The 72,089-nt window shown below is 45.5% G+C and overlaps 1 protein-coding gene across 2 annotated transcripts; it reads left to right on the forward strand.

Annotated features, from left to right (window-relative positions):
• The first annotated feature begins 23,210 nt into the window (after positions 1 to 23,210).
• FAM174A (family with sequence similarity 174 member A) lies at positions 23,211 to 46,362 on the forward strand. 2 transcript variants are annotated; one of them, XM_040421581.1, is made up of 3 exons: positions 23,211 to 23,636; positions 35,093 to 35,224; positions 45,994 to 46,362. In XM_040421581.1, exons 1-3 carry the CDS (start codon positions 23,335 to 23,337, stop codon positions 45,995 to 45,997), a joined length of 438 nt encoding a protein of 145 aa, XP_040277515.1. In that variant the 5' UTR covers positions 23,211 to 23,334; the 3' UTR covers positions 45,998 to 46,362. The 2 variants fall into 2 exon arrangements, with proteins under 2 accessions (XP_040277515.1, XP_040277514.1); XM_040421580.1 differs by lacking the exon at positions 45,994 to 46,362 and adding an exon at positions 41,212 to 41,766.
• The last annotated feature ends 25,727 nt before the right edge of the window (positions 46,363 to 72,089 follow it).

The raw sequence follows: 72,089 nt of genomic DNA on the forward strand, positions 1-72,089 counted from the left end.
TATTAAAGTTTTACGCAATAATAGCATTTTTGAAACCAAAAAATTATGTTTTAATGTGTCCATGTTCTGAGAGCTATAGTTTTTTTATTTTTTCAAAGATATTCTTATGTAGGGGCTCATTTTTTGCGGGATGAGGTGACGGTTTTATTGGTACTATTTTGTGGGACATACGCGTTTTTGATCACTTGGTGTTGCACCTTTTGTGATGCAAGGTGACAAAAATTGCTTGTTTTGACACAGTTTTTTTTATTTATTTTTTACGGTGTTTACCCGAGGGGTTAGGTCATGTGATATTTTTATAGAGCTGATTTTTACGGACGCGGCAATACTAAATATGTCTATTTTATTTTATTTTTTCTATTTTTTTTTTTTTTTTTTATTCCTTACTTGGGATTTTTTTTTTTTTACATGTGAACCTTTTTTTTATTTTATTTTTTCAACACTTTATTTTATTTTTATTTTATTTTACACTTTTCGTCCCCCATAAGGTCATACAAGACCTCTGGGGGACATTTACTTCACTTTTTTTTTTTTTTTTTCACAGTTGATTTCTCCTGTAACTGGGGCTGAGATAGTAGCCCCAGTTACAGGACAAATGCACCCCTATAGAGGCTGTACAGCAGCAATCCTGCGCTGTACAGCCTCACAGCAGGGCTGATCGAGGTCTCTGAGAGACCTCACACAGCCCCTGCACTCTCCGGTTGGTGTGAGCCCACTAGAAGCAGACCTACCAAAATGAACAGGGAGTGCAAAGAGTAGTAGACAAGCAGTGCCAAAAACACTGGACAAGAGGTTAATCCAGAGAAGTAGCCACAGTCTGAATACCAGGAGAATCGGTAGATTCAAAAACAGCAGTCGAAGGGTTATTCCAGAAAACGAGACAGAGTCAGATACCAGGAATTCAGTTTTAGGTGGGTAAGGATTTTCTACTGTTTTCCACAACAGCAAGTGGTATTAAGGGGGCAGCGACTCTCCTTCTACATCTATCCATCTGTGACAGATCCATCTGTTTAGGCCTATATTGCTGGTTCGTCTGTTTGCCTTCATTTCGCTGGATTTCCTGCCGTATGCCCCTGTTCGTGTGTTTCCCCAAATACCGATTGGAACTACTGAACGGACGGCCACCCAGGAGAAGAGTGTGCTGCTAGTTAACCCAAATGGCCTCATTATTCACAAAGGACTTAAACTAACTTGAACTTCTGGTCTAATGCGTGCCATTTTGGGATGTTAAATGTCTGTGTATTGAAAAGGGTTGTGACATTGTATGTTTAAATGGTGATGTCTGTTCTGTTGTCCCCACATGTGTATTGTGGTTACCCTCTGTCTTGAGAGATAATGGGATTACTCCTCAGGTCTCCAGGGCAGAGAGGAGGAGACCATGATGCATTGTGGGGGATGTATTGTCTCTGTAGTGCTGCATGTCTGTCCTGTGTCAGTCTCCATTCTGGTCCCCTAGGGGCGTGTCCACCAGATGGAGACCTGCATAAATACGGGCGGGTAGCCCTCAATAAAATTGTTTCCTGTTTGACTTTCAAGACGGAGCTTGGTCTCGTTTGTGGAGGGATTTATTATTGGGACCGCGCTTTCGTATATTGCTAGCTGTGGAAGGAGTTCGACTGAATTGCTGATCGGGAGTTGCCACTTCGTATGCTCCATTCGGGAGTTTGACGATCGGCTGGATTAAAAACTGCATTTCTGGAGAAAGGGGCTTATTCACTAAACGGCGGCTTCATCTACCTGGCGGTGAGTGTCGTAACACCATCTCTTCCTGGAAGGCTTAATAAACCACTCCATTAGTTTAGCGATATGTATTGACTGATGGTATTTTAGAAAATCAGGTACCCCCAAACCACCGCTCACCTTAGGCATAGAAACAGTGCTATATTGTATCCTATTACTATTTGATCTCCATGTAAATTTTAAAATCGTCTTCCTAAGAGTGTTGTAAAAATATTTAGGAATGTCAATAGGCAAAGCCTGTAAAATATATAGAACTTTGGGAAGTATCATCATTTTAATGGCGTTTATGCGTCCGAACCAGGATATGTAAAGTGTCTCCCAATCTTTGAAAGTTGATTCCACTTTAGTTAGAAGGGGTAGGAAGTTCAAGATATATATTTCCCGAAAGTTTCTGCTTATATTGATGCCTAAATATTTAAAGGAAGTGTTAGATGGTTTTAAGGGGGTAGTAGAGATGATCTCCTGCCATACTGATTGGGGCGTGGTTACATTATATACCTCTGACTTATGTAAATTAATCTTGAAGTTAGAGATAGAGCTAAAATCTTCTAATTCTTTCAAAAGCGTGGGAATCCCATGTAGGGGGTTGGTTATCATGAATAAGGTGTCGTCGGCATATGCCGCTACTTTGTGTTGTTCCTTAAATGTTGTGATATCCTGGATATGGGGATTGGATCTTGATGAGTAATGGTTCTAAAGAGAGGATAAAGAGAATAGGTGACAGAGGGCACCCCTGACGTGTACCGTTTGTAATTTGGAAGGCGGTTGACAATGAGTCGTTTAGTAGTCCAGCAATTGTAGGATAAAGGATTATGATGGGTCAAAAATTCATGTACAACCTAGTCCAGCAATAGAATCAAGTACTTTTATTGAAAAACACATATGACAAACTCCACTAAACTGTTTAATGGTAGATCCTCCAATGGTTGGGTGAGCTGATAATGGGTGGGGAATCTAACCCTACGCTTATACCTTAAGCTACACCTCAGCCCAGGGACGTCCACTAATGGTGGGGACTCCCTGTCCTCGAGCCTAGACTACCACCTCCTACTGTTCCCTCGAAAAGTGACAGGTGGTGGATGCTGGCTAAATGGTAGGGCTACCAAGTAAACAGACAGACAAACATATAGAAAAGGTGCCCTATGTATACAGCCCTGTTGATGTGCTGAAACATCAAGAGGTACTAGGTGCACCCATGTAATCTAAAAACACCCAAAGAAAAAGTGTGATAATTACAATGATAATCTGAAAAAATTTCATAGTGGAAAACTGTAGTTGAATAGGTGCATAATCAATAGTATCTATTTTATTGTGTTATCAATATTGACTTCGGTCCTGATTTCCTATTTGATTACCTGTCATCCCATCGACAATCGTTATGATATAAGTTCAACAACTTTTGAGAATTAGATTTTTTTTTACATTAATACTTTGATCTTTGTATAATCTCATTGTAATACATGACATGACATTTAATGCTATGTATATCAATGTTATTTTCTGTATATGACATTGATTTACTTTGTTATTTCACTGAAAGAATAATGTTGCTTTTTGAACTTACAAAAATTGAATAAAGAAAGAATTTAACCACTTCCCATCTGGGCCCTTTGCCCCCTTCCTGACCAGGCCAAATTTTGCAAAACTGACATATCTCACTTTATGTGGTAATGACTTTGGAACACCTTTATTTATCCAAGTCATTCAGAGATTGTTTTCTCGTGACACATTGTACTTCATGATAGTCATAAATTTGAGTCAAAATATTTCACCTTTATTTATGAAAAAATCCCAAATTTACCCAAAAATTTGAAAAATTCGCAATTTTCTAAATTTCAATTTCTCTGCTTTCAAAACAGAAAGTGATACCTCATAAAATAGTTATTATTTAACATTTCCCATATGTCTACTTTATGTTGGCATCATTTTGGAAATGTCATTTTATTTTTTTAGGACGTTAGAAGGCTTAGAAGTTTAGAAGCAATTCTTCAAATTTGTAAGAAAATTGCCAAAACCCACTTTATAAGGACCAGTTCAGGTCTGAAGTCACTTTGTGGGGCCTACATAGTGGATACCCCCATAAATGACCCCATTGTAGAAACTACACCCCTCAAGGTATTCAAAACCGATTTTACAAACTTTGTTAACCCTTTAGGCGTTCCACAAGAATTAAAGGAAAATGGAGATCAAATTTTTAAATTTCACTTTTTTGGCAGATTTTCCATTTTAATCAATTTTTTTCTTTAACACATCGATGGTTAACAGCCAAACAAAACTCAATATTTATTACCCAGATTCTGCGGTTTACAGAAACACCCCACATGTGGTCGTAAACTGCTGTATGGGCACACGGCAGGGCGCAGAAGGAAAGGAACTCCACATGGTTTTTAGATGCCATGTCCCATTTGAAGCCCCCTGATGCACCCTTACAGTAGAAACTCCCAAGAAGTGACCCCATTTTGGAAACTAGGGGATAAGGTGCCAGTTTTATTAGTACTATTTTTGGGTACATATGATTTTTTGATCATTCATTATAACACTTTATGGGGCAAGGTGACCAAAAAATTGGTTGTTTTAGCACAGTTTCTATTTATTTATTTTTACAGCGTTCACCTGAGGGGTTCAGTCAAGTGACATTTTTATAGAGCAGATTGTTACGGACGTGGCGATACCTAATATGTATACTTTTTCTCATTTATTAAAGTTTTACGCAATAATAGCATTTTTGAAACCAAAAAATTATGTTTTAATGTGTCCATGTTCTGAGAGCTATAGTTTTTTTATTTTTTGAGAGATTTTCTTATGTAGGGGCTCATTTTTTGCGGGATGAGGTGACGGTTTTATTGGTACTATTTTGTGGGACATACGCGTTTTTGATCACTTGGTGTTGCACCTTTTGTGATGCAAGGTGACAAAAATTGCTTGTTTTGACACAGTTTTTTTTATTTATTTTTTACGGTGTTTACCCGAGGGGTTAGGTCATGTGATATTTTTATAGAGCTGGTTTTTACGGACGCGGCAATACTAAATATGTCTATTTTATTTTATTTTTTCTATTTTTTTTTTTTTTTTTTATTCCTTACTTGGGATTTTTTTTTTTTTACATGTGAACCTTTTTTTTATTTTATTTTTTCAACACTTTATTTTATTTTTATTTTATTTTACACTTTTCGTCCCCCATAAGGTCATACAAGACCTCTGGGGGACATTTACTTCACTTTTTTTTTTTTTTTTCACAGTTGATTTCTCCTGTAACTGGGGCTGAGATAGTAGCCCCAGTTACAGGACAAATGCACCCCTATAGAGGCTGTACAGCAGCAATCCTGCGCTGTACAGCCTCACAGCAGGGCTGATCGAGGTCTCTGAGAGACCTCACACAGCCCCTGCACTCTCCGGTCCCGGCGGTCACATGACCGCCGGGCCGGAACAGGAAGCGCACAGCGCTTCCTGCTCTGCAGACACAGCGCTCGGTGAGCGCTGTGTCTGCAGCGATCGTGAAGGCAGGGACACCTGGGAACTGTCCCTGCCTTGTCTCTGGGTTGCCCTGCTGTCACTGACAGCGGGCAACCCGATCAGCAGCTGCACGATTAGCGTGCAGCTGCTATTTCTGACAGGACGTTTTAAAACGTGCTGTCAGAAATAGACGTCCACCCATAGGACGTTTATATCCTATGGGCGGACGTGAGGCGGTTAAACAGATACCAGGAATTCAAATGCAATAAAAGCACAAAATACAGGAACCAGGATACAAACAAAAATCACAGGCGCTGTCAATCGGTGAACTGCAGTCATAGGGCTCATTCACATGACCATGGTTTGGTTCCGCATCCGAGCCGCATTTTTTGCGGCTTGGATGCGGAGCCATTGACTTCAATGGGGCCACAAAAGATGCGGACAGCACTCCGTGTGCTGTCCGCATTCTTTTCTCCGTTCCGTGGCCCCACAAAAATTATAGATCATGTCCTATTCTTGTCCGTTTTGCGGACAAGAATAGGCACTTCTAAAATGGGCCGCCCGTTCGGTTCTGCAAATTTCAGAAGGCACACAGGCGGCATCTGTGTTTTGCGGATCCGCAATTTGCGGACCGCAAAACACAGCACGTTCGTGTGAACAAGCCCTTAGGGTGCCTTCACACACTGCAGATTTTTTTGCAGAATTTTCTGTGATTGATAATCTGTTCTATTTACCTGAATGGAGGTTGCAGAAATCCATGCGCTTCCTGCCCCATTCAAATAGCTGGAACACCCTCTGGATGTTTTGATCCGCACGACGGGGAGATGCAGCAGCGGCCATGCGGGCATCAGGAGCGATTCTGGTGCTCCAGAGCGGAATAAGTATAACGTGTATGCGGTGCCCAGGTATTTTGTCAGGCATTATAGGGGTTGGATAACCCCTTTAGGGGGCCTTCACACACTGCAAAGTTTTTTGCAGAATTTTCTGTGATTGATAATCAGTTCTATTTACCTGAATGGAGGTTGCAGAAATCCATGCGCTTCCTGCCCCATTCAAATAGATGGAACTGTTTTTCACTCGTCAAAAATTCTGCTACAAAATCTGCTGACTGTGAAGGCACCCTTAAATTTTTTGGATAACCACTTTAAATCCCTCGCCTAACTCTGGGATTGGCTCAGCTTCCAGCCTCACTGATAGGTAGACCAGGCCTGCACGGTATCTTGTCTGGGTAAATTCCTGACAGACCCTTTGACACTGGCTGACTTAATTATCAGGACTAAACCATTTGTTCTTCATAACTGCCTGATCTTCAGAGGAGGTGAGGGCAGCACTTACATGCAGCAATCATCTCCTCTGTATGGACATGAGTAAGCACTACTGTAATTGCTTGTCCCCATGTACATTCTTTGTTTCTAGGCAGCAGAACATTTTTTACAAAGCAACAATCTGCTGTCAAGAAATTATGATTTTGGGGGCCACATCAATGATGCTTTCACCAATCAGACTCCACCTTTAATTTTTCAGAGCTCCTTTGGAAAATGAAAGCTGTAATCTGATTGGTTGCTATGGGCTAATAAGTAAATTTTTCTTTCAACCAGTTTTGATAAATACCCCCCACCAATGATTGCAATGCATGCATAGTTGCCAACTGTCCCGAATTTGCAGGGACTGTACCTGATTTTCAGAGACAGTCCCGGCAAATTCAGGCTGTCCTGGGCCGAAAATGGTGACACGTAGTTAACAGTGAAACATGGTTAACGGAAACCCCCCCCCCCCATAGGTAGGGGGTCCAGGGGAAGTCAGGCTGTTCCCAGGAGTGGGGTTTTGGCTGCCCCGATGTTACCATCCTAAATATTAAGTATGAATGCATGTTATATTTCAATATAAATTTTCATGTAACATCTCATTTGACCACGGCATCTGAAGGGTTAAAAGTCTGCTGGATGCAGCCATTAGTCCCTGATGCCTGCTGGTTAAAACAGCAGGCACCCGGCTATGGCGCCCGCGCTGCTCTTGAGCCGCCGCCATCTTTGCAATAAATGGCCAACACCATACATGTACGGCACTGGTCAGAAAGAGGTTAAGAAAAGCCCAAATCACTGGACTATCTAACATGCGTTTATACTTGTGTGACCAGGAGCAGACAGATGGTTCTGCATTATATTCTCATTTCCCAATGTGTTTTACCAACGGGAAAGTTGTGACCAGCTGATGGATGTTGAAAAGGCAGCATGCACAAACGCTGAGCAGGTTGAAGCCGTGAGCAGGGGTATACATAGAAATCATGGGGCCCCATAGCAAAACCCAGAATTGCCCTCCCCAATAAAAAGTACAATTATTAAAGCTGATTAGTGAGGGTGCGGGGTGTTGCAGTGATATTGATAAAGAAAATCGGAATAAAAGCTCATGCACATGACGGTATGTATTTTGAGTGTAGCATCTGTGTTTTTTAGGGGGGGAACCATTGTAACAATGCCTATTCTTGTCCGCAAAACAGTGCGGGACTATGGAACAGACATCAGACATATGGATGCAGAGAGCAGTCAGCATTAAAATAAATGGGTCCGCATTCTATCTGCAAAAAAAAAGGAACGGACACGGAAACAAAATACATTTGTGTGCATGAGCCCTAATTGAGAAAAGTTTATTTAGTGGATATTTTTGCTTTTTTTTAACATTTCTTTATTTTATTCAAATTTTACGTGTATTATACACTGCTCCAAAAAATAAAGGGAACACAAAAATAACACATCCTAGATCTGAGTTAATTAAATATTCTTCTGAAATACTTTGTTCTTTACATAGTTGAATGTGCTGACAACAAAATCACACAAAAATAAAAAAATGGTAATCAAATTTTTCAACCCATGGAGGTCTGGATTTGGAGTCACACTCAAAATTAAAGTGGAAAAACACACTACAGGCTGATCCAACTTTGATGTAATGTCCTTAAAACAAGTCAAAATGAGGCTCAGTAGTGTGTGTGGCCTCCACGTGCCTGTATGACCTCCCTACAACGCCTGCGCATGCTCCTGATGAGGTGGCGGACAGTCTCCTGAGGGATCTCCTCCCAGACCTGGACTAAAGCATCTGCCAACTCCTGGACAGTCTGTGGTGCAACGTGACGTTGGTGTATAGAGCGAGACATGATGTCCCAGATGTGCTCAATTGGATTCAGGTCTGGGGAACGGGCGGGCCAGTCCATAGCATCAATGCCTTCGTCTTGCAGGAACTGCTGACACACTCCAGCCACATGAGGTCTAGCATTGTCTTGCATTAGGAGGAACCCAGGGCCAACCGCACCAGCATATGGTCTCACAAGGGGTCTGAGGATCTCATCTCGGTACCTAATGGCAGTCAGGCTACCTCTGGCGAGCACATGGAGGGCTGTGCGGCCCTCCAAAGAAATGCCACCCCACACCATTACTGACCCAATGCCAAACCGGTCATGCAGGAGGATGTTGCAGGCAGCAGAACGTTCTCCACGGTGTCTCCAGACTCTGTCACATCTGTCACATGTGCTCAGTGTGAACCTGCTTTCATCTGTGAAGAGCACAGGGCGCCAGTGGCGAATTTGCCAATCTTGGTGTTCTCTGGCAAATGCCAAACGTCCTGCACGGTGTTGGGCTGTAAGCACAACCCCCACCTGTGGACGTCGGGCCCTCATATCACCCTCATGGAGTCTGTTTCTGACTGTTTGAGCAGACACATGCACATTTGTGGCCTGCTGGAGGTCATTTTGCAGGGCTCTGGCAGTGCTCCTCCTGTTCCTCCTTGCACAAAGGCGGAGGTAGCGGTCCTGCTGCTGGGTTGTTGCCCTCCTACGGCCTCCTCCCCGTCTCCTGATGTACTGGCCTGTCTCCTGGTAGCGCCTCCTTGCTCTGGACACTACGCTGACAGACACAGCAAACCTTCTTGCCACAGCTCGCCTTGATGTGCCATCCTGGATAAGCTGCACTACCTGAGCCACTTGTGTGGGTTGTAGACTCCGTCTCATGCTACCACTAGAGTGAAAGCACCGCCAGCATTCAAAAGTGACCAAAACATCAGCCAGGACGCATAGGAACTGAGAAGTGGTCTGTGGTCACCACCTGCAGAACCACTCCTTTATTGGGGGTGTCTTGCTAATTGCCTATAATTTCCACCTGTTGTCTATCCCATTTGCACAAAAGCATGTGAAATTGATTGTCACTCAGTGTTGCTTCCTAAGTGGACAGTTTGATTTCACAGAAGTGTGATTGACTTGGAGTTACATTGTGTTGTTTAAGTGTTCCCTTTATTTTTTTGAGCAGTGTATATTATGTTTGCAATGTTCAAACGGTGTAAATGGTGCAATTGAAACTAGCTTCAGCCCTGACAGTTGAAGCAGTGCGTTATACCAAAAGCTGATGGCACAGGCTCAATTTTTGAGCCTTCACCATCGCAATGCTGTACATGTACATAGCAGGGCAGGAAAAAATATATACAGTGCTGCTCATAATTATTCATACCCCAGGCAAATTTTGACTTAAAGTTACTTTTATTCAAACAGCAAGTAATTTTTTGATGGTAAATGACATAGGTGTCTCCCAAAAGATAATAAAACGATGTATAAGAGGCATTATTGTTGGGGGAAAAAAAAAACATTTCTCAGCTTTTATTTACATTTGAGCAAAAAGTGCCTAGTCCAAAATTATTCATACCCTTCCCAATAATCAATAGAAAAGCCTTTATTGGCTATTACAGCAATCAAACGCTTCCTATAATTGCAGACCAGCTTTTTGCATGTCTCCACAGGTATTTTTGCCCATTCATCTTTAGCAATGAGCTCCAAATCTTTCAGGTTGGAGGGTCTTCTTGCCATCACCCTGATCTTTAGCTCCCTCCACAGATTCTCAATTGGATTCAAGTCTGGACTCTGGCTGGGCCACTCCAAAACGTTAATGTTGTTGTCTGCTAACCATTTCTTCACCACTTTTGCTGTGTGTTTTGGGTCATTGTCATGCTGAAATGTCCACTGGTGCCCAAGGCCAAGTTTCTCTGCAGACTGCCTCATATATTGCTCTTTTTTCATGGTGGCGTTTACTGTGATTAGGTACCCTGGTCCATTGGCTGAAAAACACCCCCAAAGCATTAGGTTCCCACCACCATATTTGACAGTGGGGATGGTGTTCTTTGGGTTGAAGGCTTCTCCTTTTTAACGCCAAATGAAGGAAACATCATTGTGACCAAACAATTCAATTTTTGTTTCATCTGACCATAACTCAGAAGACCAGAAGTCTTTTTCTTTGTCCAGATGAGCTTTTGCAAAGGCCAAGCAAGCTTTTGTGTGCCTTATCTGGAGAAGTGGAACCCAGCAGTGTGCAGTGTCCGTTGGATTGTCTCCCTTGAGACATTGCCACCAGCAGAGCCCAGATTCACCAGGATGGCCTTGGTGGTGATCCTTGGATTCTTTTTCACCTCTCTAACTATCCTCCTGGCCAGCAAAGGTGTCACTTTTGGCTTCCGACCACGTCCTCTGAGACTTTCCACAGTGCGGAACATCTTGTATTTTTTGCTCAAATGTAAATAAAAGCGAAGAAATGTTTTTTTTTCCCCATAATAATGCCTCTTGTACATCGTCTTATTATGTTTTGGGAGACACCTATGTCATTTCCCGTCAAAAAATTACAAACCGAATTCCCAAAAAGTTGGGACACTATACAAATCGTGAATAAAAACTGAATGCAATGATGTGGAGGTGCCAACTTCTAATATTTTATTCAGAATAGAACATAAATCACGGAACAAAAGTTTAAACTGAGAAAATGTACCATTTTAAGGGAAAAATATGTTGAATCAGAATTTCATGGTGTCAACAAATCCCCAAAAAGTTGGGACAAGGCCATTTTCACCACTGTGTGGCATCTCCCCGTCTTCTTACAACACTCAACAGACGTCTGGGGACCGAGGAGACCAGTTTCTCAAGTTTAGAAATAGGAATGCTCTCCCATTCTTGTCTAATACAGGTCTCTAACTGTTCAATGGTCTTGGGCCTTCTTTGTTGCACCTTCCTCTTTATGATGCGCCAAATGTTCTCTATAGGTGAAAGATCTGGACTGCAGACTGGCCATTTCAGTACCCGGATCCTTCTCCTACGCAGCCATGATGTTGTGATTGATACAGAATGTGGTCTGGCATTATCTTGTTGAAGAATGCAGGGTCTTCCCTGAAAGAGATGACGTCTGGATGGGAGCATATGTTGTTCTAGAACCTGAATATATTTTTCTGCATTGATGGTGCCTTTCCAGACATGCAAGCTGCCCATGCCACACGCACTCATGCAACCCCATACCATCAGAGATGCAGGCTTCTGAACTGAGCGTTGATAACAACTTGGGTTGTCCTTGTCCTCTTTGGTCCGGATGACATGACGTCCCAGATTTCCAAAAAGAACTTCGAATCGTGACTCGTCTGACCACAGAACAGTCTTCCATTTTGCCACACTCCATTTTAAATGATCCCTGGCCCAGTGAAAATGCCTGAGCTTGTGGATCTTGCTTAGAAATGGAGTTTCAGCTGGCAACGGTGGATGGCACGGTGGACTGTGTTCACTGACAATGGTTTCTGGAAGTATTCCTGAGCCCATTCTGTGATTTCCTTTACAGTAGCATTCCTGTTTGTGGTGCAGTGTCGTTTAAGGGCCCGGAGATCACGGGCATCCAGTATGGTTTTATGGCCTTGACCCTTACGCACAGAGATTGTTCCAGATTCTCTGAATCTTTGGATGATGTTATGCACAGTTGATGATGATAGATGCAAAGTCTTTGCAATTTTCCGCTGGGTAACACCTTTCTGATATTGCTCCACTATCTTTCTGCGCAACATTGTGGGAATTGGTGATCCTCTACCCATCTTGGTGTCACGGAACCATGAACCAGACGTACAACAAGGGATAAGTGAAAATAAGAAGGCTTTATTGAGAATAAAGCTGTAAAGCAAAAGTCCAAACGGATGGCGAAACCGAAGCAGAGTCTTTGCGAAGCCAGAGGTCAGGAACCAGAAGGGTAGTCAGACGAAGCCAGGATCAGGAACCAGCAGGGTAGTCAGACGAAGCCAGGATCAGGAACCAGCAGGGTAGTCGGACGAAACCAGGATCAGGAACCAGCAGGGTAGTCGGACGAAACCAGGATCAGGAACCAGAAGCAGCAGCAGTCTAGAAGCATGTGAACACAGGAGGACCAAGCAAGGAACTGAAGCCACAGACCTCCTATATATATGAGCTAGGCATCCAGCTCCTCCCAGTGGGAAGGAGGAGCCGCAGGGTGGGAGGCTACAAGAAACCCAGAAACCAAGATGGCCGCCAGCACATGTCAAACGAAGGAGAACAGCAAGAAGGTAAGACCATGACAGTACCTCCCCCTCAAGGGCCCCTCCTCCGCGGAGTAAAGAACGGTTTCTGAGGGAAGCGTGCGTGGAAGGCTCGGAGCAAGGCAGGAGCATGGACATCTGCGGAGGGAACCCAGGAACGCTCCTCTGGACCATAACCACGCCAATGGACCAAAAACTGCACCCGACCGCGGACCAGGCGTGAGTCCAGGATATTGCTCACCTCATACTCCTCACGATTACCCACTTGGACCGGACGAGGCCGAGGAACCGAGGAAGTGAAACGATTACACACCAGTGGCTTCAACAGGGAGACATGAAACACGTTGGAGATCCGCATGCCAGGAGGAAGCGCAAGGGCATAGGCTACCGGGTTTACCCTGCGAAGCACTCGGAAGGGACCAACAAAGCGAGGCGCCAGCTTGGGAGTGGGCACTCGAAGGTTGAGGTTGCGGGTGGACAACCATACACGGTCTCCGACCTGGTAGGAAGGAGCAGGCGCTCGTCTGCGATCAGCCTGGAGTCTCTGGCGCTGCGCAGAGACCTCAAGGGACTTCTGGATCAGTACCCAAGAAGCACGTAGGACGGAAAGGTGATCCTCCACAGCCGGAATATCCTGGGGAGAGAATACCTCCGGTAACACGGCAGGTTGGAACCCATAATTGGCCATGAAGGGAGACGTCCCAGAGGAAGAGTTCACCGCCGTGTTCCTGGCAAACTCAGCCCAAGGCAGGAGGTCAACCCAATTGTCTTGGTGATCGGAGACATAGCAATGAAGGAATTGCTCCAAGGCCTGATTGGATCGTTCTGCGGCCCCATTGGACTGAGGGTGGTAGGCCGAGGAGAAGGAGAGATGAATCCCCAACTGGGAGCAAAAGGCGCGCCAGAACCTGGACACAAACTGACTCCCCCGATCCGACACAATCTCCTTGGGCAAACCGTGCAACCGGAAGACCTCCCTGGCAAAAATCGTGGCCAACTCTTGTGCAGAGGGTAACTTCTTGAGAGGAACACAGTGGCACATTTTGGAAAACCGATCCACAATCATGAGAATGACCGTATGGCCTCGGGATGCAGGGAGGTCCACAATGAAATCCATCCCCAGGTGTGACCATGGGCGCTCCCCGGTGGCTATGGGTTGCAGAAGGCCCAACGGAAGGTGCCGAGGGGACTTACTCTGGGCACAAACGGAGCATGCCGCTACATATGCGGCGATGTCGGAACGTAGGGAAGGCCACCAGAACAGACGTGAAACAGCCCAGGACAGCTGATTCTTTCCAGGATGCCCCGCGGTCTTGGAGTTATGGTAGGTTCGCAACAACCGAGTGCGCAACTCCTCAGGCACAAAACATCTGCCGTTGGGTCTCCCAGAGGGAGCACCAGATTGAGCCGCCAAAATCTGCTCACCCAGGGGAGAGGTCAGGCTGGTGCGAATGGCGGCCAAGATCTGATTCGGAGGTATGACCGAAGTCGGAATCGACTCCTCCCTGGACAGCTCGGAGTACTGCCGTGATAAGGCATCCGCCCTGATGTTCTTGGAACCGGGTAGGTAGGAGACCACGTAATTAAAACGTGACAAGAACAGAGCCCATCTGGCCTGACGTGGTGTCAATCTCTTGGCCTCAGAAAGGTAGGTCAGATTCTTGTGGTCCGTCAGGATGAGGACCGGAACCACCGAACCCTCGAGCAAGTGCCTCCATTCTTTAAGGGCCTGCATGATGGCCAATAACTCCCTGTCACCAATCTGATAGTTGCACTCCGCGGAAGACAGTTTCCGGGAGTAAAACCCACAAGGAAGCAGAGGACCCTCTGGTGTTCTACGCTGAGACAGAAGGGAGCCTACTCCCGTCTCAGACGCGTCCACCTCGAGGACAAAGGGCAACCCAGGGTTGGGATGCGACAGAATCGGAGCCGACACAAAGGCGGACTTTAGAGCCTCAAAAGCTCGGATGGCCTCGAGCGGCCAGACCTGGGAATTACTGCCCTTCCTGGTCAGATCCGTGAGAGGCTTGGCTAGCATGGAAAAGTCCCTGATGAACTTCCGATAATAATTGGCGAAGCCCAAAAAGCGCTGCAGGGAACGAAGACCACTGGGCTGGGGCCACTGTAAGACAGCCGAAACCTTCTCAGGATCCATGGAGAACCCCTCAGCGGAAATGATGTAACCTAAGAAGGTTACCTGGGATCGGTGAAATTCGCATTTCTCAAGCTTACCGAACAGCTTGTTCTCTCGTAACCGTTGCAACACTCGTCTGACATCCAGAATGTGGGCCTCCATGGATTCAGAATATACCAAGATGTCATCCAAATAGACCACCACACACTGCTGCAACAGGTCACGGAAAACATCGTTGATGAATTCCTGAAAGACTGCGGGCGCATTGCACAACCCAAAGGGCATAACCAAGGATTCATAATGACCGGTCCTGGTGTTAAACGCGGTCTTCCATTCATCGCCCGCCTTGATCCTTACCAGGTTATATGCCGCCCTCAGGTCGAGTTTGGTAAAGACCGTGGCCCCTTTAAGGCGATCGAACAGCTCGGAAATCAAGGGTATCGGGTAAGCGTTCTTGATCGTGATGCGATTGAGACCCCTGTAATCGATGCAAGGCCTCAACTCACCGCCCTTCTTTTTCACAAAGAAAAATCCAGCCCCTGCCGGGGACGAGGATTTGCGAATGTGTCCGCGTGAAAGCGCCTCCCTCACGTACTCCTCCATGGCCTCATTCTCCGCTACCGACAGTGGATAGACTTTGCCACGAGGAGGAACGGCACCAGATTGTAACTCTATGGCACAATCGTATGGGCGGTGCGGAGGTAGGGCAACCGCGCGCACCTTATCGAATACATCCCGGTACTCCTCGTATTCAGGAGGCAACAGAGAGTCCGAGGAAGTACACAGCAACTTGACAGACCCATGGATGCAACTAGTCCCACACTGCGGTGACCACGAGAGGATCTCGGCCGATCTCCAATCGAAAGTCGGATTATGCTTCCGGAGCCAGGGGTACCCCAAGACCACCGAGTAGTGTGGAGACGAAATAACCTGGAGGCAGACCGACTCTCTGTGAACGGCACCAATGGCTATCCCCACTGGAAGGGTCTCATGAGTCACGTGTGGCGGCAGAAGGGGTCTGCCGTCTATTGCCTCAAGAGCCAGTGGGGAACCTCGAGCCTGCAGAGGAATGGAATTGGCGGCAGCGAACACATTATCAATGAACAAACCACCAGCACCAGAGTCCACCAACGCCTGGGTCGTCACCGAGCCCCCGACCCAGGAGAGGACAACAGTGATCAGTGGTTTGTCAACACGGGAAACCGGGGACGAGGAGACTCCACCCAAGATCTGCCCCCGACAGGATCTCAGGTGCGAGCGTTTCCCGGACGGTTCGGACATGCCAACTGAAAATGCCCACCGAGACCACAGTACATGCATCGGCCCTCGCGTCTCCGGAGTACCCTCTCCCCCTCGGACAGGCGAGCAAACCCCAGCTGCATGGGTTCACCCCCAGACAAGTCATCCCCAGGAGGCGTGGGAGGAGAGGGAGGCACGGGTGGGACAACAAACGTAGGCGCCAATCTGTTAGAAAACCTCCGCAGGCTCTCCTTAAAGGAAGGTCTCTCCCTGAGTCTGGTGTCAATCAAAATCAGGAAAGAAATAAGAGACTCGAGCTCCACTGGTAGGTCCTTAGCTGCAACCTCATCCTTCAAGGCATCCGAGAGACCATGAGAGAAAGCAGCGACCAGAGCCTCACTATTCCAGCCCACCTCTGCTGCCAGGGTACGAAACTTAATGGCGTATTCAGCTACGGATCGTGAACCCTGTCTGATGGACATAAGGAGCTTCGCAGCAGAGGCAGCACGAGCCGGCACATCGAATACCTTCCGAAGAGAAGCAACAAAACCGGAAAACTCGGCAACCACCGGATTGTTGTTCTCCCATAAAGGGCTGGCCCAGGCCAAGGCCTTGTCCGAGAGCAGCGAGATCAAGAAGCCCACCTTTGATCTCTCAGTGGGAAAGGCATGTGGCAGCAACTCGAAATAAATGCCCACCTGGTTAAGGAAACCTCGGCACTGAGTTGGCTCTCCCCCAAAGCGCTGTGGAAGAGGGGCAGAACCGGTCATACCCCGAAACACCGCAGGTGCAACAACAGGTGTCGGGGTAGACTCTGGCGCAACAACCGGAGCAGCAGTAGGAGCGGGCCCAGGAGCGACAACCGACCCATCGGCAACGGGAGCGAAATGAGCCGTGCGTTCAAGCAGGGTCTGCAACGCCACAGCGAACCGTCCCAACAGGTGATCCTGCTGATCAAGTCTGGCAACCAGCGTGGGTAGCGAGGATGGCCCTGTACCGTCAGAATTCATGGCTTGGTCCTAATGTCACGGAACCATGAACCAGACGTACAACAAGGGATAAGTGAAAATAAGAAGGCTTTATTGAGAATAAAGCTGTAAAGCAAAAGTCCAAACGGATGGCGAAACCAAAGCAGAGTCTTTGCGAAGCCAGAGGTCAGGAACCAGAAGGGTAGTCAGACGAAGCCAGGATCAGGAACCAGCAGGGTAGTCAGACGAAGCCAGGATCAGGAACCAGCAGGGTAGTCGGACGAAACCAGGATCAGGAACCAGCAGGGTAGTCGGACGAAACCAGGATCAGGAACCAGAAGCAGCAGCAGTCTAGAAGCATGTGAACACAGGAGGACCAAGCAAGGAACTGAAGCCACAGACCTCCTATATATATGAGCTAGGCATCCAGCTCCTCCCAGTGGGAAGGAGGAGCCGCAGGGTGGGAGGCTACAAGAAACCCAGAAACCAAGATGGCCGCCAGCACATGTCAAACGAAGGAGAACAGCAAGAAGGTAAGACCATGACACTTGGCTTCTGAGAGACACTGCCACTCTGAGAAGCTCTTTTTATACCCAATCATGTTGCCAATTGACCTAATTAGTGTTAATTGGTCTTCCAGCTCTTCGTTATGCTCAAATTTACTTTTTCCAGCCTCTTATTGCTACTTGTCCCAACTTTTTTGGGATTTGTTGACACCGTGAAAATTGGAATCAACGTATTTTTCCTTTAAAATGATACATTTACTCGGATTAAACGTTTGATCTGTCATCTACGTTCTATTACAAATAAAATATTGACATTTGCCATCTCCACATCATTGCATTCAGTTTTTATTCACAATTTGTTTAGTGTCCCAACTTTTTTGGAATCCGGTTTGTACTTGCTGGTTGAATAAAAGTAACTTTAAGTCAAAATTTGCCAGGGGTATGAATAATTATGGGCAGCACTGTATATATATATTGTGGGGTTTCGCTCTGGTAGATAGGGTAAGCGGGCACAGTACATAGGCAAAATACAAGTTATTAACTCAAAACATCAGTGTTTATTCACACTTGAGGCAATTGCACAACACAGCACGTAACTTTTCAGTCTTGGTGTTAATTCACACACAACGGAAAGTTCACATAACACAAGTCAACTTGCTGGCAGTTCTGCCTCCATCCCCAGAAGAAGCCAGATTACTGGCGAAACAGCGTTGGGTCAGGAGGTGGCTGAGAGATCGACACACCACTCAGGGTATGCTTATCCTTTTCTTTTAATCATCAAGTCTGTTTATCCTCACATTTGTCTCCATTTGCCATTGCTTGGGGCTTATTGTCTTGAGGTGTCTTGGTGACTAGCATCTGATTATTATAATATATTTTTTCCCTGACTCCTGGTGTACTGACCTCCCAGCCCCTCCTTGGGTCCTATTCCTCTCCCTTGTGTTCCACCTTTGTGCTGCCTTTTTTTATCTTCATGTATGTATTTTACATTGTCAATAAAGTTTATTTATATTTACTATGCAAAGATTTTTGTGCAATTTCTTTGGTGATAGTTAAGGCTCCTTGTGGGTCTGCAATTCTTTGCGATTTTTTTCTGTCCGGTAACAATTTGGTAGCCAGTTCTGCCTCCAGTAGTCCACAGCAGGCTTTAGGGGGCCTGTTTCCCCAACATGCGGCTCTCAGCCCTCCAGCACGGCACAAGGCCTCAGATCCCAAAAACAGAGACATTTCTGCTGAGCCCAGCTGCCTATGTAAGGACAGCCAGGTGCTGCCAAAACCCGGACCTGCACTAAAACTCTGGTCCGATATTTGACCCCACCTGGCTGGAAACCTGCCCAGCCGCACGTGCTGGGAGGAAAATACCTGCTGGGAGGAAAATACCTGCCTTGCCAGACACAACCCCTCACTGTGTTCAACCCTGAAGGGGTGGACACACGCCAGACAATGCACCCGGGACAGGGCGTTTCCCTGCAACCGGCCTGCTCTGTGTTCTACCGAGAACTTAAAGTTCTGCAGAGACAAAAACCATCTGGTGACCCGGGGGCAGTGGTAGGTCACCAGGCGGAACTTTCTCCCCAACAAATAGTAGCAGAGAGACTCGAGTGCCCACTTGATAGCCAGGCACTCTCTCTCCACTATACTGTATTTGGTTTCGGCTGGGGTGAGCTTGCGGCTTAGGAAGACAACGGGATGCTCCTCCCCGTTGACTTCCTGAGGCAGTACAGCACCGAGGCCTACTTCAGAGGCATCCGTTTGTACCACAAACTCCCTCTTGAAGTCGGGCGTCACCAAAACCGGTGACCCACACAGGGCCGACTTCAAAGCGGCAAAAGCCTCTTACGCCACTGAGGTCCCCTCATACCATCCCTCCCTAAGATATAATAAAGGTTGTGTTTTAATGGAGATCTGTCTATGAAAGTTAAGATTTTTAAATCAGAAAATAAATCTTACTTTAGGCTCTACCCCTTTCTGCTAAGCTCCATCCCCTTGTTGAGCATGAAACCCTACATGCACCAAATTGCAACACTTTTTAGACACAGACACATTAGTAAATCTGGGCCTGTGTAAAACCACCCCAAATCTAGTGAAATGCTGTTTTGGATGCTAATATTGTTTCTTAATCCAGAGAAAAAGAAGGAAAGGTCCACAGTGCTGTCTTCCAAACTGACATTTCTTAAAAATCCATCTGATGAAGAGGGAGAACACTTCAGAAACGCGTTATACATGCCGATTTTATTGAATTTTTAATAAATGTCAGTTTGGAAGACAGCACTGTGGACCTTGCCTTCTTTTTCTCTGGATTAATCTTCTAACTTCTGTGTGGTGCGACGGGTGAGGTGGAAGCTCCTGTGACAGGGTGCCTTCACACGCTGCACCTTTTGTGGCAGAATTTCCGCAACTGAAAATCATTCTATTCATTTGAATGTAGTGGCGAGCACATGGATTTCTGCAGCCTTAGGCCTCATGCACACGACCGTATGTGTTATGCAGTCCACAAATTGCGGATTTTATTTGTAATAGAACGTAGATGACAGATCAAACGTTTAATCCGAGTAAATGTATCATTTTAAAGGATAAATACGTTGATTCCAATTTTCACGGTGTCAACAAATCCCAAAAAAGTTGGGACAAGTAGCAATAAGAGGCTGGAAAAAGTAAATTTGAGCATAACGAAGAGCTGGAAGACCAATTAACACTAATTAGGTCAATTGGCAACATGATTGGGTATAAAAAGAGCTTCTCAGAGTGGCAGTGTCTCTCAGAAGCCAAGATGGGTAGAGGATCACCAATTCCCACAATGTTGCGCAGAAAGATAGTGGAGCAATATCAGAAAGGTGTTACCCAGCGGAAAATTGCAAAGACTTTGCATCTATCATCATCAACTGTGCATAACATCATCCGAAGATTCAGAGAATCTGGAACAATCTCTGTGCGTAAGGGTCAAGGCCGTAAAACCATACTGGATGCCCGTGATCTCCGGGCCCTTAAACGACACTGCACCACAAACAGGAATGCTACTGTAAAGGAAATCACTGAATTGGCTCAGGAATACTTCCAGAAACCATTGTCAGTGAACACAATCCACCGTGCCATCCGCCAATGCCAGCTGAAACTCTACAGTGCAAAGAAGAAGCCATTTCTAAGCAAGATCCACAAGCTCAGGCGTTTTCACTGGGCCAGGGATCATTTAAAATGGAGTGTGGCAAAATGGAAGACTGTTCTGTGGTCAGACGAGTCACGATTCAAAGTTCTTTTTGGAAATCTGGGACGCCATGTCATCCAGACCAAAGAGGACAAGGACAACCCAAGTTGTTATCAATGCTCAGTTCAGAAGTCTGCATCTCTGATGGTATGGGGTTGCATGAGTGCGTGTGGCATGGGCAGCTTGCATGTCTGGAAAGGCACCATCAATGCAGAAAAATATATTCAGGTTCTAGAACAACATATGCTCCCATCCAGACGTCATCTCTTTCAGGGAAGACCCTGCATTTTTCAACAAGATAATGCCAGACCACATTCTGCATCAATTACAACATCATGGCTGCGTAGGAGAAGGATCCGGGTACTGAAATGGCCAGTCTGCAGTCCAGATCTTTCACCTATAGAGAACATTTGGCGCATCATAAAGAGGAAGGTGCAACAAAGAAGGCCCAAGACGATTGAACAGTTAGAGGCCTGTATTAGACAAGAATGGGAGAGCATTCCTATTTCTAAACTTAAGAAACTGGTCTCCTCGGTCCCCAGACGTCTGTTGAGTGTTGTAAGAAGAAGGGGAGATGCCACACAGTGGTGAAAATGGCCTTGTCCCAACTTTTTTGGGATTTGTTGACACCATGAAATTCTGATTCAACATATTTTTCCCTTTAAAATGGTACATTTTCTCAGTTTAAACTTTTGTTCCGTGATTTATGTTCTATTCTGAATAAAATATTAGAAGCTGGCACCTCCACATCATTGCATTCAGTTTTTATTCACGATTTGTATAGTGTCCCAACTTTTTTGGAATCCGGTTTGTATATGATTAAAGGGATTCTGTCACCACCTACAAGCCCTGTGAGCTAAACATCTGCTCATGTCCAGGGTAGCATTCTGATTTCTAAGGTGGCCTTATAAAAGCTATTTGTGGCTTTATTCTGCGGAAAAACAGGTTTTACTAACCTGTCAATCATTGAATTAAGGTGCCCAAGCAGGGGAGGTCTGTGGATGCATGGTGCCCGGCCGCACACATCTCCGTTCGTGCCCAGCGCTGCCTTCTACTCCTCAGTGCCGCCTCTCCCTCCCTCCCTCCCCCTCCTCCCGCTTTGAGATCCTGCGCGTGCGCACAGGCTCAGCCTGATGCGCTGTTGCGGACTGCTGGCATCGGCTTCTTCTTGCACTGTGCGCACGCGCCGAGAAGGGGACACTGCTACAGGTTGCCGGAAAGGTTTACTGCGAGTAAACTAGAGAAGGGAAGTTTGGATCTTTCACATGAATCGGTTCATTTGAATCAGTTCATTCAAATGAACCGATTCACGAATCGAATCTTCGGTTCATTCGCTGAGCTGACAAGATGCAAGTGAACCGTAGCTTCGGTTGCGCAATGCGCATGCGCGGATGCTTCGATTCACTTGCTGACTCGCTGAGTCGGCTCTTGGTCTGAGTCAGGAAGTTTATTCTTTAAAACCCTGTGTGTAATTTTCTACCCCACTGTAGGAAAAAAACAAGCATCCAGGGGGGGTGAATTTAACACTGGGGTAAATAATATAATTAAAATGGAGGGTTAAATGTGTAAATGTATTTAAAAAAAATACATCTCTCTCAATAGTTCTATAGCTACTGAATAAGACAGAAGAAGGGATGCCTTTAACATATAGATCTCCTTGAGAAGCCAATTTGACCCTAAAGGGTTAATTCCACCTGTAATCTAAACTGTGTCCTGTCACTTTTCTTATCTCTCTGCTCTGCTATCAGTAAACCTTTCAGGGAGACTCCCTGAACCTCCTGTAGACTTGAGATCCCTGCTTTCATTTAACTGATGATCTATCCTCTGGATAGATCATCAGCTTCTGAGCGGCGGGGGTCTGACACCCGGGACCCCCGCCGATCAGCTGTTTGAGAAGGCAGCGGCGCTGCGGCTTTTTCACTGTTTACCGCCGGCCCAGTGACGTCACGACTAGTATCAACTAGCGTGGGCGCAGCTAAGTTCCATTCAAGTGAACAGAGCTTAGCGCCGCCCACGCTAGTTGATACTAGTCGTTACGTCAGTGGGCTGGCGGCCCAGCGGTAAACAGTGAGAAGGCCGCGGCGCTGCTGGAGCGCCGCTGCCTTCTCAAACAGCTGATCGGCGGGGGCCCTGGGTGTCGGACCCCCGCTGATCAGAAGCTGATGATCTATCCAGAGGATAGATCATCAGTTAAATGAAAGTGCAGAACCCCTTAAACGGTGAATCTCAGGAACCCAATAACCGCTGTGCACTCCTAGCCTTGTATTTGCTGGGCCCTACACTAAACATTTTCACATATAAGATCTGATTATGTATTACTATAGCACTGTTATACTCAATGATAGCATTATCTTGTCTGTATTCACCCTGCCTATGTTTTATGGTACTAAAAAGTGTAGGCTTTATGAAAGTTCTGAGGTAAAGTAGTGATTATGAGGAAGCCACTTTTTTAATCCCTTCATAAATCCCATAGAAAAAAAAAATACTACAGCCTCTCCCCAAAACCGAAATGTCTGACTACAGAGAACAGGCTGTAGTCAAACACACAGCAAACGCAGTAAAATAGAAACAAATCCAGGCAGCGCAGTGGCGGTATGACGTCATCGCGTACAGCTGTCAATCGCCTAGCAACCACGCAGCGTGCGCCCTCAGACCAGGAAGTAGCGGTGCAGGAGCCCAGAGTCGTGTTCCCGTGCTGGGCCCGCGGCATTGTGTGGTGGTAGTGGCTGTCCTCTCCTCCGGGCGGCGGGGAGGAGCTGGAGGATGAGTGCCGGTAATACAATATGGCCGCCGGGCCGGGTGACATGCGTCCTGTGTGTGCTGTTTACTCTGTGCTGTGTGTCCGACGTACAGACCTCTCTGGGCACTACATCGGCCCCAACGGGTGCCAACGGCCCGCAACCTCCTGCAGCCGCAAATGAGAGTAGTTCTAACACTGCCAAGGACGATCTGTCCACTACTGTGGCCGCTCCTGCCGCCCCCAAGCCCCAGACCCAGAGGGCCCTGGCAGTCCTGGTGGTGGTGAGCGCTGCCGTCATCATCTACTTCGTCATCAGGACAATCAGGTGAGTGCAGCCTGTGTGAGACGTCATGTATATATGTGCAGTGACGTCATCACTGTGAATCAGGTCATGTGGGATTTGTGATCATACTAACCTATGACATCACAGCTTTCAGCTTCACTACTTCAAGTTTGCATTGGACAAGATTCACAAAGTGCAGAGAATGGAAGTGTATCCAAACTCCTGCCATTGTCCTTCTGAGATATAGCTGGCTAATACGTCTGTGGGTGCGACTATCCTCTTACACAGTGGGGCAGATGTACTCCTCCTAAGGCCTCTTGCACACACACGTTTTTTTCCGTTTTTTGCCTCCGTATGCCTTCCGTTTCCATATTTCTTTTTTTTTTTTGTTCCATTCAAAGGTAGAACATGTCCTATTATTGACCACATAACGGACAAGGATAGTACTGTTCTATCAGGGGCCAGGCTGTTCCGTTCTGCAAAAACCGGAATGCACACGAACATCGTCCATATTTTTTGCCGATCCGTTTTTTTTGCGGGCCGCAAAATACTGAAAAAGCCATACGGTCGTGTGCAAGAGGCCTAAGCCAGGGTTTATGTAGCGCTCCGCTGGCTTTTACATCGACTATTCAAACCACAGCGGGTGTATTCACTTAGGGTACTTTCACATTAGCGGCAGGGAGTCCGGCAGGTGAACAACCTGTCAGATCCGTCCTGCCGCTAGTTCACATGTGCCCCCGGACTGGCGCTCTGTCCCTATTGACTATAATGGGGGCGGAGTTCCGGCGGCACGGCACCGCATTGCGAGAGGCAGCCGGACTAAAAGTACGACATGCAGTACTTTTATTCCTGCTGCCGCCAAGACTCCGCCCCCGCCCCCATTATAGTCAATGGGGACGGAGCGGAAGTCCGGGGATACACGTGAACTAGCGGCAGCACGGATCCGACAGGCTGTTCACCTGCCAGACTCCCCTGCCGCTAGTGTGAAACGAGCCTTACGTGAGGGAAACTGAGTCCGTAGGATTAATCTTTGTACTGTCTTAGACTTGCTTTCCATTCCTTTCTGGACTGAGTATCTTAGTAGAGAATACAATTCTGTCCACTAAATCTGAAAAGAAAGCCCAAAGATGAATTCTGGGCACTCTCTTTGCCTTATTTAAAGGGGTTTTCCATGAATGATTTGAAATGGTCGCCAACAACCTGTCCTAGCAGTAGCAGGACTAGCTAGGGGGATGAGGGGACGCTGCTCTACTATAGATGGTGATGATGTGATGTGTCCTATGATATGCCATCATGGCTGAGCAGCCTGACAGGAACACTCACCAATATGTTACATATGCAAGTGCCAGAGCATAAAGGGGGAGATTTATCAAGCTGGTGTATAGTAGAAGTGGCTTAGTTGCCCATAGCAACCAATCAGATTCCACCTTTCATTTTTCACTACTCCCTTTGGAAAATGAAAGGTGGGATCTGATTGGTTGCTATGGGCAACTAAGTCACTTCTACTTTACATCAGTTTGATAAATGTCCCCCAAAGTGTAGTGAGGCTCCGTCCCCTCACTCCCCCAGGCAGACCTGCACGTGGAGGCAGCAAGTCATCCTCACATTCTAGGACAGGTTGTTGGTGGCCATTTTAAATGATTTCCTGAAAACCCTTTTAAGGGAATGCACCTGCTGTGGCATACATTGGAATGCCCAACGGTAAGCCCAGCAGGGGGCTAAACACAATGTGAGCGCAGCCTTAAAGGGGTATTCCCATCACATACAATGGGAGCATATCGCTAGCATGTGCCCCCATTGTCTGATGGGTGCTGGTCCCACCTCTGGGACCTGCACCTATAAGGAGAACGGAGCGGGGAGAGCTGTGGCTGGAGGACCCCGGGTTTCCCTGGGTCCGCCCACCACCAAGCGCTGCTCCCATACAAGTGAATGAGCACGGACTGCGCACGTGCGGCCCCTGCTCCCATTTATTTCTATGGGGCAGACGGAAATAGCCGAGCCAGCGCTTGGCTATTTTTGGTGGCCCCATTGAAATGAATGGTTGGTGGCTGCGCATTGGCAGTGCGCTTTCCATTCATTTCCGTGCTCCGGTGCGGGTTGTTGTAGGTGCGGGTCCCAGAGGTGGGACCTGCACCTATCAGACATCGGGGGCATATCCTAGCGATATGCCCCCATTGTATGTTATAGTAAAACCTCTTTAAAGGAGTTGTCAAGTGTATTGATGTTGATAGCCTATCATCAGGCGGTCAATATAAGACTGGCAGAGATCTGACACCCCACATTCCCAGCAATCAGCTGTTTGGGAGTAGCTCTGGCACCACACAGCTCAGCCCATTGGGTAGTGACGTAGTTGGTTACCTCAGCGCTGCCGCTGATCAGGTGAATGGGAGCATCCCTGCAGTATCCAGCAGTGTCCACCACACAAAGGACACCAATCCGACCTATTCTGAGGGGAGTCTGCACCCTCAGGCGTATAAACCCCAGTTTTTATTTATTTATTTTTCTGTTACGGCGTTTACCGCATAGGAGAATTTTTTTTTTTTTTTTAACTTTTTATTTAATAACTATTTCCCCCCCCTCTTAGGGGCTAGAACCTGGGATCTTTTAATCCCTTGTCCTATTCACCCTGATAGAGCTCTATTAAGGTGAATAGGACCTCACACTCTCCCTGCTGCCCGATGCTTTGTGCTTACAGCAGCAGGGAGCTTACCATAGAGGTCTTCAGTAGCGTCCTGGCTGCCATGGTAACCGATCGGAGCCCCAGGACCACCAATGAGGAGGAGGGGAGGGGACCCTGTGGCCACTGCCACCAATGATTCAATGATTTTAATGCTGGGGGGGGGGGGGGGGGGGGAGGGGAGGCGCACTGTGCCACCAATGATAATCACTCTATGACAGGGAGCTGCGATCAGCTGCACCTGAGGGGTTAACTGCTGCTGATCGCAGCTCCCTGTGACAGAGGCCAGGTGCCGGCTATGTGATTCTGCCTCCGGCACCCGCCTCCTGTATCTGTATTAAAAGGGTTGTCCAGGATCACAGTCTTTTTAACTAACATTAGTATTAGCTGTTAAATGTATCTGTAAGGTCCCCCTGAAGGTTCTCTGTAGATTGACGTCTCAATCCCAACCATGGGAGGCGTACCTACAGGACACGGGAGGCGTGCCTACAGCACTTGAATATGCAGAATCCATGCGGCCCCATTGAGTGTACATGCAGATGAGAGGCGTGCACTATGCTAAACATCAGCTTTCCCTGCCTCCAAATCAACCTCCTTCAGCCCAGAATAACGCCCCTCTGTGCCCGGTGACGTAACCGGCACAGAGGGGCGTTCTCTAGCGATGCCAGTTCCCTCCCTACAAAAACAGCCTCCTTGAGCGCTCCAGAACGCCAATCTGTGCCGGTGACGTCACCGGGCTCTTTGCTAAGCGGAAGACGAGGCTTAGCACACCAGTAAGGAGCCGGGACGTCACCAGTTGAACAAAAAATAAAACTTCTGGTCCGCAAATCCAGTCTAAGGAATGCGGGCATCAGAATAAAGAAATAAAGGTAGAACCCACATATATGTAGGCTGTTAGTGAAAAGCAGCCCATTTACTAATAATCACCGAACCCGGACAACCCCTTTTAAACGTTAATTATCATTGGTGGCGCAGTGGGCACAGTCCCTCCACCCCTCTCTCTCCTCATTGGCAGCGGCAGCCCAGGGGGAAAGAGAGAGTGACTCCTTCTCCCTTGTGCTGCTGAGAGCAGCGCGCTCCATTTTCTCTGATACTAGGCTGCGAATCGATATCGGTACAAAAGTACCGATTGGGTATCGATAATTCTATACACGGTGCAACCCTAGGTCCAACCACTAGAGCCCCTGCCACTCACCAGAATGGGGGCCTGTGTGAGCGGCGTGTTGGTCGTGTAGCCGTGCTCCTGCTCCATTCACATCTGTGGGTCTACTGGAGGTAGCCGAGCACTTGTACTATCTCTGGCCGTCCCATAGAGTTGCATGGCTGTCTGCTGCTTCATTTAAGCAGGTCATCATGGACTCGCATTGCCGTGACCTGCGGGGTACCCAGTTGTCTTATCCATGCCGATCAAACACTTATCCCCTATCCTGGGGGTCAGCAACCTCTCAGCATGCTCCATTCACTTCTATGGGTGTGCCTGTTGGGAGTCGTAGTTGCACCAGAGGTTGCTGATCCCAGCCCTATCTGTTGGATAGGGGATACGCTGTAGTATAATCACCCTTTCTGATGCCTATTAAAACCTTTGACCCAGATGAACTAATGTGTCTGCACCACAAATGTGGTGAAACTTGGCACATCTAGGGTTTCAATACATTTTGCTGGCATGCTCGGCAAGGGTTGGGGCTTAACGGAAAGTAGGCAGAGCTTTGTGTTAAAGGTGCAGGGTTTAAGATGCGCCAACATTTCTATGCAATTCTCACTTACAAAACAGTCTCAAAGTAAGCCAACCAATAGTTGCTATAGAGTTGGAGAAAAGTGTCATCCAGCCTGAGCCCCGGTGATAAATCTGGGGCAGGTCCAGTCTGTCTAAGCTCACGCCATCTATAGGATTAGTAAATACACTACAAATATCCCTTCAAACTTCGATGTCTTGCTACTGGGCTGCTCCTGAGAAAGATGAAGGGTTGAGGCCTTTAGATTGTGATGACCCCTTTTGCTCCCCATATGATCAAACCTTGCTAGATGATAACTGCAGCCAGAAACATCCATGTGTGATCACCACAGAAGACGGGGACCTTCGGGAAGCTTTCCAACTTCAGGAGAAATTCACGTGGCAGAATGCGATCTAATTCCACTATTATGGATAGACAGGTTTTTGCAATAAATGTTTTATAGAAGTATAAAGTTATACGGCCGCTCATTCCCTTCCTTGAGTTATCACATTGCAAGGTTGTGGATTCTGGCTCTTCAAGAAGAAGAAGTAATAGTGATGTGCAGCTTGTGTTCAGAGCCTCGTGTGATTGCCGGGCAGATCCGTCTTCTCGTGTTGTCAGCGTGGGGGTTAATGCTGACTGCAATAAGGCAGAAGCATCTACACTGTCATAATTATGCATAATCTGTATATTACAATGGACAATCTGCCACCTTCTATTACCATACAATTGCTTTCCAGCATATGCATTATGCTCCATGAAATCCAATGAATAATTTGGAATGACCTCATGTCCCTTGTAGCCAGGCGCTCGCATCAAACACGGTTTACCATTCTCATCATCGCCGTCTGCCTATTAATGAAATATTTAGTAATCAGCAGGAGCGGAGAGTGAGCTCAGAAGAAAATTCTGTAGTGTCTGTGCCTATGGAAGGCGACGAAAACCTCCAACTACAGCTCCCAACATGCTCTATTCAAAAACAGGGAATTGTGGCTTCACAACAGCTGGGGGTTGCTGACCCCGGACCTAGGAAACAGTGGGCCTCATCTATCGAAGCGGCGTGACATAAGCTCAGCTTAATGGTATGCTGTGATTGGTTGTTAGGCCAGTTTTTCTGTTCTAGAAAAGCAGATTTTAGGCTTCATGCACACGACCGTGTCCGTTGTTGCGGTCCGCAAGTCGCGGGTACCGGCCTTGTGCATCTGGCATTTTTCCTTCCGCAGATTCCGTAGTATGTTACAAAAGCCTATTCTTGTCCGCAAAACGGACACAAATAGGACGTGTTCTATCTTTTTTGCAGGGCTGCGGAACGGACATATGACTTTTTTGCCGCCCTATTGAAATGAATGAGTTGGCATCCGATCCACAATGCAGATCGGAGGCAGACCAAAACTACGGTCGTGTGCATGGAGCCTTAGGCCAAGTTCACACCGCTTTCAGCCCCCGCAGGGCTTTTCACTTGGCGTGTACAGTGCGTTTGAATGCGCAAAAACAGCAGTATTAAGAAGTTTCAAACCGAGTCTAAAGAGAGCGAAGCGCAGTGTGACCGCTGACCACTGAAATGAAAGGGCTATGGTTGCCTGTGGTTCTGTTAGGCCGTTATGATAAATAAGGCCCATTACTCCCTACGTGTGGACACCAGGATCACCTCGTAGTTTATTCATTGCTGTAAATACTTGTGTCTGTGCTTCAGTCAATAAGGCTCTGTTCACACATCTGTTGAATCACATTTCATGCAGTGCTATTCTGATTCAAATTGAAAGACAGTAGCAGGACCTGCCAGACCCCTTTATAAGTCATTGGGGTCCACGTCCACCAGGAACCATTGGTGGCTGCCGTGTTACTGATCCAGCACTCCATTTTTGTCATCTTTCTACTCCTTTGATAAAAACAGCAATATAAAAACCTAAATGAAAAATAGAGGAAAAAGCGGCACTCACCGAATCTTCACAAAACGTAGCTTTATTGTAGGTTAAAGCACAGCAGGTGCGGGTCACAAATGCAGCAAATTCAGGCAACAGCCGTTTCGCGCTGAGATCGCGCTTTGAAAAAGTGCGATCTCAGCGAGAAACGGCTGTTGCCTGAATTTGCTGCATTTGTGACCCGCACCTGCCGTGTTTTAACCTACAATAAAGCTACGTTTTGTGAAGATTCGGTGAGTGCCACTTTTTCCTCTATTTTTTTTATTTATGCGATTATTTTGCTCTAACAGAGCACCACCATTCACTTGAATAGGACTGAGCTGCGCCTGGGCCATTTGACTGATGAACGTGACCTCGCTGCCCTATAAGCGGCCACGGTCTCTTCAAACAGCTGTCATAACGACATATCAAACGGTTTAATAGGTGGGGGTCATCCGCTCCGATCCCCACCGATTGCTAGATCGAGACGAGAGAAGGGATCACATAGCAGACTGTCTCCTCACTGTAGAAGGCTGAAATGAGACGGGTCATAGATGTTCTATTGAGCCCATCTCCTGCAGCTCTATGTGAGCACTGCTCTCTCCTTGTTCTAGCGATTAGTAGAGGTCTCAACACCCAGATTTCCGCTGAACGTATCCTTTGATATGTCGCTATGAGTTCGTTGACACTTTAACAGAACATGTGATGGAGCCTAAAGCATTTCCACCAGTTTGGACTTTGCATGTTTATTAAAGGGAACCTGTCGCCTCCAAAAACCATCCCAAGTCGCCAGCAGTACCGGACAGTAGCCAGCAGCGCGTTTCCGACAATAATTTTCTTCCTGAAGGCCGATGCAGCTAAAGCTCAGAAAAAGTTATTTTATCCCCTGCTGGCGCGCTTCTCTAGTCATAGTTGAAGTCAAGGGGGCAGCGGTCTTCTTGCTTCAAGTCAAGATAACGATGCCCCCTTCCCTGTGACTGACAGCCAGCAGTTCAGTTGGCTTTGCCGAACTCCCTGCATAAGCGCTGTCAGTCACAGCGAAGGCGCAGTTATCTTGACTTGAAGCAAGGAGACCGCTGCCCCCTTGACTTCAACCATGATTAGAGAAACGCGCCAGTCAGGGGATAAAATAACTTTTTCTGAGCTTTAGCCGCATCGGCCTTCAGGAAGAAAATTATTGTCGGAAACGCGCTGCTGGCTACTGTCAGGTACTGCTGGCGGCTTGGGATGGTTTTTGGAGGTGACAGGTTCCTTTTAAAATATTATTTGCACCCTTTGGAGTATCGGGATTATGACATGAAAAATAGCATTCCCGTCCTTCAGTGTACGTCTTCCCATTGATAACTGGATTTGCGGATGCTCATTTTCTCAGTGAACTGACTAATGGTCACTGTGAACACAGCAGTTCTTCTCGCAGAAAGATCAGTAAGGATTGCTTTATAAGGCTATTTTCACACTTGCGGCAGGATCCGTCCTTCCGCTATTTCGCCGTGCCGCCGGACCGCCGCTCCGTCCTCATTGACTATAATGGGGACGGGAGCGGGGCTCCGGCGCAGTACGGCAGTGCACGGCGAAAGGCCGCCGGACTAAAAGTCCTGCATGTCCGACTTTTTAGTCCGGCGGCCTCTCACCGCGAACTGCCGTACTACGCCGGAGCTCCGCCCTGTCCCCATTATAGTCAATGGGGACGGAGCGGCGGCACGGCAAAATAGCGGAAGGACGGATCCGACAGGGTGAATAGCCTGTCGGATCCGTCCTGCCGCAAGTGTGAAAGTACCCTAATTTTGTAGTTTTGAGCATATTTAAGAGAGTGATAATATTTCCAGGGGTCAGGTATTAATCGAAGATTTATTGTCCTTGATCTAAAAATTTGGTCATCTGGCACTAAATCATTAAGTAACGAGAAAACTTCAGAGGAACTCGAGAACTTTAGCAAGGAGCAGGTATGGTTATGACGCAAGAGGCAAGATCAATGAACTGTTTTACGTAAATGAAACATAATTGCGATATAAAGAGATCAGAAGCAATTATGGGTCTGACTTGAAATATCATTCATGACCCTTTCCTGAGGTTCTACAATGGCCAGACAGTACAAACACCCCACAAATGACCCCATTTCGGAAAGTACAAACCCTAAGGTATTCGCTGATGGGCATAGTGAGTTCATAGAACTTTTTATTTTTTGTCACAAGTTAGCGGAAAATGATGATTTTTTTTTTCTTACAAAGTCTCATATTCCACTAACTTGTGACAAAAAATAAAAACTTCTATGAACTCACTATGCCCATCAGCGAATACCTTGGGGTCTCTTCTTTCCAAAATGGGGTCACTTGTGGGGTAGTTATACTGCCCTGGCATTTTAGGGGCCCAAATGTGTGGTAAGGAGTTTGAAATCAAATTCTGTAAAAAATGACCTGTGAAATCCGAAAGGTGCTCTTTGGAATATGGGCCCCTTTGCCCACCTAGGCTGCAAAAAAGTGTCACACATCTGGTATCTCCGTACTCAGGAGAAGGTGGGGAATGTGTTTTGGGGTGTCTTTTTACATATACCCATGCTGGGTGAGATAAATATCTTGGTCAAATGCCAACTTTGTATAAAAAAATGGGAAAAGTTGTCTTTTGCCAAGATATTTCTCTCACCCAGCATGGGTATATGTAAAATGACACCCCAAAACACATTCCCCACCTTCTCCTGAGTACGGCAATACCAGATGTGTGACACTTTTTTGCAGCCTAGGTGGGCAAAGGGGCCCATATTCCAAAGAGCACCTTTCGGATTTCACAGGTCATTTTTTACAGAATTTTATTTCAAACTCCTTACCACACATTTGGGCCCCTAGAATGCCAGGGCAGTATAACTACCCCACAAGTGACCCCATTTTGGAAAGAAGACACCCCAAGGTATTCCGTGAGGGGCATGGCAAGTTCCTAGAATTTTTTATTTTTTGTCACAAGTTAGTGGAAAGTGATGATTTCTTTTTTTTTTTTTTTTTTTTTTTTTCATACAAAGTCTCATATTCCACTAACTTGTGACAAAAAATAAAAACTTCCATGAACTCACTATGCCCATCAGCGAATACCTTGGGGTCTCTTCTTTCCAAAATGGGGTCACTTGTGGGGTAGTTATACTGCCCTGGCATTCTAGGGGCCCAAATGTGTGGTAAGGAGTTTGAAATCAAATTCTGTAAAAAATGACCTGTGAAATCCGAAAGGTGCTGTTTGGAATATGGGCCCCTTTGCCCACCTAGGCTGCAAAAAAGTGTCACACATCTGGTATCTCCGTACTCAGGAGAAGGTGGGGAATGTGTTTTGGGGTGTCATTTTACATATACCCCTGCTGGGTGAGAGAAATATCTTGGTCAAATGCCAACTTTGTATAAAAAATGGGAAAAGTTGTCTTTTGCCAAGATATTTCTCTCACCCAGCATGGGTATATGTAAAATGACACCCCAAAACACATTCCCCACCTTCTCCTGAGTACGGAGATACCAGATGTGTGACACTTTTTTGCAGCCTAGGTGGGCAAAGGGGCCCATATTCCAAAGAGCACCTTTTGGATTTCACAGGTCATTTACCTACTTTCACAGGAAATCTCGGCCATCGCGAGATGACGCGTATATGCGTGACTGTGCGCAGCGCTGCCACCTCCGGAACGCGATCCTGCGTTAGGCGGTCCGGAGGTGGTTAATGAATAGTTCTGTACTGGTGGAAATTAGATGAATAATTTCTGTGTAAGGCCTCTTTCACACTTGCGTTGTCCGGATCCGTCGTGCACTCCATTTGCCGGAAGTGCCCGCCGGATCCGTAACACCGCAAGTGAACTGAGAGCATTTGAAGACGGATCCGAAGACGCTATTAAAGCTGAGAGCATTTGAAGACGCTATTAAAGTCCTGGTTGCCGTAGTAGTAGTGGGGAGCGGGGGAGCAGTATACTTACCGTCCGTGCGGCTCCCGGGGCGCTCCAGAATGACGTCAGAGCGCCCCATGCGCATGGATGACGTGATCCATGTGATCACATGATCCATGCGCATGGGGCGCCCTGACGTCACTCTGGAGCGCCCCGGGAGCCGCACGGACGGTAAGTATACTGCTCCCCTGCTCCCCACTACACTTTACCATGGCAAACAGGACTTTAGCCTCCTGGCAGCCATGGTAACCATTCAGAAAAAGCTAAACGTCGTATCCGGTAATGCGCCGAAACAACGTTTAGCTTAAGGCCGGATCCGGATTAATGCCTTTCAATGGGCATTAATTCCGGATCCGGCCTTGCGGCAAGTGTTCAGGATTTTTGACCGGAGCAAAAAGCGCACTATGCCCTGACGACGGAACTCTATGCCGGAAAAGAACAACGCAAGTGTGAAAGAGCCCTAAGAAAACAGGAAATGATGTACTAACGAAATGCAAATGATAAATGTGGGATACTATTGTGGTAAATAGCAGGGCTTTCTTGTCGTGTATTCAGGGGGGGTTAGCACAGCTTATGTCCCACCCAGCAAAATAAAAGTGGGAAGAGAGAGAACCAGGGAAAAAGGGGAGGGGTATTGGCAACTTTTGATCATTCTGATCAGAAACCTGCTATTTCACCCCTGCATGCCAGTGAGATTTCTGAAGACCTCGGGAAAAAAACTTTTTGATGCTTATCAGGCTGGAAAAGGTTTCAAAACCAACTCTAAAGAGTTAGGACACCAACCCATAGAGTATGTCCCCGATGTCTGATAGGTGTTGGTCGCACCTCTGGGACCCGCACCTACACAGCGTATGAAGCCTGGAAAGTTTTGGAGGGGCGCATGCGCAGCCGTCCTCTATTCATTTCTATGGGGCTGTCGAGAATAGGCGAGCCAGCCCCATAGAAATGAATGGCCGTGCAAGCGCGGTGCATTCCCATTCACTACTACGAGGAGAGCGCTTGGTCCTCCAGCCACCACCTTCTCCGCTCTGTTCTCTGTGTAGGGGCGAGTCCCAGAGGCGGGACCTGCACCTATCAGACAATGGGGGGCGTATCCTAGCCATATGCCCCTATTGTCTCAGATGGGAGTACCCCTTTAAAGGTACATTTACGCGTTTTGGGAAATTTTTCACTATTGCACAGTACAGCGATTTATATAGTTTTTACTAGATGGCCAATACTGATTAGTTTTTGTACATTTAGTTCTTCTGAACGTAACATTTGTTATGTATATCATATATTTATACTATAAACCATTACAGGACACGAAGAAAAAATAAGAAAACTAGAAAATATGGAGTATTGGATACAAATATAGGCAATATGGAGCTAACTCCCTTAGAACAAGAGGAAGAAGATGACGACACTTTGTTTGATGCCAATCAGTCTCGAAGGTGAGCTTTTGTAATTTGTAGGGCGAAGATGCCATTTCTTCTGTTATGTCCAGTTCAGATTCATTGGCCATGATATTTCTCTGCTTTCTCCCCCCTGGTACCTGTAAAAGGGTTTACTATTCTTTTATTACCAGTAATGGTGGCCACCATCCTCTTCACCTCCAGTTAGTTAATACATGTGTATTATACTTGAGGTTGATGCATATGAATAAGAAGATGAACGTATTTCATTCACTGCCTAACAGATGGTTGTAATAAAGATTTAATATCATGTATGCACCTTCTTGTAAAGAATAATTAGCTATGGCTTTCTGCGCTTCCGATGTGCGACTTATCCAGCTGTATGCCATGCAATATTATACAATCAAGGCATCCATCAAAGCCATACATTTTGATTATTTCCCTGCAGAAGTAATATGAATAGAGCATTAGAACAGATGCCCACACAATGCAGTCAATGCAGATTTGCGTGTAGATTTTGCTGCGTTTCCACACCAAAATCCGCATGCGTTATTTGCTGATTTTTGACATGGAATTGCCCCTGATCTCTGCAAAGGGTGAAATCTGCGCTGGAAATCCGCACAACCAATTGACATGCTGTTGGTGTTAAAATCCGCGCTGCAGGTCAGTTTTCATGCAGAAAATGTCAGCACCATGTAGACGAGATTTTAAAAATTCTCATCTAGTTAGCTGGTACTATACTACACTGTAGATCTTCCACATGTAAATCTATGTGTAATGCGCACCGTGTGCATGTGACCTTAGGCTACTTTCACACTGGCGTTTTGGTTTCCGTTTGTGAGATCCGTTCAGGGATCTCACAAGCGGTCCAAAACTGATCAGTTTTGCCCTAATGCATTCTGAATGGATAAGGATCCGCTCAGAACGCCTCAGTTTGCCTCCGTTCCGTCTCCGTTCCGTCTCCATTCCGCTCTGGAGGCAGACACCAAAACGCTGCTTGCAGCGTTTTGGTGTCCGCCTGACGATGCGGAGGCAAACGGATCCTGACACACAATGTAAGTCAACGGGGACGGATCCGTTTTCACTGACACAATAGGGCACAATAAAAAAACTGATCCGTCCCCTATTGACTTTCGATGGTGTTCAAGATGGATCCGTTTTGGCTATGTTACAGATAATACAAACGGATCCGTTCTGAACGGATGCATGCGGTTGTATTATCTGAACGGAAGCGTTTGTGCAGATCCATGACGGATCCGCACCAAAGGCGAGTGTGAAAGTATCCTGCAGAGATCCACATTAAATGAAGGGGACCGGCACTCTGCAAATTCTGAAGGAATTCTTCTTCATTGCCAAGCTACAATACTAGTGGTGACTAACAGGGGTCAGTCCACTTACGCATTTCAGACTCCTTTGGTCTTTATTCATAGCTGGAGTGAGGAAAGTAAGTACATCTACTAGAGAAGACATACCTGGTACTTCACACACATACAAAGAATACCAACTTGCAGGATAAGAGGCTGAAATGGATGTCAGCCTTATACACTGTTACTATGGTACCATTAATTATTAACATGAAGAGAAGTTTAAAGGGCACCTTTTAGCAGATTTATACCTGTGAATGAAGTTTTTATATATGCAAATGAGCATCTAGGAGCAACTTGGGCGTTGCCATTACACCTAGAGGATCTGTTCTCTCTGCAACTGCTAAACCCTCTGCACTTAGATTGACAGGGCCAGGCAGTGTGGACGTTTACAGTGCAGAGAGAGCAGAGCCTCTAGGTCAGTGGTTCTCAACCTTTCTAAAGCTGTGACCCCTTAATACAGTTCCTCATGTTGTAGTGACCCCCCAACCATTAAATTTTTTTTCCTTGCTACGTCATAACTAATTTTGCTACTGTTATGAATTGTAATGTAAATATCTGATATGCAGGATGTATTTTTATTGCTACAAATTGAACTTAATTAAAGCACAGTAATTAATCACAAAGACATCCACAGATCCCCCTCCCCTAAACAGTGCCATCCACAGATCCCCCTCCCCTAAACAGTGCTATCCACAGATCTCCCCCTCCCCTAAACAGTGCCATCCACAGATCCCCCTCCCCTAAACAGTGCCATCCACAGATCCCCCTCCCCTAAACAGTGCTATCCACAGATCTCCCCCCTAAACAGTGCCATCCACAGATCTCCCCCTAAACAGTGCCATCCACAGATCTCCCCCCTAAACAGTGCCATCCACAGATCTCCCCCCTAAACAGTGCCATCCACAGATCTCCCCCCTAAACAGTGCCATCCACAGATCCCCCTCCCCTAAACAGTGCCATCCACAGATCCCCCCCTCCCCTAAACAGTGCCATCCACAGATCCCCCTCCCCTAAACAGTGCCATCCACAGATCCCCCTCCCCTAAACAGTGCTATCCACAGATCTCCCCCCTAAACAGTGCCATCCACAGATCTCCCCCCTAAACAGTGCCATCCACAGATCTCCCCCCTAAACAGTGCCATCCACAGATCTCCCCCCTAAACAGTGCCATCCACAGATCTCCCCCCTAAACAGTGCCATCCACAGATCTCCCCCCTAAACAGTGCCATCCACAGATCTCCCCCCTAAACAGTGCCATCCACAGATCTCCCCCCTAAACAGTGCCATCCACAGATCTCCCCCCTAAACAGTGCCATCCACAGATCTCCCCCCTAAACAGTGCCATCCACAGATCTCCCCCCTAAACAGTGCCATCCACAGATCTCCCCCCTAAACAGTGCCATCCACAGATCTCCCCCCTAAACAGTGCCATCCACAGATCCCCCCCTCCCCTAAACAGTGCCATCCACAGATCCCCCCCCCTCCCCTAAACAGTGCCATCCACAGATCCCCCCCCTCCCCTAAACAGTGCCATCCACAGATCCCCCCCCTCCCCTAAACAGTGCCATCCACAGATCCCCCCTCCCCTAAACAGTGCCATCCACAGATCCCCCCTCCCCTAAACAGTGCCATCCACAGATCCCCCCCTCCCCTAAACAGTGCCATCCACAGATCCTCCTCCCCTAAACAGTGCCATCCACAGATCCTCCTCCCCTAAACAGTGCCATCCACAGATCTCCCCCCTAAACAGTGCCATCCACAGATCCCCCCCCCTCCCCTAAACAGTGCCATCCACAGATCCCCCCCTCCCCTAAACAGTGCCATCCACAGATCCCCCCTCCCCTAAACAGTGCCATCCACAGATCCCCCCTCCCCTAAACAGTGCCATCCACAGATCCCCCCCCTCCCCTAAACAGTGCCATCCACAGATCCCCCCCCTCCCCTAAACAGTGCCATCCACAGATCCCCCCTCCCCTAAACAGTGCCATCCACAGATCCCCCCCTCCCCTAAACAGTGCCACCCACAGATCCCTCCTCTCCTAAACAGTGCCATCCACAGATCCCTCCTCTCCTAAACAGTGCCATCCACAGATCCCTCTTCCCCTAAACAGTGCCATCCACAGATCCCCCCCCCCGCTCCCCTAAACAGTGCCATCCACAGATCCCCCCCCCTCCCCTAAACAGTGCCATCCACAGATCCCCCCCTCCCCTAAACAGTGCCATCCACAGATCCCCCCTCCCCTAAACAGTGCCATCCACAGATCTCCCCCCTAAACAGTGCCATCCACAGATCCCCCCCTCCCCTAAACAGTGCCACCCACAGATCCCTCCTCTCCTAAACAGTGCCATCCACAGATCCCTCCTCTCCTAAACAGAGCCATCCACAGATCCCTCTTCCCCTAAACAGTGCCATCCACAGATCCCCCCCCTCCCCTAAACAGTGCCATCCACAGATCCCCCCCTCCCCTAAACAGTGCCATCCACAGATCCCCCCCTCCCCTAAACAGTGCCATCCACAGATCCCCCCTCCCCTAAACAGTGCCATCCACAGATCTCCCCCCTAAACAGTGCCATCCACAGATCCCCCCTCCCCTAAACAATGCCATCCACAGATCTCCCCCCTAAACAGTGCCACCCACAGATCCCTCCTCTCCTAAACAGTGCCACCCACAGATCCCTCCTCTCCTAAACAGTGCCACCCACAGATCCCTCCTCTCCTAAACAGTGCCATCCACAGATCCCTCTTCCCCTAAACAGTGCCATCCACAGATCCCTCCTCCCCTAAACAGTGCCATCCACAGATCCCCCCTCCCCTAAACAGTGCCATCCACAGATCCCCCCTCCCCTAAACAGTGCCATCCACAGATCCCCCCTCCCCTAAACAGTGCCATCCACAGATCCCCCCTCCCCTAAACAGTGCCATCCACAGATCCCCCCTCCCCTAAACAGTGCCATCCACAGATCCTCCTCCCCTAAACAGTGCCATCCACAGATCTCCCCCCTAAACAGTGCCATCCACAGATCCCCCCCTCTCCCCTAAACAGTGCCATCCACAGATCCCCCCCCCCCTCCCCTAAACAGTGCCATCCACAGATCCCCCCTCCTCTAAACAGTGCCATCCACAGATCCCCCCCCTCCCCTAAACAGTTCCATGATGGTCGTCCGCCTCTCAGTGCGCCTGCGCCGACTGAAGACGGGTACGGCGCAGGTGCCAGATTTTGAATGCAAACAGGGCCAGAAGAGAAAGATCCCGTCCGCTGGCCCTGTCAATCGGAGGGGGCGTCTTTAGGATAGGAGGATGCGGCTGCTACCAGCAAGTAGCTGCCCTACTTGCTGGTAGCAAGGTAATTTGCATATTTTATGTTTTTAACAAAATCTGCTGAACAGAAATGATTAATTACAGTATGTATGCATAAATCGCATTATAGGCATTCTAAGTAACCAAAAAAAAAAAAAAACTGTTTAGTGGGGTGACAGAAGCCCAGACACTTTAATCTTTTTTTATAGTACTATAGGCTACTTTCACACTTGCGGCAGTGTGATCCGGCAAGCAGTTCTGTCGTCGGAACTGCCTGCCACATCCGACGATCTGGATGTGACTGAAATAATTTGTGAAACGCATCCAGATGCGGTTCCGTCTGACAAATGCATTGCAAGAACGGATCCGTCTCTCCGCTTGTCATGCAGACAGACGGCTCCGTCTTGTATCTTTTTTCACATTTTTACCGATCTGCGCATGCGCAGACCGGAAGGACGGATCCGGTATTTTGAATGCCGGCACTAATACATTCCTATGGGGAAAAATGCCGGATCCGGCATTCAGGCAAGTCTTCAGTTTTTTTCCCGCCGGAGATAAAACCGTAGCATGCTACGGTTTTCTTTTGCCTGATCAGTCAAAATGACTGAACTGAAGACATCCTGATGCATCCTGAACGGATTACTCTTAATTCAGAATACATGGGGATATGCCTGATCAGTTCTTTTCCGGTATAGAGCCCCTAGGACGGAACTCTATGCCAGAAAAGAAAACCGCTAGTGTGAAAGTCCCCTTAGGCTACTTTCACACTTGCGGCAGAGAGATCCGGCAAGCAGTTCCGGCGCCGGAACTGCCTGCCGGATCAGGCAAAATGTATGCAAACTGATGGCATTAGTAAGGCTGATCAGGATCCTGATCAGTCTTAAAAATGCCTGATCAGTCGAAAAAATGCATTGAAATGCCGGATCCGTCTTTCCGGTGTCATCCGGCAAAACGGATCCGGCATTTATTTTTTTCACCTTTTTTTCGATCTGCGCATGCGCAGACCGGAAGGACGGATCTGGCATTCAGGCAAGTCTTCAGTTTTTTTCGCCGGAGATAAAACCGTAGCATGCTGCGGTTTTCTCTTTTGCCTGATCAGTCAAAATGACTGAACTGAAGACATCCTGATGCATCCTGAACGGATTACTCTCCATTCAGAATGCATGGGGATATGCCTGATCAGTTCTTTTCTGGTATAGAGCCCCTGTGACGGAACTCTATGCTGGAAAAGAAAACCGCTAGTGTGAAAGTACCCTTAGCCAGTAAAAACTGTGATGTTGAATACTTTTGTGTTAATAAATACAAAGTGATATTGTACCTTTTATTGGCTAAACAGCAAAAATCATATTGCACATTTTCAGAGCACAGAACCTCCTTCAGGCAAAAGAAGACTGAGCAATAAGCAGTGGTTTTGTTATAAGTGAACAAGGTCAGTGGAGAGGACGAGTATGTAGTTTAGGGATTGGGGGCCAGACGGAGGGAGGTGAGAATTTTGTCCATATAGTGGCGCAAAAATCCAGAGGTTACATTTAGTTCTTGTCTCAATGATAAGAATGTAGTCTTCAGTTTAAATTCCGTATCATTCTTAATGTTCCCTTGGAGAACCTTTTAAATTGTCCATGGGAAACTTTCTTTGGACCAGGACACCGCATGGAAGCTATAGGAGAAACATGTTTTGGGGTGGGAACTGCCTGTGGTCTGTATTTATTATTCAGAATTTAGAGATTTTTACTGTCTCTCACATCTGTGATCGGGATAAATTTATGGGCATTACCTATTTGCCCCAAAGTTTTTGATTTGTCTTTGTTGAGCAGTATCTTCTCTGTATATGTAATGTTACCGTGTAATTGAGGGCACTTTCACACTTGCGTTAAAGTTTTCCGGTATTGAGTTCCGTCACAGGGGCTCAATACTGGGGGGAAAAAACACTTTCAGTTTTATCCTAATGCATTCTGAATGGAGAAAATTCTGGAACACTTGCCGGCATTAATTTCCATTGAAATGTATTAATGCCGGATCCGGTACCAACTGTCCCGGAAAACCGAATCCGGTTTCCCGGTCTGCGCATGGGCAGAACTTTAAAAATGTGAAAAAACAAAAAAATACCGGATCTGTTTTTCCGGATGACACCGGAGAGACGGATCCGGTGTTTCAATGCATTTGTCAGACGGATCCGGATCCAGAAACAAATGCTATCCGTTTTGCATACGGATTTCCGGATCCAACAACGCAAGTGTGAAAGTACCCCTACTGACTACACTGGTTTCTTTTTTTTGTAAGTGACTGCCACATTTTACATTTATTTGTGGTGTTTTTTTTTGATAGTTGCTTACTACTAGCCCAGTCTTTGTAGGTGTTGTAGTAATAGTCTCAGGCTTGTTTCACACTTGCATGAAACGGATCCGGCAGGCTGTTTCCGGACCAGAGACAGCCTTTCGGATCCTTCCTTGCCGTGAATGGGGCCGGACTGAATGCTGGTAAGGACGGATCTGACAGGCTGTTCCCGGCCAGAACAGCCTACTGGATCTGTTTCACGCAAGTGTGAGACAAGCCTAAGTTAAGTTTATTGATTGGGTAGGTCTGAATATTTTATAAAGGCACCTTCATTTTCTAATGCAGAAATAAGAGTTGTCTAGTTTTCTACTAAACCGGTTGTCTTGTTTTAGTGACGATCAGTAATCCCGTTCCACCGTTTGTTGCAGCACTCTTTGTTTTTCAGAAATCTAATCTGTAAAGTGCTGTGAAAAGAAGACAGCTTTCTAGATCTAATGGAGCCTGTTTTTTATCGTGCCACAGGGCATGTTGTTTACTCCGTGGACTAACAGATGGTTTACGCAGATAATGTAAATCTTGGAATACAGTTTGATTTGTGTTCTAGAGTAATTTACAATGTAGTGCGTTTAAATGGCCTTAAAATGCATGTAAAATAGAAGAACTTTCTCAAATCTATCAGGAATGGTGTACACAGGGGTATAAAAATTCATCTGCGTGATAAATGGTGACAACTACCTGATAGACCAGCCTGAAACTAGTGTCCGTTCTGGATTATGGGTTGTAGAAACACAACATCAGAATTACAGCTGTACATATGTTGAACATTTAAAACTGCTAAATGCTCAGAATAATGTCTCTCTCTTTATTTTATTTTTTAAAGCCTTGGTTTTCAATATATTATTAGCATGGCTCCTGGGTTCTGCTGATATTCACATAGCTACTCCAAGCAGGGTGGATTTGATTTAAATCACTAGTCAGTAAGGCTTGCTTGATTTAAATCATAGTTTTCTACATAAAGACTAATTCTTGCTGGTATAACTTATAATATGCAAGTAGATGAAGATTTAAACAACTTTTCATATTAGTTTGATTAGGTTGATTCTGCATTCATAGGTTTGTAGAAGTTAGGATTAAGGTATTTTTCTCAACTCTGTTCATGTTATAACATTTTTGCTGTGAAGAAGAGGCATGTGATCTCTGCTGAGTCAAAAGTCAAAAGTAAACCAAGCATCTGTGATAATATCTTGTAGGCAGAGAAACTGACCAATAATCTTACAAAAACCCCTGGAAGAGCATGACATTGTGAATGGATTAATGGAATTTATTTACCAAAAAAATTACACATATAGAAACCTAGAATGTGTCGGCAGATAAGAACCATTCGGCCCATCTAGTCTGCCCAATATACTGAGTACTATGGATAGCCCCTGGCCCTATCTTATATGAAGGATGGCCTTATGCCTATCCCATGCATGCTTAAACTCCTTCACTGTATTTGCAGCTACCACTTCTGCAGGAAGGCTATTCCATGCATCCACTACTCTCTCAGTAAAGTAATACTTCCTGATATTACTTTTAACCACTTCAGCCCCCCTAGCTTAAACACCCTTAATGACCAGACCACTTTTTACACTTCTGCACTACACTACTTTCACCATTTATTGCTCGGTCATGCAACTTACCACCCAAATGAATTTTTCCTCCTTTTCTTCTCACTAATAGAGCTTTCATTTGGTGGTATTTCATTGCTGCTGACATTTTTACTTTTTTTGTTATTAATCGAAATTTAACGATTTTTTTTTTTTGCGCAAAGGGGCCCACATTCCTTTTAGGAGGGCATTTTTAGACATTTGGATCCCAGACTTCTTCTCACGCTTTAGGGCCCCTAAAATGACAGTGCAGTATAAATACCCCACATGTGACCCCATTTTGGAAAGAAGACAGCCCAAGGTATTCAATGAGGGGCATGGTGAGTTCATAGAAATTTTAGTTTTTTGCCACAAGTTAGCGGAAATAGATTTTTTTATAATTTTTTTTCTCACAAAGTTTCCCTTTCCGCTAACTTGGGACAAAAATTTAAATCTTTCATGGACTCAATATGCCCCTCAGCGAATACCTTGGGGTGTCTACTTTCCAAAATGGGGTCACATGTGGGGTAGTTATACTGCCCTGGCATTTTAGGGGCCCTAAAGCGTGAGAAGAAGTCTGGAATATAAATGTCAAAAAAATTTTATGCATTTGGATTCCGTGAGGGGTATGGTGAGTTCATGTGAGATTTTATTTTTTGACACAAGTTAGTGGAATATGAGACTTTGTAAGAAAAAAATAAAATAAAAAATTCCGCTAACTTGGGCCAAAAAAATGTCTGAATGGAGCCTGACAGGGGGGTGATCACCCCCCTGTCATTGATCACCCCCCTGTAAGGCTCCATTCAGATGTCCGTATGTGTTTTGCGGATCCGATCCACGTATCTGTGGATCCGTAAAAAACATACGGACGTTGGAGCCTTACAGGGGGGTGATCAGGGGTTAATAAGGGGTTAATAAGTGACAGGGGGGGGGTGTAGTGTAGTGGTGTTTGGTGCTACTTATTACTGAGCTGCCTGTGTCCTCTAGTGGTTGATCCAAGCAAAGGGGACCACCAGAGGACCAGGTAGCAGGTATATTAGACGCTGTTATCAAAACAGCGTCTAATATACCTGTTAGGGGTTAAAAAAATCGCATCTCCAGCCTGCCAGCGAACGATCGCCGCTGGCAGGCTGGAGATCCACTCGCTTACCTTCCGATCCTGTGAACGCGCGCGCCTGTGTGTGCGCGTTCACAGGTAATCTCGCCTCTCGCGAGAGGACGCGTATGTGCGTCCACCCAGAATAGCAGGGCCGCCGCCAGGACGCAATCCTGCGTACGGCGGTCCTGAGGCGGTTAAACCTTTGCCCCTCTAATTTAAAACTGTCCTCTTGTAGCAGTTTTTCTTCTTTTAAATATTCTCTCCTCTTTTACCTTGTTAATTCCCTTTATGTATTTAAAAGTTTCTATCATATCCCCTCTGTCTCGCCTTTCTTCCAAGCTATACATGTTAAAGAGGACCTTTCACTAGTTTAAAAAATAAAAACTAACTATATCAGTGGACAGAGCGGCACCCAGGGGTCCCCCTGCACTTACTAGTATGTCGCCCGGTATAGGCTCCGGTGTGTGCAGCTCCCTCTGTTGTACGGGGCGGAGTTTTTGTATTAGGGTTGTCCCTTGCTGCAGCGCTGGCCAATCGTAGCGCACAGTTCATAGCCTGGGACCGCTTTAAGAAAATGTTAAGGCTAGTTTCACACTAGCATTTGAGAGCTGTGGCAGGCTGTTCCAGCAGGGAACAGCCTGTCGGAGCTGTCTAAATCTGGCACTGTTGGCTGCTACCTAAATGCCCCAGGGCAACTCCCATCATGCCCTGCTGATAGCTGAGGGATGCCCGGCCATGCTGGGAGTTGTAGTTGGCTGGAGTCCCGTAGGTTCTGGTGCAGATGTAAACTAACAGCAAGGGAGCTCTGTGAATTTGTGAAACTAGGGCTCGGATTTAGCAGAATATCAGTGAAGTATATGGCAGGTTTGCTACGTTAAGATCATTGTATGTGAAGCGGGGGGTGCACTTCCATTATTTACTCATTCCTTTCATTATCTCCCTTCGAATGCATAATTTAATGTCGCTGTCAGTGTGAGACCAAGGCTTGTGACAAAGGGAGTTATGATTTGTTAGATGTGATTTAATCGCGTGGCGGGATTGATGTCTGACACTACAAGAGGAGGAGAGAAGTGATGACATTTCTCATGTGCAGATTGACTAATGTTTCCACTCTTTGCTTTTTGTTCTTTCTTTTGCTCTAGATAAGATGATGCCTTTTTGTACGCTGTCGTTGACGAGGGGAAGCCGATCTGCTTGAAGAAAGAGAATACATTTGCATACTGTTTTTGTGTTGAACAATATCATTGCTTATTTTGTACATAACTTATAGCAATATGCAATACGTCCCATGTTCTGTAAAACACTAGTATTCTTACTGAAGAGCTGGTTGTTATTTGCCTCATTACAGTGGTACATTTTATTTCTTTTTTTTTTTTCTTCTTGTTATTGTCAAATTTTGTAACACTTTGTTATGTTATTTATATTCCCATGGGGAAGATGTATTATTTTGCAGATAATTGGTAAATAATGCATTTTTTTGTAAATAGTGTCAATAAAAAGGTTAAACGCTAGTCAAATGTCATTGTTCTTGTATAAATGAGACTTGCTGACTCATAAAGTTGGCCAATTTAACATTTGCAAGAAGCAATATATCGTGTTTGGACTGTGACCATGACAAGGGGACATCCACTACAACTACAGGAAAGAAGGCTGCTACACAAACATAGAAGAGGATTCTTTACAGTAAGTGAGACTATGGAACTCTCTGCCTGAGGAGGTGGTGATGGTGAGTTCACTAAAAGAGTTCAAGAGGGGGATGTATTTTGGAGTGTAATAATATTACAGGTTATAGTTACTAGGGAGGGATCGAAGATGCAGGAAGTTAGGCCTCTCGCATACGGCGGGTCTGCAATACACTGGGCACCAGCCATGTGCATTCCACTTCACTTTAATGGGTCCGCAAATCCGGAGGAACGGAAGCACGGAACGATACCCCACGGGAGCACTACGGAATGCTTCCGCTGGGTTCCATTCCGCAATTTTTTTTTAACTTGTTCTATCTTTTTGAGGAACGGACGGATCGCGGACCCGCATGCGTCTGCCCTACGGTCGGGGACCGTGCATTGCGGACCGCAATTTGCAGTCCGCACCATGGGCCCGGCCAGCACACGGTCGTGTGCAAGAGGCCTTATTCTGATTGCCTGATTGGAGTCGGGAAGGAATTTACCCCCAAAATGAGGAAGATTGGCTTCTACCTCATGGTTGTTGATTTTTAAAAAAAAATATTTTTGCCTTCCTCTGGATCAACTTTGCCCGATAATAGGCTGAATTGGATGGATGTCTTTTTTCAGTCTTATAAACTATGTGGCCCTGATTTATCATACCTTCACTCCAGAATTTTGGTGGGGAAAAAAAGTCGCAAAATAGGGCTTTTTGCATGCACTTGCACAAAATTTTGCAACTTTTAGCATTTTTACACCACACACCAGTTTTGTAATATGGGTGGAAAAGTAGGTGTGGTTAGCTACGTTAATGAGTTTCACTCCAGAATTATCATTTTTTTTAAAAGTTGCAAAAAAGTCTTAATCTCACTCCAGGAGGAGGGTGGCTTCTCTAGACAGAAGTGTTAGGCTACTTTCACACTATCGTTTTAGTTTTCCGGTATTGAGATCCGTCATAGGGGCTCAATTCCGGAAAAAAAACGCTTCAGTTTTGTCCCCATTCATTGTCAATGGTGACAAAACTGAACTGAACAGAAAGGAATGCTCCAAAAATGCATTTAGTTCCGTTTAGTTGCGTTCCCATACCAGAGACCAAACTGCAACATGTAATTTGCTTTCCGTCCTTTTTTTTTTTTTTTCTCATTACTCGGATAACCCGTTTAAATGTGATGCTGGGTGCTAAAATTTTGCCATGTTCTTGGAGTAAAACTAAGCCAATAATAGGTGGTATAAACTTAGATCTGGCCACCTATAGGCTGTCTAGTCTATCAGCCACTGTGCGATTGACAACCATCTTAAGTTTACACTGTCCTACTTTTAGAATTGTATATCAGGTAATTATAAAGGTTATCTTTATGATTACTGGGTGATGATAATAATACATTACAAAGTCTTTATGTTACTATATTAAGATTAGGTTTTCATCTGCCGCAACCTATTGCTTCACACCGCCAGATCCCCATCGACTATAATAAGATCTGATGGGGATCTGGCTGCTTTTCGGCAAAAAAAAAATGCAAGCATTCAGACAAATACCACTGCAGCTGGATGCCCGTTGGATCACATTATAGTCAATGGGGATCTGGCGGTGTGCGTCAGTATCTGACTATGCAGGATACGGTAACTTTGGTAGTCTGTTACTCTGCCGGTTGTCGCAGACGTGAACCTACCGTTATCTGCTATTTATTTCCTTATTACTAGAGTTGAGCGAACACCTGGATGTTCGGGTTCGAGAAGTTCGGCCGAACTTCCCGGAAATGTTCATGTTCGGGATCCGAACTCGACCCGAACTTCGCCCCGAACCCCATTGAAGTCAATGGGGACCCGAACTTTTTGGCACTAAAAAGGCTGTAAAATAGCCCAGGAAAGGGCTAGAGGGCTGCAAAAGGCAGCAAAATGTAGGTAAATCCCCTGCAAACAAATGTGGATAGGGAAATGAATAAAAATAAAATAAATTAAAATTAACTAATCAATTGGAGACAGGTCTCATGGCAGAGAATCAGGCTTCACGTCACCCACCACTGGAACAGGCCACTGTCAGATATTTTGTTTGTCTGTAATGACGCCCCCTGCCGTGCTGAATACACGTTCAGACAAAACACTGGCCGCCGGGCAGGTCAGCACCTCCAAGGCGTAAAAGGCTAGCTCTGGCCACGTGGACAATTTGGAGACCCAGAAGTTGAATGGGGCCGAACCATCAGTCAGTACGTGGAGGGGTGTGCACACGTACTGTTCCACCATGTTAGTGAAATGTTGCCTCCTGCTAACACGTTCCGTATCAGGTGGTGGTGCAGTTAGCTGTGGCGTGGTGACAAAACTTTTCCACATCTCTGCCATGCTAACCCTGCCCTCAGAGGAGCTGGCTGTGACACAGCTGCGTTGGCGACCTCTTGCTCCTCCTCTGCCTTCGCCTTGGGCTTCCACTTGTTCCCCTGAGACATTTGGGAATGCTCTCAGTAGCGTATCTACCAACGTGCGCTTGTACTCGCGCATCTTCCTATCACGCTCCAGTGCAGGAAGTAAGGTGGGCACATTGTCTTTGTACTGGGGATCCAGCAGGGTGGCAACCCAGTAGTCCGCACACGTTAAAATGTGGGCAACTCTGCTGTCGTTGCGCAGGCACTGCAGCATGTAGTCGCTCATGTGTGCCAGGCTGCCCAGAGGTAAGGACAAGCTGTCCTCTGTGGGAGGCGTATCGTCATCGTCCTGCGTTTCCCCCCCAGCCACGCACCAGTGATGGGCCCGAGCTGCATTGGGTGCCACCCCGCTGTGAACATGCTTCATCCTCCTCCACCTCCTCCTCATCCTTCTTCTCCTCGTCCTCCAGTAGTGGGCCCTGGCTGGCCACATTTGTACCTGGCCTCTGGTGTTGCAAAAAACCTCCCTCTGAGTCACTTCGAAGAGACTGGCCTGAAAGTGCTAAAAATGACCCCTCTTCCTCCTCTTCCTCCTGGGCCACCTCCTCTTCCATCATCGCCCTAAGTGTTTTCTCAAGGAGACATAGAAGTGGTATTGTAACGCTGATAACGGCGTCATCGCCACTGGCCATGTTGGTGGAGTACTCGAAACAGCGCAACAGGGCACACAGGTCTCGCATGGAGGCCCAGTCATTGGTGGTGAAGTGGTGCTGTTCCGCAGTGCGACTGACCCGTGCGTGCTGCAGCTGAAACTCCACTATGGCCTGCTGCTGCTCGCACAGTCTGTCCAGCATGTGCAGAGCTGCAACGAGATTTCGCCCATTATCGCACACCACCAGGCCGGGCTTGAGGCTCACCGGCAGCAACCACTCGTCTGTTGTTCTATACCCCGCCACAACTCCTGTGCGGTGTGGGGCCTGTCCCCCAAACATATGAGTTTCAGAATGGCCTGCGGACGTTTACCCCGGGCTGTGCTGAAGTTGGTGGTGAAGGTGTGTGGCTGACTGGATGAGCAGGTGGAAGAAGAGGAGGAGGAAGCCGAGTAGGAGGAGGAGGAGGCAAAGAATGTTGCCCTGCGATCCTTGGCGGCGGAAGGACGTGCGCCAAACAGCTCTCCGCCTGGGGCCCAGCCGCCACTACATTTACCCAGTGTGCAGTTAGGGAGATATAGCGTCCCTGGCCGTGCTTACTGGTCCACGTATCTGTGGTTAGGTGGACCTTGCCACAGATGGCGTTGCGCAGTGCACACTTGATTTTATCGGATACTTGGTTGTGCAGGGAAGGCACGGCTCTCTTGGAGAAGTAGTGGCGGCTGGGAACAACATACTGTGGGACAGCAAGCGACATGAGCTGTTTGAAGCTGTCTGTGTCCACCAGCCTGAATGACAGCATTTCATAGGCCAGTAGTTTAGAAATGCTGGCATTCAGGGCCAGGGATCAAGGGTGGCTGGGTGGGAATTTACGCTTTCTCTCAAATGTTTGTGAGATGGAGAGCTGAACGCTGCCGTGTGACATGGTTGAGATGCTTGGTGACGGAGGTGGTGGTGTTGGTGGTACCTCCTCTGTTTGCTGGGCGGCAGGTGCCAACGTTCCTCCAGAGGTGGAGGAAGAGGCCGAGGTAGCGGGGGGAGCCTGAGTGAGTTCCTTGTTTTTAAGGTGTTTACACCACTGCAGTTCATGCTTTGCATGCAGGTGCCTGGTCATGCAGGTTGTGCTAAGGTTCAGAACGTTAATGCCTCGCTTCAGGCTCTGATGGCACAGCGTGCAAACCACTCTGGTCTTGTCGTCAGCACATTGTTTGAAGAAGTGCCATGCCAGGGAACTCCTTGAAGCTGCCTTTGGGGTGCTCGGTCCCAGATGGCGGTGGCCAGTAGCAGACGGACTCTCTTGGCGGCGGGTGTTCTGCTTTTGCCCACTGCTCCCTCTTTTGCTACGCTGTTGGCTCGGTCTCACCACTGCCTCTTCCTCCGAATTCTGAAAGTCAGTGGCACGACCTTCATTCCATGTGGGGTCTAGGACCTCATCGTCCCCTGCATCGTCTTCCACCCAGTCTTCCTCCCTGACCTCCTGTTCAGTCTGCAGAAAGACGCAGCAGTTGGCACCTGTGTTTCGTCATCATCAGAGACGTGCTGAGGTGGTGTTCCCATGTCCTCATCAGGAAACATAAGTGGTTGTGCGTTAGTGTATTCTATCTCTTCCACCCCTGGGGAAGGGCTAGGTGGATGCCCTTGGGAAACCCTGCCAGCAGAGTCTTCAAACAGCATAAGAGACTGCTGCATAACTTGAGGCTCAGACAGTTTCCCTGATATGCATGGGGGTGATGTGACAGACTGATGGGCTTGGTTTTCATGCGCCATCTGTGCGCTTTCTGCAGAAGACTGGGTGGGGGATAATGTGAACGTGCTGGATCCACTGTCGGCCACCCAATTGACTAATGCCTGTACCTGCTCAGGCCTTACCATCCTTAGAACAGCATTGGGCCCCACCAAATATCGCTGTAAATTCTGGTGGCTACTGGGACCTGAGGTAGTTGGTTCACAAGGACGTGTGGCTGTGGCAGAACGGCCACGTCCTCTCCCAGCACCAGAGGGTCCACTAACACCACCACGACCATGTTCGCGTCCCTTACTAGATGTTTTCCTCATTGTTACCGTTCACCACAATAAGAAAAAAATTATTTGGCCCAATGTATTGAATTCAAATTCAGGCCTTTTTTTACAGGCACCTAACACTATCTGGCTATCTATTTAGGTACCGTATTACACTAAGACAGGCACAGCAGTAACAACAGATTTAGCTGAATATAAATTGTAGGCCTAGTATTTAGGCGCTGGGTGACAGGTATCCCTTTTACGGACAGAATTAGACTTGGAAATGCACGGTAGTGTGTGAAATAATTGAGGATGACCCTATCCGCACCTTCAATCTAATATACCCTTTTATGGATAGATTTAACCTTGGCCTGATAGAGCAGAAACCACTAATTTAGGGAATTGCTAATTTGGGAATTGTATTCAACCCAGAACAAAAACTGTGCTTCAGCAGACAGTATTACAATTGGCTAGCCACAGATGAAACACCAGATTTAGGGTACTGCTATTTTGGCAATTGTATTTTACCCCTCAATAAAATAGCAAGCACAGCCAAGCCCCTGATGTAGGATATAGCAACAAAAAAAAAAACCACACTATTGATGGTTAAAAATGGACTTGGTGGCAGCTTGTGCTGGCGCACCACAAGACACAAAATGGCCGCCGATCACCCTAGAAAAAAGTGACTGAAAAACGCTCTGGGCAGCCTTAAAACAGTGAGCAATTGAATAGCAGAGGTTGTATGATACACAGCTGTATATCGATCACTTCAGTAAGTAAATCACTGCCTAATCTGGCCCTAACAGCAGCAGCTGCATCCTATCCCTACACTGATCAGAGCAGAGTGACGTGCGGCGCTACGTGACTCCAGCTTAAATAGAGGCTGGGTCACATGCTGCACTGGCCAATCACAGCCATGCCAATAGTAGACCCCGTCCGATAAACACAATAAAAAATAAATTAAAAAAACTGTGTAAAAAAAAAAGACATTTTTGTCACCTTGCATCACAAAAAATGCAACAGCAAGCGATCAAAAAGGCTTATAACCCCCAAAGTAGTACCAATCAAACCGTCACCTCATCCCGCAAAAAATGATACCCTATTTAAGACAATCGCCCAAAAAATAAAAAAGCTATGGCTCTCAGACTATGAAGACACTAAAACATAATTTTTTTGGTTTCAGAAATGCTATTATTGTGTAAAACGTAAATAAATAAGAAAAAATATACATATTAGTTATTACCACGTCCGTAACGATCTGCTCTATAAAACTGTCACATGACCCAACCCCTCAGATAAACGCTGTGAAAATAAATAAATAAAAACTGTTCCAAAACAGCCAATTTTTTGGTCACCTTGCCCCATAAAGTGTAATAATGAATGATCAAAAAATCCTATGTACCCAAAAATGGTACCAATAAAAACCTCAACTCTTTCTGCAAAAAACGAGCCCCTGCACAAGACTATCGGCAGAAAAATAAAAAACATATGGCGTTCAGAAAATGGACACACAAAAACATAATTTCTTTTTCAAAAATGCTTCATTATGTAAAACTGAAACAAACCAACAAAGAAAGTAGACATATTTGATATCATTGCGTCCGTAACAACCTGCTCTATAAAAATAGCACATGATCTACCCTGTCAGATGAATCTTGTAAAAAAAATACAAAATAAACGGTGCCAAAGCAGCCATTTTTCGGTTACCTTGCCTCACAAAAAACTTAATATAGAGCAATTAAAAATCATATGTACCCCAAAATAGTACTAATAAAACTGGCACCTTATCCCCTAGTTTCCAAAATAGGGTCACTTTTTGGGAGTTTCTACTGTAAGGGTGCATCAGGGGGGCTTTAAATGGGACAAGGCATCTAAAACCAGTCCAGCAAAATCTGCCTTCCAAAAACCATACAGCGTTCCTTTCCTTCTGCGCCCTGCCGTGCGCACTTACATCAGTTTACGACCACATGTGGGGTGTTTCTGTAAACCGCAGAATCAGGGTAATAAATATTGAGTTTTGTTTGGCTGTTAACCCTCAATGTGTTAAAGAAAAAAATTTAATAAAATTAAAAATCTGCCAAAAAAGTGAAATTTAGAAATGCCATCTCCATTTTCCTTTAATTCTTGTGGAACACCTAAAGGGTTAACAAAGTTTGTAAAATCAGTTTTGAGTTACTTGAGGGGTGTAGTTTCTACAATGGGGTCATGTATGGGGGGTTTATCACCTGAACTGGTCCTTAAAAAGTGGGTTTTGGAAATTTTCTTTAAAATTTTAAGAACTGCTTCTAAACTTCTAAGCCTTCTAACGTCCTAAAGAAATAAAATCACGTTTCCAAAATGATGCCAACATAAAGTAGACATATGGGAAATGTTAAGTAATAAATATTTTATTAGGTATGACTTTCTGTTTTAGAAGCAGAAAAATGTAAATTTAGAAAATTGTGAATTTTTCGAAATTTTTGGTAAATTTGTGATTTTTTCATAAATAAAGGTGAAATATATTGACTCAAATTTTGGACTATCATGAAGTACAATATGTCACGAGAAAACAATCTCAGAATGGCTTGGATAAATAAAAGTGTTCCAAAGTAGGGATGAGCTTGAGGTGCCATATTCGATTTCGCGATATTTCGCGAATATTCGTTAGAATATTCGTATTATATTCGCCGAAATCGAATATTCGTAAGTTTGCCAATATAATGTGAATAATATGCGAATTTAATGGTAGCGAATTTTCGCATACAATATAAGAAAGAGTCAAAATTATGTTAGTAACTGAACACTTTTTACATGTCAAGTGAATTCTCGGCACGGTTGCTTGTCATGGAACATAACCTAGCCTTTGCCTTTGCGAAAAAAAAACGTCTTTACAACATGCGATCCGCACACAAGCTTTAAGCATTAGCAATAAGCATAGTAATACTTGACTGATGAAATGACTCAAAATTTTTCGAAAATAATGCTATATACGAAAATCAAGAATATAGCACTATATTCGAAAAATACGGAATGCCGTATTTTTCGAATATAGTGCTATATTCTTGATTTTCGTATATAGTAATATTTTTGAAAAATTTCGAGTCATTTCATCAGTCAAGTATTACTATGCTTAAAGCTTGTGTGCGGATCACATGTTGTAAAGACTCTTTACAACATGCGATCCACACACAAGCTTGAAGCATTAGCAATAAGCATAGTAATACTTGACTGATGAAATGACTCAAAATTTTTCAAAAATAGTGCTATATACGAAAATCAAGAATATAGCACTATATTCGAAAAATACGGCATTCCGTATTTTTCGAATAGAGTGCTATATTCTTGATTTTCGTATATAGCACTATTTTCGAAAAATTTCTAGTCATTTCATTAGTCAAGTATTACTATGCTTATTGCTAATGCTTAAAGCTTGTGTGCGGATCGCATGTTGTAAAGACGTTTTTTTTTTCGCAAAGGCTAGGTTATGTTCCATGACAAGCAACCGTGCCGAGAATTCCCTTGACATGTAAAAAGTGTTCAGTTACTCATATAATTTTGACTCTTTCTTATATTGTATGCGAAAATTCGCTACCATTAAATTCCTAAAAAAATTCTGTTTGTGTAATGGTTAGCTGGCTCATCCAAACTACTGTTAGCTGCTTTTGCTTACAGCTTGTGTGGGATTTATAATATGTGAGTTGTTCTAAATGCATTGGGCCTAATAAATTATATTTCTATTGTTTTATTAGCTTCAAGAGAAACGAAATTTCGTTTTAACGAATATAGAGGCAAATATTCTTATTCTTCGCGAATTCTCGAAGTTGCGATATTCGCGATAAAATTTTGCAATTCGAATATTCGCGCTCAACACTATTCCAAAGCTATTACAACATAAAGTGACGCATGTCAGATTTGTAAATTTTGCCCTGGACACTGGGGCATCAATGACCCTTGGTCATGAAAGGTTTAAGTAAAAAAATAAAAAAGAACTAACTAAGAACTACTTGAAATTAAACACAACGTTAAGATAAGGGAAGGAGAAGGAAAAAAAAGAGAAAAGAAAATATAAAAAAAAAAGCAAAGGAAGGAGGAGAAGGAAGTTAAGCAAAAGAAAAAAAAACTAAAAGAGGAAAGGAAAAAGAGAAGGGAAAAAAACTGACAAAAATGGTCCCTAAGTAAAATAGGCGGTCAATAGATATTTCTAAAACTACTCAGAGATTCCCCAAAAATGTATCAGTTCCTGAAAACCCCAAATGTAAGCACAAGAACAGGACAAAAAGGAAATCAATATGTAACATTAAAAAAAGAAAATTGCTGGGCTTACACCGGAGGAGGCGGCCGATAATTATTTCAGGATGGAGATGGGTAGAGAGTGGAAGAAGGTGACACTTCATTGGTGGGTCCCTCTACTTTAGAAGAGATCCTACGTACGGTCAAAAACAATGGAAAGGGGATACAAGATGTTGCCTGGCAGTTGGGGGTAGTCCAGTCGGACGTATCCTTAAAGAGGACCTTTCATGCGATTTTATTAAGGGAGATATATACCTGTACTTGCGAGGTACCCACTGTTGATGCTGCCAGCCTGCTTGATTTTTTAAAATATGCCTCCTTTGTCCCGCTGTGCCCCGCCGGATTTCTCCCGCTCAGTATGCTAATACTGAGCATCAGAGTAATGAGGAGGAGACTGAGTCTTTCTCCGTGGGCGTCTCCTTCTCCCTGGCTGTAGCGCTGTCCATTCGCAGCGCAGAGCGTCACAGTCAGGGAGAAAGACTCACTCTCCTCCTCATTGCGCCGATGCTCAGTATTAGCATACTGAGTGGGAGAAATCTGGCGAGGCATATTTAATAAAAATCAAGCAGGGTGGCAGCATCAGCGGGTGGTACCCCGCAAGTACAGGTATATATCTACCTTAATAAAATTGCATGAAAGGTCCTCTTTAATAAGAGATGACATAACTATAATACGAGATAGAGTTACGGTCATAGAAAAATCCGTTGGCTCTCTGGATTATGAATTAAAAGAAATAAAATCTGAAACTGCCATCTTGAAAACGGACTATAATAATCTGCAAAACAAAGTTGTGGATCTGGAAGATAGGTCGAGACGATCTAATGTTAGAATTTTGGGGCTTCCCGAGGGAACAGAGGAAAAAAATCCTGCTGAAATTATTCAGTCCTTGATTTTTGAGAACTTTGGAAAAGAACACTTTTCGTCTTTGTTCCTAATAGAGAGGGCCCATCAAATTCCCGGGGGTAAACCAAATCCCGGAATGCCACCTCGGGTTCTTCTGGCTAAGATTCTTGTTTCCCGGGATGGAGACCTAATCCTTAAGAGGACCCCCTATTGTTTATAATGGCAGTTTACTGTCCTTTCTCTGGTTTTTTCAAAAGAGATCCAAGAAAAGAGATGCAGTTTTTTTGCTGTTAAAAAGTGTCTACAGGCCAAAGATATTAAGTAGTCTTTTCCTTATCCAGCTAAACTTTGGATAATTTTTTATGGAGTAACTCATTTTTTTGATACTCCGGCCCCTGCCACGTACTGGTTGGATCGCAATAATGTCTAATCTGCAGTGCTTTCTTCTTATGTTGAATTCTTATGTTGGGGATAGGGGAGGGATTGTCTATGGAGAGAGATCTGCTTCTTAACCACCTCCGGACCGCCTAACGCAGATTTGCGTTCCGGAGGTGGCAGCGCTGCGCACAGTCACGCATATACGCGTCATCTCGCGAGACGCGAGATTTCGCTCCAAGCCGGCCCGCGCATGCGCATCGCGGGCCGGCAAAAGTTAAAGAACAAGTTCGTCACCAGCCTGCCAGCAACGATCATTGGCTGGCAGGCTGGCGATTTTTAAAAAATCCAATCACAAGCCATATAACAGATCATATTAGTAAATATGATCTGTTATATGGCTTCTCTGCTCCTCTGCTGGTCCTTTTCGTCGGTTGGATCCAGCACAGGAGCAGACTGAACTGTGAGTAGCACCAACACTACACCTTAGCCCCAGATCACCCCCCTGCACCCCAATTAACCCTTTGATCACCCCTTTGATCGCCCCTGTCAATCACCAGTGAAAGGAAAAAAAGTGATCAGTGTAAACTGTCACTTTTTTTTTTTCACTAGTATTGGCTGTTAGGTTTTAGGAATAGTTTAGGCCCCTTGGTTAGGTAGTTAGCGTCAGTTAGCGCCCACCCCACCGCACCGCAGTCACTTTTATTCGCTGAATAGCGTATCGCTAATCAGCATTTGTACTTTTATAGTATCTGTAAGTGATCAAAACTGATCACGGTCAGATCTATAATAGTATTAGTGTCACTTTAGTTCGCCCTCCACCCAAAACGCAGTGTTTGCCCGATCAGGCCTGATCGGTCGCCCACACGTGCGTTCACCCACGCCCGCCCCACCGCAGTGACAAAAAAAATATATTTTTTGATCACTGCACATTCATTTTACACGCACTGCGGCGATAAAAAAATCAGTTTTGATATTTTTTATCAACCGCAGCGGCCTCCGGTACTTCGCTAGCCTCCCCTTTGTAAGACAGGTTTGCTTTTTTTCTTGGGTAGTCTCAGGGAATACCCCTAAATTTAGTAGTCCAAAATGTCAAACAGGGGGTATTCTTCTGAAGAGGCCTACAGGATTCTGACCCAGTCGGATGAGGAGTGGGAACCCTCATCTGATGAATCTAGCGGGTCAGAATATGAACCTGTGGAAAGCAGTGGCTCTCTGACCCAAAGTTCGGACGAGGAGGTGGAGGTCCCTGGCAGCACCAGGCGTACCCGGCCCCATGTCGCTAGACCACAGGTTATGCAGGATCCGCTTCAAGAGCAGCAGAGTGGGGCTGTCGCTGCCGGATCACGTGGTGAGGCATATACCAGCAGCGCAGCCCTCCCTGGACCTAGTACCAGCACTGCCGTACAACATGGTGACGTGGCGAGCACCAGAAGGGCAGTTGAAGCTGGTACGGTGGCACGTGCACTAGTTACCCCGTCGCAGCCACCGCAAAGACAGGCCCGTAGAGCCCCTAGAATCCCTGAGGTGCTGGCAAACCCTGATTGGCAGTCACCAACTTCAGCCGCACCTGTAGTTCCCCCTTTCACCGCCCAGTCTGGAGTTCGGGTTGAGACGGCTCAAATCGGTTCGGCCCTGGGATTTTTTGAGCTGTTCTTGACTGCGGAGCTCTTGGACTTAGTCGTGGCAGAGACCAACCAGTATGCCACACAATTTATATCCGCCAACCCGGGAAGCTTTTATGCCCAGCCTTTCCGGTGGAAACCAGTCCAAGTTTCCGAAATTAAAATTTTTTTGGGCCTTCTCCTCAACATGGGCCTGACAAAAAAGCATAAAATGCGGTCATATTGGTCAACGCACCCGATTCATCACATGCCCATGTTCTCTGCTGCTATGTCCAGGGCACGATTTGAGGCCATCCTCCGTTTCCTGCATTTTAGCGACAACACCACCTCCCGTCCCAGAGGCCACCCAGCTTTTGACCGGCTCCACAAAATTCGGCCCCTCATAGACCATTTCAACCAGAAATTTGCAGATTTGTATACCCCCGAGCAAAACATCTGCGTAGACGAGTCCCTAATACATTTTACCGGGCGCCTTGGCTTCAAACAGTACATCCCAAGCAAGCGTGCCCGGTATGGGGTCAAATTGTATAAGCTCTGTGAAAGGGCCACAGGCTATACCCACAAATTTCGTGTCTATGAGGGAAAAGATCAGACCCTGGAGCCGGTCGGTTGCCCTTACTACCTGGGGAGCAGTGGGAAGACAGTCTGGGACTTGGTGTCACCCTTATTCGGCAAGGGGTACCATCTTTATGTGGACAATTTTTACACAAGTGTGGCCCTCTTTAGGCATTTGTTTCTAGAACGGATTTGCGCCTGTGGCACCGCGCGAACTAGTCGCGTGGGCTTCCCCCAACGGCTTGTAACCACCCGTCTTGCAAGGGGGGAGAGGGCTGCCTTGTGTAACGAAGAACTGCTCGCGGTGAAATGGAGAGACAAGCGTGACGTTTACATGCTCTCCTCCATTCACGCAGACACGACAATCCAAATTGAGCGAGCAACCCGTGTCATTGAAAAGCCCCTCTGTGTCCACGACTATAATGCGCTCATGGGAGGGGTGGACTTCAATGACCAGATGTTGTCTCCGTATTTAGTTTCCCGCAGAACCAGACGCTGGTATAAGAAGGTGTCTGTATATTTAATTCAATTGGCGCTGTACAATAGTTTTGTTCTCTACAGTAAGGCTGGGAGAACACGATCTTTCCTCAAATTCCAGGAAGAGATCATCGAGAACCTCCTTTACCCAGGAGGTTCCGTGGCCCCATCCCCCAGTGTAGTTAGCCGTCTACACGAGCGACATTTCCCCAGTGTCGTTCCTGGTACCTCAACCCAACCGTCACCCCGAAAAAGATGTCGTGTCTGTAGCAGGAGTGGAATAAGGCGTGACACCCGCTATTTCTGTCCTGACTGTGCTGACCACCCTGCCCTATGCTATGGAGAGTGTTTCCGGAAGTACCACACACAGGTACACCTAGCATAGGGATTGCATCTCACAGGACAGGCACACAGGGCTATTAGGGCCCTTTTACTCTCAGCTGCTGCAAACCTCTCCTTTCACCTGGGATAAACATTTTTTTATACAAAGTTGTCATTTGACCAAGATATTTATCTCACCCAGCATGGGTATATGTAAAAAGACACCCCAAAACACATTCCTCAACTTCTCCTGAGTACGGCAATACCACATGTGTGACACTTTTTTGCAGCCTAGGTGGGCAAAGGGGCCCATATTCCAAAGAGCACCTTTCGGATTTCACTCGTCATTTTTTACAGAATTTGATTTCAAACTCCTTACCACACATTTGGGCCCCTAGAATGCCAGGGCAGTATAACTACCCCACAAGTGACCCCATTTTGTAAAGAAGAGACCCCAAGGTATTCGCTGATGGGCATAGTGAGTTCATGGAAGTTTTTATTTTTTGTCACAAGTTAGTGGAATATGAGACTTTGTATGAAAAAAAAAAAAAATAAATAAATCATCATTTTCCACTAACTTGTGACAAAAAATAAAAAATTCTAGGAACTCGCCATGCCCCTCACGGAATAGCTTGGGGTGTCTTCTTTCCAAAATGGGGTCACTTGTGGGGTAGTTATACTGCCCTGGCATTCTAGGGGCCCAAATGTGTGGTAAGGAGTTTGAAATCAAATTATGTAAAAATTGACGAGTGAAATCCGAAAGGTGCTCTTTGGAATATTGGCCCCTTTGCCCACCTAGGCTGCAGAAAAGTGTCACACATCTGGTATCTCCGTACTCAGGAGAAGGTGGGGAATGTGTTTTGGGGTGTCATTTTACATATACCCATGCTGGGTGAGAGAAATATCTTGGCAAAAGACAACTTTTCCCATTTTTTTATACAAAGTTGTCATTTGACCAAGATATTTATCTCACCCAGCATGGGTATATGTAAAAAGACACCCCAAAACATATTCCCCAACTTCTGCTGAATACGGAGATACCACATGTGTGACACTTTTTTGCAGCCTAGGTGGGCAAAGGGGCCCATATTCCAAAGAGCACCTTTCGGATTTCACTCGTCATTTTTTACAGAATTTGATTTCAAACTCCTTACCACACATTTGGGCCCCTAGAATGCCAGGGCAGTATAACTACCCCACAAGTGACCCCATTTTGGAAAGAAGAGACCCCAAGGTATTCGCTGATGGGCATAGTGAGTTCATGGAAGTTCTTATTTTTTGTCACAAGTTAGTGGAATATGAGACTTTGTATGAAAAAAAAAAAAAAAAAAAAAAAAATCATCATTTTCCACTAACTTGTGACAAAAAATAAAAAATTCTAGGAACTCGCCATGCCCCTCACGGAATAGCTTGGGGTGTCTTCTTTCCAAAATGGGGTCACTTGTGGGGTAGTTATACTGCCCTGGCATTCTAGGGGCCCAAATGTGTGGTAAGGAGTTAGAAATCAAATTCTCTAAAAAATGATGAGTGAAATCCGAAAGGTGCTCTTTGGAATATGGGCCCCTTTGCCCACCTAGGCTGCAAAAAAGTGTCACACATCTGGTATCTCCGTACTCAGGAGAAGGTGGGGAATGTGTTTTGGGGTGTCATTTTATATATACCCATGCTGGGTGAGAGAAATATCTTGGCAAAAGACAACTTTTCCCATTTTTTTATACAAAGTTGTCATTTGACCAAGATATTTATCTCACCCAGCATGGGTATATGTAAAAAGACACCCCAAAACACATTCCTCAACTTCTCCTGAGTACGGGGATACCAGATGTGTGACACTTTTTTGCAGCCTAGGTGGGCAAAGGGGCCCATATTCCAAAGAGCACCTTTCGGATTTCGCAGGTCATTTTTTACTGAATTTGATTTCAAACTCTTTACCACACATTTGGGCCCCTAGAATGCCAGGGCAGTATAACTACCCCACAAGTGACCCCATTTTGGAAAGAAGAGACCCCAAGGTATTCGCTGATGGGCATAGTGAGTTCATAGAACTTTTTATTTTTTGTCACAAGTTAGTGGAATATGAGACTTTGTAAGAAAAAAAAAAAAAAAATCATCATTTTCCGCTAACTTGTGACAAAAAATAAAAAGTTCTATGAACTCACTATGCCCATCAGCGAATACCTTAGGGTGTGTACTTTCAGAAATGGGGTCATTTGTGGGGTGTTTGTACTGTCTGGGCATTGTAGAACCTCAGGAAACATGACAGGTGCTCAGAAAGTCAGAGCTGCTTCAAAAAGCGGAAATTCACATTTTTGTACCATAGTTTGTAAACGCTATAACTTTTACCCAAACCATTTTTTTTTTACCCAAACATTTTTTTTTTATCAAAGACATGTAGAACTATAAATTTAGAGCAAAATTTCTATATGGATGTCGTTTTTTTTGCAAAATTTTACAACTGAAAGTGAAAAATGTCATTTTTTTGCAAAAAAATCGTTAAATTTCGATTAATAACAAAAAAAGTAAAAATGTCAGCAGCAATGAAATACCACCAAATGAAAGCTCTATTAGTGAGAAGAAAAGGAGGTAAAATTCATTTGGGTGGTAAGTTGCATGACCGAGCAATAAACAGTGAAAGTAGTGTAGGTCAGAAGTGTAAAAAGTGGCCTGGTCTTTCAGGGTGTTTAAGCACTGGGGGCTGAGGTGGTTAAAGGTGGCAGGTCATGGGGGGGGGAGTGTAGCTGGGTGTTTTTTTTTTTTTTGGGTTGGGTTGCGATTTGTCTCTTTGGAAAGTGTGGGGACGGGACTTAGGGGGGTCCACTGTGGTTTTTGTCATTGATTCCAGTTGCTGATCATATGTCCGTTAGAATTCTCACTAGGAATGTACAGGGACTTGGGGACAGGCTAAAAAGACAGGATGTTTTTGATCTATTCCAGAGACACCTACCAGCGGTCGTTTGCTTACTGGAAACCCATATCACTGAAGAGGCTGCAATGCGGATCAATATAGGATGGGTCTCGCAGGTATTTCATTCAACTTTAACCAGTCAGTGACGGTGTTAATACATAAAAAGATCCATTTTTCCTGCAAGGCCTCCTCTATTGATAAGCAGAGGAGATTCGTTTTTTTTATATGGGAAACTTTTTGGAGTATCCTGTATTTTGGCCTTTATTTATATTTCATCCCCTTTTTCTTTTCATGTACTTAATAGCCTACTATTGTTTATGGAACAACGTCCAGAATGTCTTACATTAGTGAATGGGGACTTCAATTGTGTTATCAACCCTAAGTTAGACCGGATTTCTATGGATGGAGATACTAATCGTTTTGCAGCTAATCAGGGGTCACCCCTGGCACGTTTTTACCAAAAGTCTGGCTTTCTGGATGTTTTGAGTTTCTTAGGCCGGGGGAGAAGAATGTACTCCTTTGTGTCTAAATCTGGGAATTGCATGTCCAGGATCGATCTGGCTTTAATAAATGATAAATATTCTAAATACATTAAACGTATGAAATATGAAGCCAGGTTGCTCTCGGATCATGTCCCAGTATCCCTTGAGCTCTGTCTGCATGAAGATAGGCAGGGGGTAATACCTCCCTTTAGATTGAACCCCTATTGGCTCCTGACAATTGACAATCATGAACGGTTGAAACAAGAGATGGTGCATTTTTTGTATGTTAATTATAAATCAGCTAAAATTCTATTGATTTGGAATGTGTTTAAGGCATTTATTAGGGGCTATTTGTAAGTAACATCTCAAACCTAAGAAGGAGCTATGGAATGAAAGAGAGGGCCTTAACCCCTTAGGGACGCATGATGTACCGGTATGGCATGTTTCCAGAGTCCTTAAGTACCCATGACGTACCGGTACGTCATGGCTTTAAAATGTGATTGCGGCGCCGCGGGGGTTAATCGGAACAGGATGCCGGGTGAAATCATTCAGCCGGCATCCTGTCACAATGCCCCCCCCGTATCGGCGATCGCAGAAAACCGCAGGTCAATTCAGACCTGCGGTTTGCTGCGTTTCCGGTCCATTCGGGTCTCCGATGAACCGGAAAAAGACTGAGATCGGTGGCGTGATTACACATCACCAATCGCAGTATGAAGATTTGGAGAGGCGGTGCTGGACGTGGTGCTGAATGTCGCTGTCCAGGGTGCTGATTGGTGCAGGGGAGAGAGGCGCGAGATTCAAACTTCCTGCGCTCCTCTCTCCCGTCCTCTTCCTGTTCTGCACGAGCACCCTGCAGCACCGTCCACACCACTCTCCTGAGATCCCCCAATCGGCACCCATCACCCTCCTGCACCCATCACCCTCCAGGTAGGTTAGGGTCAGGGAGGGAGAGGCACCGTTAGGCAGGGATAGAAGGGAAAAGTAAGTTAGAAAAAAAAAAACTTTATCTAAACTTATTGTTTTTTTGCTTTGAGACCCTAGACCCCCCTGCTACTGCCCCCCCCCCCCAGCCCACCCACCACCAGCCCCCCCTCCCCCACCACCACTTTTTTTTTTGCGTGCGCTGACTGGTCGGCACTCTTAGAGTCCGGCCACTGTTAGCGCATCGCCCGCCCCACCGCCCCACCGCTGATCAGCGTTGTACCGCTAATCAGCAAGTTTGAACTTTTTTTTTTTTTTTTCCCTAACACATTTTTTTGGGGACTTTTTAGTACTCGAACACCCGTGCCCCCACACACACGCACATAAAATAAAGGTTTACACGCACGCACATACACACGCACACAGACATACCCATGGCCCGCCGGATGTTCTCGGTGGAGGAGGCATACACCCAGATTGCCTCCGACTCCCAGAGCCCCAGTGAGGATGAGGATGACCCCACATTCCTCTTGTCATCCGCATCCTCCTCATCATCATCTGATGACGATGAGCCCCCAAGGCGGCAGAACCAGGGGCCCCAAATGCTAGGGATCCTGTGGCCCACCCTAGTACGAGCCGCCCTGGGGCTCGTACTGGTTTCCCGGCCCACCAAATAAGCCCACCGGAGCCCCCTGCCGATGAACTTAGCTGGTGTCCCCCAGTGGATTTTGAGCCCGAGATTCCGGATTTTGTTGGCAATCCAGGAATCCGGATTCCCACAGTGGGGTTTACTGAAATAGACTTTTTTAGTTTTTTTTTCAGTAACCCATTTGTGAATCTGATGGTGGAGCAGACGAACCTGTACGCCCAACAGTTCGTTGCTCAGCACCCGGGCTCATTTTTGGCTAGACCCGGTGGCTGGACGCTGGTCAGTGCAGCCGAGATGAGGACATTTTGGGGCCTCGTGCTGCACATGGGTCTAGTGCAAAAACCCAGTGTCAGGCAATACTGGAGTGGGGACGTCCTCTACCAGACTCCACTCTACGTTATGGTAATGACATGTCCCCGTTTTGAGGCCATCCGGAAATCTCTGCATTATTCAGATAATGCAGCATGTCCCTTCCCCCCGAGGTGATCCTGCCCATGACCGTCTGTATAAGATACGGCTGGTCATCGATCACTTCGGGGCCAAATTTGAGCAGGCCTACATACCTGGAAGGGAGGTCGCGGTTGATGAGTCTCTCGCGTTCAAGGGGAGACTCAGTTTCCGCCAATACACTCCCACTAAGCGGGCGAGGTATGGCGTGAAGCTGTACAAAATTTGTGAGAGTACCTCAGGGTACACTTACAAATTTTGTGTGTACGAGGGGCGAGATTCCCGTATTCAACCCCCAGAATGTCCCCCCCACTCTGGGTGTTAGCGGGAAACTCGTGTGGGACCTTATGTACCCACTGCTAGATAAGGGTTACCACCTTTACGTGGATAACTTTTATACTAGCATTCCCTTGTTCAGGTCCCTTGCCGCCAGATCCATGTTCGCTTGTGGGACCGTGCGGAAAAATCAACGCGGCCTCCCTGCCCACCCCCTCCAGGTACCTATCCCCAGGGGTGAGACCCGTGCCCTTACTAGTGGAAACCTGTTGCTGGTCAGATATAAGGACAAGAGGGATGTCCTTGTACTGTCCACAATCCACGGTAACAGCACCACCCCCGTCTCTGTGCGAGGTACTGCGGCAACGGTCCTCAAGTCCGATTGTATCGTCGACTACAATCAGTATATGGGAGGAGTTGATCTCTCTGATCAAGTCCTCAAGCAATATAATGCCATGCGCAAAACCCGGGCATGGTACAAATAAGTTGCGGTCTACTTGGTACAGGTTGCCTTGTACAACTCTTTTGTACTATCCCGAAGCGCTGGCAGCACAGGGACATTCCTCCAATTCTATGAGGCAGTCCTCAAAGACCTGATTTTTTCAGACCGGGAAAGAGCAGGCCGGAGTACCTTGGGAATTGGAGGCACCAGGTGTGGTCCCCCATACTGGAAAGAAGGGACGAACCCCAAAAAGATGCAGAGTGTGTCACAAGAGGGGGATACGGAAGGACACCACCACTCAATGTGACACTTGCCCCGATCATCCGGGCCTCTGCCTTATCGATTGCTTCAGGGAGTATTACACTTCCATGGAGTACAAAATTTTTATAATCCTCAACAGTCCCCTAGAGAACATAAAAAACTATGGCTCTCAGACTTTGAAGACACGGAAACAATTACATTTTTTTCCAAAAATATTAGTTTTAGTGCAGGCATCCTCAATCTGCTGCCCTCCAGATGTTGTAAAACTATAACGCCCAGCATGCCCAGACAACCTACAGCCATCAGCAGGGCATGGTGGGAATTGTAGTTTTACAACATCTGGAGGGCCGCAGTTTGAGGATGCCTGCTTAGTGTCTCCAAAGTCTGAGAGCCATACATATTGGGCATCGCCGCGTCCGTAAAAATCTTCTCTATAAAAATAACATTTAACCCAACCCCCCCAGATGAACAGCGTTAAAAACAAAACAAAAAAATCTTGTAATAAAAAGCCATTTTTTGTCACCTAACATCACAAAAAGTGTAATAGCGAGCGATCAAAATGTCATATGCTGAAATGGTGCCCCCAATTAGTGCCAATAAAACCGCCATCTCATCCCGCAAAAAATGAGCCCCTACATCAGATAGTCGCCCAACAAAAAAAATAAAACTGTAGCTCCCAGGCTATAGAGATACTAAAATAATTTTTTTGGGTTCCTAAAATGATAATATAGTGTAAAATCTAAATACATTTTAAAATGTAGACATATTGGGTATCGCCGCGTCCGTAAGAATCTGCCCTATAAAAATAACATTTGACCAAACCCCTCGGATGAACAGCGTTAAAAATATAAAATAAAAACGGTGCCAAAACAGCAATTTTTTGGCAAAATTTCCATTTGAATCCTTTTTTTCCGATAATAAAGCAAAGGTTAACAGCCAAACAAAACAATATTTATTGCCCTGATTCTGTAGTTTGCAGAAACACCCCATATGTGGTCGTAAATGGCTATATAGCCACACGGCAGGGCATAGAACGAAGGGAACGCCATATGGTTTCTGGGAGGCAGATTTTGATGGACTGTTTTTTTTTACACCATGTCCCATTAGAAGCCCCCCCTGATGTAGCCTAGACTAGAAACTCCAAAAAAGTGACCCCATCTAAGAATCTACACCCCTCAAGGTATTCAAAAGTTACTTTAAAAACTTTGTTAACCCTTTAGCGAATGTAGAAACAATTTTTTAATTTTTTATTTTTGTTACCTTGCCTCAAAAAAGTGTAATATAGAGCAACCAAAAATCATATTTACCCCTAAAATAGTCCCAAAACAACAACCACCTTATCTCGTAGTTTCCTAGATGGGGTCACTTTTATGGAGTTTCTACTCTAGGGGTGCATCAGTGGGCTTGAAAGGGTACATGGTGTAAATAAACCAGTCCAGCAAAAACCATATGGAGTTCCCCTTCTTCTATGTCCTGCCGTTTAGCCAAATAGTAGTTTACGACCACATATGGGGTGTTTCTGCAAACTACAGAATCAGGGCAACCCATATTGAGTTTTGTTTGGCTGTTAACCCATTTTTTCCAGTAATAAAGTGAGGGTTAAAATTGAAAATTTTCCAAAAAATAGAAATTCCAAAATCGTTTCTCCATCTGCCATTAACTCTTGTGGAACACATAAATGGTTAACAAAGTTTGTAAACCCAGTTTTGAATACCTTGAGGGGTGTACTTTCTTAGATGGAGTCACTTTTTTGGAATTTCTATTCTAGGGGTGCAAGGGGGGGGGCTTGAAATTGGTCATGGTATAAACAAAACCAGTCCTGCAAAATCTGCCTTCCAGAACCCATATGGCGTTCCCCTGCTTCTATGTCCTCCCGTTTGGCCAAACAGTAGTTTAGGACCACATATGGGGTGTTTTTGCAAACTACAGAATCAGGCAACCCATATTGAGTTTTGTTTGGCAGTTAACCCTTGTTTTTTTCCTGTAAAAAATTGATTATATTGGAAAATTTTCCAAAAAATTTAAATTCTTAAATTTTATGTCCATTTGCCATGAAGTCTTGTGGAAGACCTAAAGGGTTAACAAAGTTTATAAACCCAGTTTTGAATACCTTGAGGGGTGTACTTTCTTAAATGGAGTCACTTTTAAAAAAAATTCTATTCTAGGGGTGCAAGGGGGGGCTTTAAATTGGACATGGTATAAACAAGACCAGTCCTGCAAAATCTGCCTTCCAAAACCCATATGGCGTTCCCCTCTTTCTATGTTTTCCCGTTCGACCAAACAGTAGTTTAGGACCACATATGGGGTGTTTTTGCAAACTACAGAATCAGGGCAACCCATATTGAGTTTTGTTTGGCACTTAACCCTTACTTTATTACTGGGAAAAATGGGTTAAAATGGAAAATTTTCCAAAAAATAGAAATTTCTAAATTGTTTCTCCATCTGCCATTAACTCTTGTGGAACACCTAAAGTGTTAACAAAGTTTGTAAACCCAGTTTTGAATACCTTGAGGGGTGTACTTTCTTAGAAGGAGTCACTTTTTTAAAATTTCTATTCTAGGGGTGCAACAGGGGGCTTCAAATGGGACATGGTATAAACAAAACCAGTCCTGCAAAATCTGCCTTGCAAAAACCATATGGCGTTCCCCTCCTTCTATGTCCTCTCGTTTGGCCAAACAGTAGTTTACAACCACATATGGGGTGTTTCTGCAAACTACAGAATCAGGGCAACCCATATTGAGTTTTGTTTGGCAGTTAACCCTTGTTTTTTTCCTGGAAAAAAATTATTATATTGGAAAATTTTCCAAAAAATCAAAATTCTTAAATTTTATGTCCATTTGCCATGAAGTCTTGTGGAAGACCTAAAGGGTTAACAAAGTTTGTAAAAACAGTTTTGAATACCTTGAGGGGTGTAGTTTCTAGAATGGGGTCATTTTTGGATGGTTTCTATTATGTAAGCCTCACAAAGTGACTTCAAACCTGAACTGGTCCCTAAAAAGTGGGATTTGGAAAATTTCTGAAAAATTTCAAAATTTGCTTCTAAACTTCAAAACTATTTAACATCCCCAAAAAATAAAATATCATTCCCAAAATGATACAAACATGAAGTAGACATATGGGGAATGTAAAGTCATCACAATTTTTGGGGGTATTACTATGTATTACAGAAGTAGAGAAACTGAAACTTTGAAATTTGTTAATTTTTCCAACTTTTTTGTAAATTTTGTATTTTTTATGCAAAAAAATTTACTTTTTTGACCCAATTTTAGCAGTGTCATGAAGTACAATATGTGACGAAAAAACAATCTCAGAACAGCCTGGGTAAGTAAAAGCGTTTTAAAGTTATCCGCACTTAAAGTGACACTGGTCAGATTTGCAAAAAATGGCCAAGTCCTTAAGGTGAAATAGGGCTGAGTCCTTAAGGGGTTAAAAACCACTGCGGTATCTGGGATTATTCAGTTTTCCATGAATATAACGAAGGAGAATAGAAGGGTGATTCAAAATACTACTCAGGAGTACTCAGATTTTTTCCTTGATGAGGCCCAGCAGAGACTTTTCTTTAAGGGACAAAAACTGTTTTGTGAATCTGGTCATTCAGGGAAGCTCTTAGCGAGGGTGATATCTAATCAGGATAAAAAAAAAAAAGAAACACTCAATATCCGCTTAACTGAGGGTATAGTTACTGATAATATATATACAGTATATAAAACTAGGAATAATATTCCGGAGGAAAGAATAAATTAATATTTGGACTTCATCATTTTCCCTGTCCTTACTGATCTACAGAGAGAATCCCTTGAAGTAGATTTCTCACTTCAAGAGCTTGAGATGGTTTTCCATACGAGTTCTATCGTAAGTATGGTGAAGTTATCTTACCATGTTTTTTTAAGGTAATTGATGAGTCATTGGAGGAGGGTACTCTTCCTAAGTCCATGACGGAAGCTGTAATTGTATTAATATTACAAAAGGGGAAATATTCTTTAGACATGAGGGTCCTATACACTGATATCGCTCCTGAATACAGATGTTAAGCTCCTATCTAGGATGTTAGCCATACGGCTTTCTAGAGTTATCCCCTCGATTATACATACCGACCAGAATGGGTTTATCCCTAATAAAGGTACCCATCATAATTTCAATTGACTTTTCGGGAATATATAGTCATCCAGGGGGGAAACTCGCTCCATCCTGTCTTTGGATGCCTCCAAGGCGTTCGACAGGGTGGAGTGGAAATTTCTATGGAAGGTGTTGGAAAGGATGGGATTTGGTACAAGTTTCATTAGTATGGTTAGGCTTTTGTTTAAATCTCCTTTTGCAAAACTGAATCTTAATGGCAGTCTTACCCCGAGTTTTATGTTGACAATAGGTACTCGTCAAGGTTGCCCACTCTCACCGTTACTGTTCGATATTTATATTAAGTCTATAGGCAAGATACAGGAATTGAGGGGTTTCAAGTACTTAGATTAGAGGATCGGATTTCGCTATATGAGGACGATGTCCTATTTTTATAAATCGTACTAATGTAATTCTCCCAAGAATTATTCATATAGTTAACTCCTTTGGGGAAGTTTCAGGCCTGGACATTAATTGGTCAAAGATTACTCTCATGTTATTAAACAATTTTGAGTATCAGAGTGAGGAACCTTTGACGATGTTAAAGGTGGTTGATTCATTTGAATACCTGGATACATTGATATCTCCTAGGGTTGAAGATTTTATTTAACTGAATTTGACTCCATTGATAACCAAACTGAGATAAAAAATTACGTTATGGCTTCGATTTCCTTTGACTCGATCGAATAGAAATTCTTTGACTAAGATGGTGATTCTACCTCAACTCTATATCTTTAGAAATTCCCCAATTTGGATTGAAGACAAGTTCTTCAAACTTATTGAGAGATTGATTAACAACCTTATCTGGGATAGAAAACGAGTGAGGTTAAAGCTGGATATTTTTTAGAAGCCGTTCGAGCAGGGAGGGTTGAATCTTCCGTACTTTAAGGGTTACTTTCTGGCTGGGCGGCTATGGTTATTTTGTGAATGGGAGAAAAGTCTGTTGTGTAAGATCTTGGTGGAACGTTCTCCATTCGATAATATATTTACCCTGCTGGAATCGGGGCGATTAACTAATGTTGAACATGAATTTAGAGCGACAGTAAATCTATTCTCTAGATCCTGGACTACGATTAGAAGCTTGATGGGGATAAAGGGGTCTCTTTTGTGCACTCCTTTTTGGCATAATTTGTATTTATAGGATGTTCATAAATTATTTGGGGATAAGTTTTGGCAGAAAAGCAATATTATTTATGTTTTACAAGTGGTGAGCAATGGTGAGGTACCACCCTTTTCTGATCTAGCACGGGTAACTTATTTTGGTTTAGGTATTTTCAGATACATTCAGCACTATCCAGTGTAAAAGAAGCCTCCTTGTTGGAGATAGACACCTCTTCACATTTGAACGCTTTGATAGGGACCCCAGGCCAAAAGGGCCGGATCTCCCAATTATATAAATTATTAGTTAGGTCACTTTTTAATAAGGCCACTTCCCCAGGTCAGAAGGCTTGGGGAATTGACTGTCCAAGTGTCACGTCACAGGTATAGGGAAATATATATGCCTATTTAAGATTAGTAACACATAATGGAATCACATTTTGGTATGGAGTGTATATCATTCCGAGTTTGCTTAATAAATGTGGATAAGGAGAATCTTCGAAGTGCCCA

Source organism: Bufo bufo, chromosome 2, assembly GCF_905171765.1.
Source record: "Bufo bufo chromosome 2, aBufBuf1.1, whole genome shotgun sequence".
NCBI classification, from domain to species: domain Eukaryota; kingdom Metazoa; phylum Chordata; class Amphibia; order Anura; family Bufonidae; genus Bufo; species Bufo bufo.

What these genes read in the sequence shown, in the direction of transcription:
- FAM174A (XM_040421580.1), top strand. Translation starts at nt 23,335, where the DNA reads ATGAGTGCCGGTAATACAATATGGCCGCCGGGCCGGGTGACATGCGTC. An exon ending in TTCGTCATCAGGACAATCAG is followed by an intron (nt 23,637 to 35,092) that starts GTGAGTGCAGCC and finishes AAACCATTACAG; the next exon opens with GACACGAAGAAAAAATAAGA. An exon ending in GATGCCAATCAGTCTCGAAG is followed by an intron (nt 35,225 to 41,211) that starts GTGAGCTTTTGT and finishes GCACATTTTCAG; the next exon opens with AGCACAGAACCTCCTTCAGG.